The 72,089-nt window shown below is 43.0% G+C and overlaps 2 protein-coding genes across 3 annotated transcripts; both read right to left on the reverse strand.

Moving 5' to 3' along the window:
- Positions 1 to 20,142: 20,142 nt before the first annotated feature.
- On the reverse strand, positions 20,143 to 46,929 carry ZNF217 (zinc finger protein 217). 2 transcript variants are annotated; one of them, XM_027710633.2, is made up of 6 exons: positions 46,822 to 46,929; positions 31,742 to 33,534; positions 29,525 to 29,650; positions 27,130 to 28,722; positions 23,602 to 23,726; positions 20,143 to 22,298 (listed from the first exon to the last, which is right to left on the reverse strand). In XM_027710633.2, the coding sequence occupies exons 2-5, from the start codon at positions 33,138 to 33,140 to the stop codon at positions 23,617 to 23,619; spliced, it is 3,228 nt and encodes a 1,075-aa protein (XP_027566434.1). In that variant the 5' UTR covers positions 33,141 to 33,534; positions 46,822 to 46,929; the 3' UTR covers positions 20,143 to 22,298; positions 23,602 to 23,616. The 2 variants fall into 2 exon arrangements, with proteins under 2 accessions (XP_027566434.1, XP_027566435.1); XM_027710634.2 differs by lacking the exon at positions 46,822 to 46,929 and adding an exon at positions 46,208 to 46,359.
- LOC120322665 (basic proline-rich protein-like) lies at positions 46,630 to 47,094 on the reverse strand. Its single transcript, XM_039378548.1, has one exon. It carries the CDS (start codon positions 47,092 to 47,094, stop codon positions 46,630 to 46,632), a length of 465 nt encoding a protein of 154 aa, XP_039234482.1.
- Between the last annotated feature and the right edge of the window lie 24,995 nt (positions 47,095 to 72,089).

Raw genomic sequence — 72,089 nt, forward strand, 5'->3', positions numbered from 1 at the left:
GTGTCGCTCTATTTCAGCTCCAGCCTTACAATAGCAAGGCCTCTGGATTTCTTTATAATCTGAACAAGGTGTAAACTGGCTCAGCTCTGCCCTTCTGCAATGAAAAATAATGGCTTTGCAAGGTGTGTGAATGGCTCCAGAGCCTTACCCCTGAAACCTAAAGACAACATTTTAAAGTGTCAACATAGGTTGCTTTTAGTATATTTTAAGTGGGAATAATGTTTTAAGGCATTCACCACAATGTCAAACTGGCTTCCATGCATCCCCACTTGCCAAAACTCTCTACATTCAGCTGCCAAAACCTCTTCTTCCAACAGTTTCTCCACAGCAGGTTTGGGTTGCCAGTGCAAAACTCAGCATCGCTGTGAAAACTGAAAAGGTGAAGATATTGTAAAACAGACCAAATTATAAACTAAATAGCATGAAGTCAATGGACTTTTTTGTTTTCATATGGAATTTTTTGAGAAGCTGAGTTTATTTTACTTTAAATAAAGCTACTACTGAATTTCCAGTTGATTTAGCCAGAACACAGGGAACACACCGCAGGGTTTGAGTTGTGTTTGCTGAACTATCCATGGCCTTGAACAGATAATATATTTTTCAGTAACATATTTCTCTTTGCCCACTGCTGGTCTTTTTTTTCCTCTGGGCTCTCTCCAGATTGACTTTCACTCTACTTATTGCCTGCCCCATTTCTCACCCTATTTTTCCAGTTGGTTTTTTCTCCTGCTTTTCTCAGTATCTTTCTCCCAGGTTATAAGCAAAACAGAACTCAACTTTGGGCTGAACTTTTAAACCCACATCTTGAAATTAAATAAAACAAGCCCCCTCTGTCTCTGTGTAGCAGTAACTTCACAACTTGAGTCACTTAGCACTTTTAGCAGCTGCAGAATGGAAAAGGTCCTTTGGAAGAACAGTGGCTTTTAATGCTGGGGAAGTGCCACAACAACAGAAATAACACAGTAATTAAACACCATGTGGGTACTGAGATGTCCAAAGTACCATGAGGATTTTAGAGTATGTTCTTGGCTGGCTGTAAAAAGGAGTTCATTGTTCTGGTTTAAGCAACATGAAGGGAAAGCAGAGATGCAGAGTGCTTGGTGTACCAGGCAGAGCCACAGCACCAGCTGGAGTTTGCCAACTAATCCCTGCCCAGTTACAGACACAAGGAGCCGGGATTTTGTTCCCACCTGTGTGTCCTTGCCTTCTGTGAGCCTGTGGGTGGACAAAGTAAAGCAAAGCTGCCTCATTTCCAGGAATTTCTGTGGCTGCAGGTACATAGTGGGTACAACGTGGTGACAGTGGCTGTTGTTGTTGTGCTTGCAGGACGAATGCCTTAGTCCCAGCTCTCCAGCCCAGCCTCCCGCCCAGCCCTGCACGTCACTCCGGCCCTGACACTGAACTCACAGCAACCCGGACCCAGAAGACTGCCAAAAAAACTCCTGCTATTCTTCTTCATCCTCACTAACAATTTGGTAATGAAGTATTGATTTCCACTCCCCTGCTTATGGACAATATTAGATTTTCATTGATAAACTGCACTGGGGCTGTCTGGTCTCCACTGTCCCTTTTTGCTGTCACTGAAACAAAGTGCCACTGAAGTAAGATAATGACTGAGAACATTGATGTACTTATTTCGTCAATTTGTAACACTTGACAGGAAAAAAAAATTCTTCATAGTTTAATGTCCAAGTGTGCTACACAAGATGCAGTCACTTTGGAAGCTTTACTTTTCATGGTAATGTCCATTTCCTATTTATAACCCCTTTGGGATAGTTTGTCTAAAGGAAATGTTTCTATTCTGTGCAGCTATTACTGTTGCACCTGGGTTGCCCAATCCAGTCATTGCACTAGGGATCAATACATCACAGTAAGTACAAGAATTATTAAGTTAAAACAGATTCTGAGCCAAAAAACCTCTGAACAATGTTAATCTTCTGTGCAAGTTGTTCAAATAGTTATGCTTAACCATGTTGCTGCCAAAGATTTGTTTGAAATGGATTATTTTCAGTTTGTTTTATTCCTCAGATATATATATATATTTAAATCTCCATTACGGTTTATGACGAGACATATGGGATGGAGGGATTTTTAAACAAAAGTACTATTGTTAGATTATTGAACATTATATAAATATAGCTATATCTATATATAAATATCACTACATAAATATCTATATATAGATATAAAAGAAGAAAAGTAGAATTCCTTTCTTAGTTAGGTGAGTGTAAATCTGAATCTCTCTGTTGTAGTCAATGGAGTTATTTTGGGTTTATGCCACCAAAAATGGGATCAGAATCTGGTGTCTGTGTTCTGTGCTGTGCCTTCAAGTCCGCCAAGACCCGGGGAGAAGGGGGCTACAGAGATGGCAATTCCGAATTTGTGCTTGGAACTTTTTTCATTAAAACTTCGAGATCCCAATTTTAATTTGTGGAATATTCACGTTAATAATGAGATCTAATTAAGACATCCATTAAAAGCCCGTTAAAGTTAATTTAACGTAAAAATTCCAATAGAACTGTATTAGATTTTCTCCATTAAATTAACGTTATGGATTTTTAACGGATGTCTTAATTATACATTATTATTAACGGGAATACTGTATTACACAGATTAAAATCGGGTCCCGAGTCAACTCCCGGACTCTTCCAGGATACGCCAATGTCATGAGTCTCCTGTTTCCTAGTGCACTGCCTGGAAAACCAGGCACAGCCCTGTTTACTCTCGCTCAGCAAAAGCAACCTCCAGCAGACAAATCCATCTCTGCGTTTAACAACGAACTTCCCCTATTCTCCAAGGAAAAATAAGTCTGGATCAAGTTGTAAATCGTTATTCCGTGGCAAATGAAATATTCAAAGTATGCGAGGCACAAGTGGAGAAGAGGCTCTTTCTCAAATAAGGGGGGGCTTTGGGGTGTCTTTTACTGTTGTTTTGTTTTCCATGTTCAAGGATTTAATTGAAGTGCAGCATTCACAAAATCAGGCTGAACATGTTCACTGCATTCCCCCCGGCTTGTGCAGAAGGGCCTGTTTTGGCACTGCTTGGGAAATTTTGACATGATCCCTAAACTCAACATGGAGGAGAAAAAAAGGCCCTTCTTATTTACCTCCTAGGGAAAGTGTTGCCCTTATGCCACATATAATAGCAAATTGCTTTTTTTATGGCATGCATAACCTAGATGGGAAAAAATATGGCGCTTGAGGGAAGGAGGGAAAAAGTAAATGAAGTTCCAGGAATGTCATTCTGAAGTAATGAGGCATGGACAGAAAATATACCCCTCACATCATCGGATTGAGATGGCAGTCGAAATAGCTTCATTGAAGTGTCAGCACTCATCCATCAATCAATCATCCACAAGGAAAAATAGCGACAGTACAACGGGGCGGCTTTTATGGGATTTACTCATGGGCATAGGGAATAGCAGCTCAAATGTAGTTCTGACATGAAAAGCAAGGTGCTGATATTATTTTTTATGATGGGAGGATCATAAAGTGAATTGAGAACAGTGAGGTCTGTCTTTGCTTAACCTATTCAACTGGAAATGAACGGAGCTCAACTGGAAACGAGCAGAGCCTTCAGATGGGTTAAGATTGAAGCCTGTGCCGTGCTGAGCACCGGCCATTGACAACAAAATTCTATTAAAGCAAAATCAATGCATTAGCATCGAGCTCCTCAGAAGCTGTTAAATTGCACAGCCCAGATCAGAGTTATTTGGTGAAGTTGCCCAAGGTGGGGCCTGTGGCGTGGACCCAAAGGCCACGAGCGCCAACGGTAAATCACCACCTGAGAGAAACCACGTGTGTGTCTCCAGGCCTGCTCCTTTCCCTGAGCTTTTGGGTGCACAGAAAAAATATTTGGCTTGTTGCAGCAGCCAAATGTGAAGCTCTTGATGCTGTTCCCTGCTGCTGGTGTTTTGCTGTCTGCTCTGGTAGAATCCTCCACGCAGTTGGGTTTGTCCCCTGTGGCCGTGGCCAGAGAAGCTGCCAGGAGCCTCTTCCTGCAAAAGGGAGGCCCTGTGTGCCCACAGCAACCAGGGCTGGGGCTCTTGGGGTCACCAGCTGCTCAATTTTGGCAGAACAGAGGCTTTGCTGGTGTCCCATAGCCAGTGAGCAGCAAAAACCCACAGCCCTGTCTCGTCAGCACCTGGGACCCCAGAGGTGCAAACCTCCAGGGAGATTTTGGGAGGGCCAGTCCCCCTGAGGGAGGTCTGGCCATCCCAGCAGCAGGTTCTGCTCAGGAGGCTTGGCTCTGACACAGGCAAATGTGGGAACAGCTACTTCCTTTAAAAACGTGGCCACAAACCTTTATTACACAGAGCTAAGCCTCACTCGTTCTGCCGGCACCGCTGTCCTCTGGGAACGTTTTAGGTACACATTTGAATTAACTGGGTTTTATTTTTTTTTTTACAATATGATATAAAAAAAGAAAATGTACATCTCTCCTCTCTCTTTCTCTGTGCGGAACTGGATGGGTTGATAGTTTATCTGTCATATAAATCAGGTAACACAGAAAATCATTGCATCTTTTCTCTGTCGCAGCTACTCAATATCTATCGTTCTGACTTTTATTCTTATTGGAGATCATCAAAACATTAATTAAAAGCCTGGTGATCAAACAGCCGAATATTTATGATTCACGTCCTTGCTTATTAACAAGTGGCATATTGATACACCACATATCCAAGCTGTTTGTGCTCCTGCACTGCAATAAAGCAGTGAGAATTGTTACCCTGCTTTGAAAGATTTATTCAGAAACCACAGCTCCCTTCCCACCACCACCCATGTCAAAATAAGCCATATCACCTTTAAAAAATTGTTCTATTTTAAAAGAAGGAGATGCAATTAGCATCCCTTTGGAGCCTAATATATAAGAATTTCAGTGGATCAGTCTCAGGTGTTTTTTCCAGGCTCTTATTATTTAAGCTGAGAGGGAGAAGGACACTTAACTTTAAAAATAGCTGTCATTAGTACAATAATAATTGTTGGGTTACAAAAAAAATCTTTGAGAATCTGCTAAAAAACCTGCCCAGTAATTACTTGTCAATGCAAGTTATCAGGGGGTTTATTACCTAGTTGTAAAAGTATTTACAAGACTGACCTTCCCAGCTTTTTTTTAGAGATCAGGGAGGATACAAAAAGTCATTTTAAAAATCAATAATTATATATTAGCAGGATAGGGGTTGAAGCCTTCCAAGCCAGTTTTACAGGCTATCAAGTCAACTCTTACTCATTACCATGGCAAGGATTGTTTCCCTAATTTTTGCCCTTTTTTTTCTTTCCTTAATCATGTTTTGAAAAGTGCCATATTTATTGATTAATTTATACCCACGGTTCAGTTCCTAAAACAGAAAGGTATGTTCCCACTGGGAACATCCATGGAAAACAAGCTGCCCTGAGTGAGCAGGAAATACAGAAGTAAGGGAGTTCTGAGGGGACATTGGCTCTGTGCTGGTTCCTGAGGGCCTGATCCAGCCAGGGGCCAGCACAGCAGCTCAGGGCAGCCCATGGTTTGGCTGTGCTGTGGATATTATTTTGGGCTCAAACCTGTTAAAAAAACAAGGGAATGAAGATGGCAGCCTGATTTTTGGCAGAGATTGAAGAACTGACTCTGCTCAGCCCCCGAGGCCGGGCTGTGCTGAGGCCACGTCCCCTCTCCCTGTGCCATCGTAACTCCCAGGCTGGAGCAGAGGTGGATCTCCATCACACAGGCCTTTTGTCTTCGCCAACAGATATACGATGCAATTTATATTTAAAATTCTCTCTATAAAGACAGTATTGATCACAGATTCCAGATCAATATGTTGCAATTACAGCAGGCTTTAAAGGCCATCTGTCCCCAAGCAAGAGCACCGATCCAGCCACCTCGATGGATTGGGAACAAGTGCTACTGGTTTGTGCCCATCTTCTCACAGCCTGACATATTATTTGTGTTCCTAGGAAGTTGTGTGAGGAGCTATAGAGCTGTAATTCCTGGGTACTGACCTCCCAAGAGGGGCCCTCAGACCAGCTTCTCGCTGGGTTTCACAGCAGGTCAGTGGCACTGTGGTTTTGCTCACCTGGGTTTCCTGTTCCCCCTCACAATTTATCCCAACTTTCCTTGTTGCCAAAGCTCTGTCCTCAGTTGGGAATGGTCAGCAAGAGGGTCTTGAATTTCACTAAAACTAAGAACTTTTCCATAACGGTGCTGAAGTGTTGTAGTTGGACATTGGTGGGTGCAAACTGAGCCCTTTTTTATACCATAGAATCATTTAGGTTTGAAAAGACCCCCACAATTGTGGAGCCCAACCTCTGACCACTGTGTTATGTGACAGATTGCACCACAGCAAGTGTAATATTTTTAGACTTGTAATAAGTGAATAAATGACATGCATCTAAAGGCAGACTTCAACTCACATTTCATCAAACTGAGGTCCTAATTTGTCTGCACCTGAAGTCAAGATCTGTCTGTTGATGGCCCTGGGTGAGCCACTGGGTTGTTATTCCAGAAAGAAATGCTGTCCTGGATTTTCTTCTTTTCTTAATTATTTCCTGCAGTGGTTGGCTTCACACAAACACACAGAATTTAGAACTTTAATTCTTCAATTTCCTTCTGAGGGAAAGTGAAAGAATAAAATAATGGATTTGCACTGTTAACAGAAGCTGACTTACCTTTGCATCCCACACGTGCTGTGCCATGTCCTGCCAGCACCTCCCTGATCTTCCCTGCAACCGCCTCCCTCTGATTTGGTTTCAGTCCAATGTCTAAAAAACAGAAGCCAGATTCTGGATGGAATTATTCCAGTGTAAATCCAGAGCCACTCCTTCAAATTCAGTAGATTTACCCTCTGTCTGCACAGCCCCAAACACTGTCCTCATGTTCCTAACCTCGCATTCCCAACGTGTTTAGGCAGTTTTGAAAACAACTTCAGCAAACAACCTCTATCTCCAGACAAATTAAACCTTCTGCACTTCAGAAGGTTCAGAGTTATGTCAGGGAGGAGACTGCAATACTTTGGTATTGCTGTGACTATGCTGGTAAAAGTCCTGATGTAAAACCAGTTGTATCATTATAAAGCACTTTATACTGGTACAGCTCCCTTCGTTTTGCTGGACCACTTTTATCCCAGTGCAAGCACTTTTATCCTCCAGTCTATGCTAGTGGTGGGTTTTTGTTTTCACTGTGCTGGCAAAAAAATGAAGAGCAGATGAAGTTTAGGATGACACTGTTGTTTCTCGTACCAAAGTGTCTGCACAATAATTTCTTGGGGAGTATTTTTAAAAGGGAACTTGCTGTACCACTGGACTTAACTGCAGAGTAATAAACTTCCAGTTCATCATCCCTCTCAGCTCATGAAATGTCTCCAGGCCTTTGTAAAAAGCCCTGTTTGAGACAACAGATTAAATACTAATCCTGGCGGATCGTACATCCCCACTTCAGTTCACACCATCTCGCTGAGCAAACTTCTTTTTTTTTCCCCTTTTTGATCTAAGTAAAGGCAACAAATTCTCTCATTATACTTCTTAGATGAGATAGCAGGGGGAAAAAAAAAGATCAGTATTTCAAGAAGAAAATGAAAATAACACCTTGGAAAAATGCAGCTACGTTAAAGGCAGGGAATGCTGTCCCCATCCCCAGGGATTCACGGTGTGGAAACGTCCACACAACTGTCTCCAGTGTGGAGGATTTATGTGGGCAAGGTTTTCACTTAGGAACTGGTCCATGGAGCACTAAATAAATGCATACCTGTGTGTAGATGTGCAGGTAGCTACAGATATCCCCCCTCCATGCACCATGTGTGTGCAGACACGGGCACACCCGGGTGTGTTTGTGCATCTCTTCCTGCCCAGGCACCTGCCCCTGGCTGAGGGACCAGCTGGGCACTGCTGGCAGCAGGGCCTGCAGGATGAGCAGGGCAGGATTTTGGCTTTATAAGGCAGCAAATGCTGGGATGTGCAATACAGGTTGCAAAAGCTGACAAGCTCAACAGTTCTTATCTGGCTCAGGGTACTTCTCCGTCCTGTCTCTGGTACAATACCCCCTCCTGTCTCGTGCTCAGGCACCACTTCTTAATCCTCTGTTGTTTTGGTTTTGTTTTTTTTTTTTTTATTCTGCATGTTTATTTTGGGTTTTATTATCTGGAACCTGTCAGCAGGAATCACGAGAGATCCACCCCCACTTAAAGAAAGGAGCACAGTTGGCCATAACAGTAAATTGGATGGTTTTGCTCTGCCCCTGCCCACGTTTGTTATTGGCAGCATCTTCAGGTCCCATCTGTGACCCGTGGTGTTAGGGCTGGAATTTCGTTTCAAAAATGGTCATAAAAATAAAGAATCAAAAGCTCATTTCTCTTTTCAAAAAAAAATAAAAAAAAATAAAATAAATGTATATACTCCAAATGGCAAAAAGGAAAGATGAACCACATTTTTTATAGAACAAACCAACGGGACTCCCTTGGAGAGGACTCGCAGTGACTTTCTCTGTAGAATGTCTCAGTGCTCTGCACTGATTTTGTAACCAGTGCATGCTGTATAGAACATATTGCCTGTAACTTAGAGTGGAGGGGGGGCCAAGCTGCTCTTCCTTGGGCACTGCAGCTTGTTGGGATGAAAAGTTGCGCCTTTGATGCATTTTTATACTGTACATATTTGTATATATTAACTATATTGCCATGTTATGAACACAGATTTTGTTATATTTGCTTGTTTTGGTTTCCTAACAAAAAAAAAGGGAAAAAAAAATGGGTCCATAAAGGAGGGATATTATTTTATTTTTTTTTTTCCCAATAGAAAATATGCTTGTAATTTTTGTTTGTTTGTTTTCTTGGTCATCATCTTTTAATGGCTCATAAAGGAATTAGAGACGAGTTTTTGGAGGAACTCTGAGAAGCAAGTCTGTGTTTGCATGAGACCTGCCCAGTTGCTGGCTAGAAAGGGGGGCGGGGGGAAGAGGGGAAATCTAAGTCAAGTTTTGCTTTTAAAGCATGCTTAGTCCCATGGGAAACTCATACATGTACAATTATTCTCTTTGTATTTTATCTAATAGCGCCTGAATTATTTTTTTTAATGTCTTCTTGGAGGAACAATTCATAATTGTCAAAATTTGAAACATTAGCTTAATTTTGTTTTCATGACCCCTCATTTCTTCTCCTTATTTATTTTGTTGCTGTTTATAATGGGCCCCAAGGCCATTTCTGACATTGCAGTGTTCTTCTTCCACATTAAGGATGTTTTTAAAATTACTAAGATTATTGAGCCAACAGGCTGTTTTAATCAAAACCATGTTTCACTTGGTTTGGGTGATTATGAATGGTCCTTCTCAAGGAAAAAGCCCTTTCTGCTGGGAGGACCATACCATCTAGTGGCCCTGGAGCTTCATCACAGACACACATCTTCCCCATATTTACTGTCTTTCCAAAAGCCTGGCTGGCAATTTTGCTTCCAATTATTTGCTTATTATAACTAACTTAAACTAAACAAATTGATAATGTTAATGGCTTTTCCTCCCCTCCCCCCCCCCATGGTTGATTGCTAAATAAATTCGTATAATTTATACTAGAGGAGATTATTGCTTTTATTGTTTTGGGTTCCCCCAAACCAATTATTAACAATCAGGACTATGTATCTCATTAAATTTAAATCAGGTCAAACCTATTTATCTAAGGCCTTTTCTGATTTACAGGAAGATGACTGTATTCCAGAGCATTTAAGATGTATTTCTGTGTATGATTTTGCAGCATTGAAATCTATTAATGGTGATTTTTTTTTGTTCTGTATTTTCACCACGGTAAATACGTTGTTAAAAAAAAAATCCCTCAACTTTCCCACAGAAAACATTACTTTTTATGCCCAGGGATTTTTTTTTTTTTTTAATAAAATCACTGCAGTTTTAGAACTGTAATTAAAGCCCTGAATAATAGATCACACATCTTTATCTGTTGTGTTTAAAAGGAAAAAAAAAAAAATAGCCCAAACTGTTCACATAATCCTGAATGCCTCATTTCCATAAAAAAGGTTTCTATACATATATTATTTACATTTTTAAACATGGTAATTCTTTCCTTTGTGGCATAAAATGTCTCTTTTCCACTGCAGCTACTGGAAAGCGACTGCTCACATCTGAAATGTTATCATAATTTGCATCAGGAAACCCAACTGCAGACATTAAGGACTTGGGTGTGTTCAATTATGATTTTGCTGGAGGCTGTCCCTCATTTTAATGCTGCACTCATTGAACTACCTTTCTGAAATCTAGCTGATATGGCTCACCATAGACATGCTTCACAACATCATTAGCTTTGCAAATGGCTTCATTTCAGTCAATGCAGGCTTCAGTTTTGGCCAATTGTAAAATGGAAATTTGAAAAGGGAAAGGGGAAAAAAAAAAAAAGAAAAAAAAAAGAAAAAAAAACAGATGCACTTAAAACATGAAAAGAATTATTTATATGATAAAAATATATTTAGATTTTCAAAGCACAAGACTGAACAGAAGTGCTCTTTTTATGCTTTCTGAAGATGTTACTGTTAAAAGTCTTTCTACATCAGGCTTAATAAATCTGTAATGACATTTGATGGATTGATTTTTGTGTGGGTTTTTCTTTTCTTTTTTTTTTTTCCTTTTTTTTTTTTGCCTTTCTTTCTCTTCAGAGAAAGAAAAGGACTGACCTGGAGGGGCTGTGGGAGTGAAAAAAACCCACAGGAATGTGCCTGTTTCAGTAAAACTCACGAACAATTTCTAACAGTCTCCTTTCCCTTAAATAATAATCACTTAAAGTGAGAAAAAGAGGGAAAAATCCCCAACGACCCCGCCCTGCATTGGTGGTGCAGAGCTTTGCCTTCCCCGCCCGTGGCTGCTCTGGCCACTCCAGGTTATTGATGGAGGGATCTGCAGGAGGCTCCGCGCTGCTGTCACACAAATTCGGGGCTCGCCGGCCACAAACCAGGAGAGATTGAGACACCAAAACCCCCTCCGGGGGTTCCACCCCGACGGATCGCCCGGGCTGACATTCCCTGTCCCGGGTTCGCACTCCCTGTCCCCGGGCACTCCTCGGTCCCCTGGTTAATATTCCCTGTCCCCGGGCATTCCCTGTCCCCCTGCGCCGGGAGTTGTGTCCCCACCGCCCACCCCGTGGGTGATTTACTGCCCAGGAGTCGGAGCTCTCTCCGGGGCAGAGATTCCTGAGGTTCGTCCTCCTTAAATGTTGGTGGGCACAGGATGGCCCGAGCCAGGTTTAACTCTGCTGCTCCTCCTTGCTGTGACACAACACACCAGGAACGGCGGAGCCCGTCCCGTGCCAGCCCATCCCGAGGGCAGCGCGTCCTCCCGGCATCCTGTCTGGCCCTGAAGGTCACAGAAGGACAGAGCAGGTGTCCCCGCACCTGTGGAAGGGAGAGCAGAGGGGAGGGAAGAGCTGGATGTGTCCTCCTCTGACTTCCTTCAAATCTCCTTTCCCAAGCCACCCCAGGGTTTTCCCAGAGCACATCACCCATCCCTTTTCCAGCTGCCCATCTCCTGCAGAGCCAAATCCAGTGGCAGGCTCTGCCCACTCCTCACCCCTTGCTGTGACCATCCCACACCCACGGGTGACCCCCAGGGGCACCCATCCCTCCCACACTCATTACCAAACCTCCTCCCAGGCAGTGTCTCAGATCCTGCAACACTGACCTCTTTTTTTTTTTTTTTTTTTTTTTTTAAGTGATTTTTTTTTTTTTTTTTTTTAAGGAATATATTGCACACATTTCAAGAAACCCCTCTAGGGTAAAATAAAAAATATATATAGATGGCTAAAATAACAAATGAATCATAAAACTTAGAGATGGAAAAGGACTATTAGATCATCCAATTTATCTTACTGTCTGCCAATACAGGTTTGCTCCCCGCAGACCCTCCCCTGGGCTTTGTCTCGCCTCTCTGACTTAACTCCAGCACACAGGGTCCTCTGCCACTTCCCTGGGAAGGATCATTAATGGGTCAGGAATGTTTTATAGGTGCAGGGCCAAATCCTGGCCTGGGGGGAGTCTCACCTGCAAGGTGCTCGGGTGATGACCCCACTCATTTTAGTGCCCCACAAAGCAGCAATAAATGTGCCACGGGAGTGGGTTTTCACCCCGTGCCCCTGCCCACAGCACCCCACTGGCTGTGGGGCTGGGATTGGGGTCCATAAGGATCCACGTCCTCTCTGTGCTGGAGCCCTGGGTGAGCCAGTGGGGCCACTCACCCACCACCACAGCATTCCCGAACGGATGGAGATGCCAGACCAGCTGTAGGCAGCTCCCAGCAGGCTGAAGAGCCTGTTCTAATTTATTCCAAGGGTTTGAACTTGCATCTCTCTCTTTTTTTTGTTTTTTTTTAATTATTGGTGATACACTCCAGCAGAAGAACAAACAAACAAACAAATAAAATCAACCCTTCAGTTTCTCAGATGGATGTTTTGGCTACAGGGCAACTTTGAAAGCTGGTTCAGTTGTTATTTTTGCTTTCATTTTTTTTGCTGCTCCTTAAAACTGTCTTGATTTAATAAAAGTTAAATGTTTTCATAGGAAAATCAGGCTGGGTGGTTTGTGATTCTTTTATGTACAACACGAATATTACATTATTCAGCAATTCAGGAATAAATTTAATTCTGTCTACCTTTGCTGAGTGTTTTACAATTTAAATAGCTGGTCTGACAGAGGGGTCCAGGCACTCCAGGAGAGCACCAAAGTCGTGGTACAAAGGGTAAGGTGGGACCTGTCCAGGTCTGTGGGAGGCAGGAGAGGAGAGCCTGGGACCAGGGGCTGGGTTTGCCACCAGAAGGAGGATTATGTGACCCATATGAGGCACCATAGAACAGGAGGAGAAGAGAACACTGAGAGGGGATCCCATCACTCCATACAAATATCTCCAAGGGGTGTCAGAGGATGGTGCCAGACCCTCCTCAGTGGTGCCCAGCAATGGGATGAGGAGCAGTGGCCATAAACTAAAATAAGTTCCACCTCAGCCTGAGGAAGAAATTCTTTCCATGAGGGTGGCAGAGCCCTGGAACAGCTTCCCAGGGCAGGCATGGGGTCTCCCTCTCTGGAGACATTCCAAACCTACCAGGATATGTTCCTGTGTCACCTGCTCTGGGTGACCCTGCCTTGGTGGGGGGGTCAGACTGGGTGATCTCCAGAGGGCCCTTCCAACCCCAACATTCTGTGACCCACGGTTTGCCCCGAAGTTTTGAAATGCAGAAGTGCCCCTGGGCTGGTCCCCCTGCACAGACAGCCCCATTCACATCCCCCCTGATCCCTCCACAGCCAGGGGGGTCCCAGCCCAGGGACATCTTCAGGTGGGACTGGCACTGGTGCCAGGATGGGCTGAGCTTCCCCAGGAGCTGCTGCCCCGCACTCCCGAGCCAGGCTGGACACGGCTGGAGCACCACACCCAGCACAGCAGCTGCAGGGGGCTGTGTCACTCAGGGCAGTTTACTGGGAAGATTTATGGTCGGGAAGACAAATGTTTAGAGGAACAAAAGGCAACCCCACATCCCCTCAGCATCTGTTCCCAGCTCACACTGACGCCTCAGCCGCGGCTCAGAGGCAGCTCCGGAGCAAACCAAGCTGTTAACTGGGCTCCAGGCTGCCCGCAGGGAAAAGGCAGGAGCAAATATCACAGGAAAAACAATCCAAAATGCAGCAGAAAACATCAGGCTGTGTCAAGTTGCTGCCCACTACTGGGAAGATCTTTGCTCGGGGGAAGGAGTCGAGTCCTGAGGATGATGATGATTGGGATCCTCCCGGGACTCAGCACACACAGACACCCCAACTGCCGCCCAGGGCACGGGGCTGGGGCCTCGTCCTCCTCCACCACCCCATCCCAGGGGAGCAGGAGGGTCAGGGCAGGTGTCTGTCACAGCAGGACAAACAGACACATAGAGACATCCAAGATTTTGGCTACATGCACACGAGGACTGAGCATGTCTGCCCATGTCCCCTGGTGTTGGTGACCAGCAGTGACTGGCATCACAAATAAGTAATGAAAAGGGATGTGTTCCTACGGGATCCCATCAACAGGAGGACACAGAGCTCCCAGTGGGTCCCCAGCTCCCCATGGCCCCAGTACCTTAAACACCACCCACCTCAGCAGTTCTCAGCTGCCCCAAAGCAGTTCTTAACCAAGCTGTGCTTTGGGGAAACACACTTCAAATCCTGCCTTTATTTTTTCTCAGCACATCAGGCCACGTCAGTCTTGTGGAGCAAGGTCCAGACTGCTCAGTTGTGTAAAATTTTCTACTTTGGCAGAGTTTTCTGCAGCCCAAATGGTAATCCAGGCTAAGCCCTTTGATACCTCCTCAGGCTGTCCTACAAAATACACCTGAGCCCCTAAAATATTAAGTGTGTTTCTTGTCTGAAAGCCATGGTGAGGGAAGAAGAGAATTCCTGAAGAGATCAGATAAACCTCAACACTAACAAGAGCATTTGGGAAACAAAGACTGTCTGCACAATGAAAATAGTTATTGCAGTGGTACTGACACTTGAAAGGCATTTACAACATTTTTAACACAGGAAAGACATAGTTTTGCTGGTGAAGTGGTGCTTTTATGGCTGTGATATCTTTAGGGACTCTAGATGTGGTGATGAACCAGCCTTGGGCCCACTGGATGTTCCTGCAGTGACCAGACAGAGCAGGGCTGCAAACATTGGGCATTTCAGGAAACATTAAATTACTTAAAAGACAGATTTCCCAGGGAAATATACCTTGAACACGTTTCTTCTTCTTTTTTTTTTTTTTTTCAGAAATGGATGCCAGCTTTACATTAATATAATCTATAACCATGCAAGTACAGCTCTGGTTTCTCGGTTACCAGCCCTGGTTCTCCACCAAAAAGTCCTTTTTGCTGTCAAACTATCACTGATCTTTATTTTTAAAGCATTCTCAACCAAATTCACTGCATCTGGCTGCCTGAGCGTGCAGCTCAGTGCCGTGGTGCAACTCAGGTGGGATTAAGGTGTCCCAAGACTGGGCTCTGCAAATCCAGTGCCAAAAATCACTAACAAGTTAAAAAAAACCCCAAACTCTGGAACCAAAACCAAATCCAAAGCATTTCTTGAACCAGGATGTTCGATATTACCTTTTAATTGACAAAAACAACAATGTTACAAGTGTTTAAGAATTTTGTTTGCTTGTTTTTCTGAAATAATAAAATATTGATGGCTCTGGATAAACTCATCCCAGAAAATATTTAGGTTAAATTAACAAAGTGAGGAGCCCCTGAGCTCAGGCAAACAGCAATAGTGCTGGTTGGAGAAGGGGGAAATCACATATTTTATATGAAAAGTCCATCTGTAAGCAATTGTGCTAATGCTTTAAAGATGATCAGCTCAGGCTTTTGGAGTCAAACAGGAAAACAACCAAAATTCTTATCGGGAAAGAAATTTTTCAACCTGAAAACAGATTCTGTCAAAATGTCAGAGGCCCAGATTTAGGTTCTGCTAAAAAGAGACTTTAACAAGACAAAATTCGAACAGAAATGCTGAGTTCAATTACCTCTTAACCTCAAGTAACAGCTGGAGGGAGACCAGAAATACGACCCCAAACTCAACAGTGAAGGGGAACCAAAAGGAAAGAGAAATTAAGAGTGTCTCATCCTCACCCTCCTTTGTGAACATACAACACCAACACTGAGAAGGGCAGGGGCAGGTGCTTCATTTAAGGGTTTTTTTTTTTACCCCAAAACTGAGCCTGGAAAATACATTCCCTGGATAATCAAGAGAGCTGAAGTGCAGAGCCACTGCTCCTCCTCCAGCTGAGAACAGGAACCTGCCCCAGAGGTCGGAAATACCTGGGCCTGCTGCTGGGAAGTTTTGGGAGGTTTTGGTGAGAGGGATTTGGAAAAACACAGAAGGCAAAAAATTCAAGTTTGGTGAAAATGTATTTCGGCGTTAATTATCATTTCACTCAGTTCTGATCTTTTTTCCCAAACTATTTATGCTCAACTTCGACATTAAAATTTCATTTGGTTTGCTCAGAACTACTTTATTTAGCAATGTTTAATTAGATTTTCGAGAACATACATATATATATATACATATATTAAAAATTCAGAACTGCCCGAAAATGAAATAACATTTCATTACAAAATGTGAATTTTTTTTTTTTTGCTTTAAGTGAGAGCTACTTCCTGATTTTCCAGAATTATCAGAAAACTATGAAGCCTGTGGTTTCCTCGGCTCACGTGGGTAACGCAGACTCTGCCTGTTCTTTATCTACCTCTTGTTCCACTAAACTGCACCAAAGACTGAGGGATGAAATCACAGGAAGGTTCTTTGCAAGTAATTATTCCACAAGATCAAAAAAAAAAAAAAAAAAAAAAAAAAAAAAAAAAATCAGTAATTAGGTCATGATTTTCAGAGAGGATTAATAAAAACATTTTAGATGTGTAAAATGAGTTTTAAATGCCAAAGTGTTCCATAACTATTTATTAGACTGAACTTGCTCATGCAAATAGTTTTGTCCCCAAGATCCACACAGAGGAATGTCCACAGTGATTGTCCCACGTTATAAAACACATCATTTAATTAATAGTAAAAACCCAAGCAGTCAAAAATAATGTTTGCCAGCAGCTAAATCTGCTCGGTAGCAACACATTTCAGGAAATATTGATCGGGTGAGAAGAGAAAATCGAGGAGAACGTTTCCGTATCTCCAGATTTTCTCTGGTCCATCTGCCTTGTCGGGGAAGTTTCCCGGTGATGCCGTGATTGTTGCTCGCATTATTAAACAGGTCACCGCCTTTCAGCCCGTTTGGGCTGTTGGGGGCAGCTCTGTGTTTATTAGGTACTTTTATGCGACTGCTAATTAATTCTGGTGTCTAAAGTAAACTTGTGCCGGGAACACGCGGCAGCTCCAGCCCCGCGGGCGGGTCCCGCTCCTCGGCTTGGCCAACACCGCCACCTAATGCCGGCACATCCCGCTCCGCTGGAGCTCCAAATACCTGGAATGATGCTCCCGTCGCCCTTCCCGCCGCACCTCCCGCCCTGCTGGACCCCCCTTGTGCCCAGCTGGAGGTGCCCCGGCAGCGGGGCGATGTGGCTCTTTGGGGGTGCAGCACACGCGGAGCGGGGGGAAGAACCTCTCCCCAGCTCACAGAGACGTTTGGGAAGCGCTGAACAACAGAGATGAGCTCCCGGAGGCTGCAGGATGGAATTCTGCGTGCTGGGAGTAGGGATAGCCTCAGGGGAAGCGAAGGGAGAGCAATTCTGGAGAGGGAATGTTCTTGTTATAGGGAATATTATTATCAAGACCCAGAGCTCCCCAGTCCTGCAGAAAGGTCGGGAGCAAAGTGATTTCATTCCACACAAATACACAGGAGGAAGATAAAAAGCTGCTGTGTCTGCCCAAACAGCTCAGATCCAGTACCACAGTGAAGGGGTGACCTGGGCAGACACCACACCTTCACGTTTGTCTTCACCTCACCGAGTCTGTGGCGGGCTGGGAAGTGTTAAACCAGAGCATCTTGTGCTTTGCAGTGCCATGCTCAGCCCAGCAGCCTCCTCTCTGGAATTCTGCTCCAACAGCAACCATAGCTCCTGATTTTTGCAATATTTCACATCTGACCCAATACTGGACTCTCAATAACAAACTCCAAACTAAATAAAACCACTCAGCATACAACGGACCCTTGTTACACATAACAACACATGTCAAAATGGGCATTCTTGCAATTAGCATGTGATTACTCAATCTGCATAATTACACATGGGAATCATGCTGTAGCATGTTTGGAACTGCTACATCTCATTTTCCCCAGTAATCCTAAATCATATAAATATCTTCTGTAGGAACTACTACTTTAGATGTTACGAATTAATATTAATTCGTAAAGATGAAATTGAATTAAATGTACTGATTTTAATGTCATGAATGCACTCATAACTATTTTTTTCCCCTGAGAACCATCTGCAATTTAGAGACTTGCTAATCCTAATTAAATGCACTTTTCTCAAGTGTGTGCAAATGAAGGGAGAAATCTGCTCGGGAAAGCACTTGCAGATTTTCCACTTCCACAAGAAACAGTTTTGTGATTTAATATTAGATCTCCCTTGTAAGTGAAAATGAGCGTTGCTTCTTTGCAATTTCAGGACATCCAGCAGTCTGAGGATGGATCTGAACCAATAATTAGCTAAAAGCAGAGGAGGAAGAGCCCTCAAAGAAGTGTTTGTGATGCTGGTCTGAACATCCACAGAGAAACACTGTTTGTTATACCCTCCCTCATCTCAGACAGTGCTCCAAGCCCTCTGACTCTGTATGGAGGCACCAAACAGAACCTGCACTGCAGATTATCAAGGAAACAGAACCACTGGGTCAGATTGGAAGGGCCCACAGGGGTCACCCGGTCCCACCTCCTGCTCCAACAGGGCCATCCCAGAGCACACGGCACAGGATTGTGTCCAGATGGCTCTGGAATATCTCCAGTGAGGAGACTCCACACCCTCTCTGGTCTCTGTTCAGTGCTCGGTCACTGCACAGGGAAGAAATTCTTCCTCATGTCCAGGTGGAACTTCCTGGGCATCAGTTCCTGCCCGTCCCTCGTGTCCCATTGCTGGGCCCCCCGAGCAGAGCCTGGTCCATGCTCTGCCCCCTCCCTGCAGACCCTGACACACATGGATGGGGTCCCCCCTCAGTGTCTCCCCTCGAGGCTGCACAGCCCCAGCTCCTCAGCCTGGGTGAGGGGGCAGAAACCAGAGCAGCCCGAGAGCCACCTCACACTCTCCCCTACAGCAGCTCCACCGACACCAGCAGTGACGAGACACCCTCATTTTATTCACTGCCACAATTTATTTCTAGTTTTGGCCTTTCCCCAGGGAGAGTCTCAACCTTCCCATTAATCCAGCTTAGGCTGGGAATAACATTTATCTCAAAGGCATGGGGGGGAAAAAAAGTTTCACCTGTAGCAACCAGAGACCACATCTCTGACAAAACTAACATAAAAAAAAAGCACACCTCCAACATCCCACAGGGTTTGGAGATGCAAGACACTCCAAGTGCCTTTTCAACCTGCAGACAAATATCCCTGTACTGGTCCTTATCTTCAGCACCTCCTTCTCAGTCAGGCAGTGAGAGCTGCTCTTTAATTCACCTGCAGAACTCACACATTGGTCCAGCAAATGATGACCTACAGTCACTGCAATAAGCATCCTTTGTCTCCAGGTCTGTGTGGCTCATCAGAAACTCATCACATGGCCCCTGAGAGGCACCAAAGCCGTGCCTTACAGCAGACTGCAAAGCTCACATTTACTCCTTGTACCCCCCCAACCCTGTTGTCACCCAGCACCACACAGGTCACCCCAAAGCCCCGGTGAGCGGCACCAGCAGCGACACTCCCAGACCCCTTTGTGCACCACAGGCACCACAATTCCCCTGGTACATCATGTTCCCCTCAAGCCCCCACAGCTGGAAGGTTTCATGCTCCCCAGCAGCACTGCTTTTAACAGAAGCACTTAAGCCAAGAACCTCGGCCACCCTACTCCTCCAAACCTCACCAGAGCCAGCCCAGCTGAGCCTGTGGCTTAACAAGGCTGTGCTCACCCACTGAAATGGGGCTGATTCCCACTGAAATGGGGCTGATTCCCACTGGGGCTTCAGCTGGGGAGTTCCCATTCTGCCCCGATGAGCTGCCTTTGACAAGTCTTTCCCAGCTGCCTTCAGAGCTCAGAAGCAGGTTTTGAGATGTGGCCAGAGGTGTTGGGAAGGTCTGACACCTCAGGAGAGTTCCAGGGACAAGACAGACCTAGAAATTTTTTTTTTGAAACATACTTGGTTTCAAAAACAATTGATAATTTAATACAATTCTGAAGTGTCACCAAAAAGAAAATATATATATATATACACACACACACACGGTCCCCTGATAATGTTATTACCACAAAAAAATGCATCCAATAACTCAATTTCCTTTCTGAAGGAAAATAACTGAAAGAGGAGAAACCAAAGGTTTCTTCATTATTTTAAGTTTTCCTCACTGATGGATTTTTCTGTGGAGGGGCTCAGTATTTTCATGTAACAACTGAACATGGCATGAATTTGGTTTGGGTTATTGGCAGCTTCTCCCTCTCCCCCCCACCAGAGCGAGTATGACAAAAGGTCAAGTGAATATGCAGTTCCAGGCAATTCCTTTCGAGCTTTAAAAGCAAGACACAGAAAACAGTTTTGCAAAACACCAAGTCTATATTTACATCCACATGTAATAATATACTCAACTAAAGTGAAATACATCATAAATTAAATGAGTATTGCGCGCCTACTGCTTGACAACTTCCGGTTCCAACAATTAAAATAGAACAAAATGGAATGAAATAAATACATTTAAAAAAAAAAAAAAATCAACAATTTGTACCTCTATATATGCACTGTTATTTCCAAAGACATACAAAACCAGTAGTATCCCAATAGTTAATACTGATGGGCAAAGTGTGTTCTGAAGCACAGGGTGGTGCTGCTGTGGAATAGAGTCTTCAGGTCTGTTTTTCCATTCCAACCCCAGAGATACCAAGATTAAAAAAAAAGCCTTGAAAAACTGTACCAGCATGAAGGGAGATTAAAAACAAACAAGCCTTAGGTCTGTTTGCTGAAACACGTTAAAACCCAGCCCTGCACAGAGGAACAACCTCAGACCCCCTGGCACAGGCAGGACAGGGACAGCCACGGATTCTATAAACTCATGGAGAGATCAGGCAAAAAAAATAGATCAACCATTTTCCAAGTGAATTCATCTTCAAAAAATAGGCTATAAAAGTGCAAAACTAGGAAAACAAAAATCTAGATTATGTACATATGGCTCAGCTTATGAACAGGAAAACAGGTCAATAGTGTACAATTTCCTGATACACAGCACTTCATTCCATTGCCAGTTCACAGAGACAGTAAAAATAGGTCCCATATCCAGGAACTAAGACAGACAACTGGAACATCTCAAGTTGCATAAGGCTTCTACATTTTTGCTATTTTACATTTGCTGTATGAGGGAAGAGAGCAAAACGAACAGTGCAAAATATTTCTTTTTTTTTTTTGTTTTGTTTTACTAAAATATATGGAAGTCAAAGCCAGGTCCAGAAGGAGTTAACTCTTAACTACAGGTTTCATGAGGAGAAACTAGGAAAGCAAGTCAAAATATGCAACAGTTCTGCTTTACTGGCTGGTAACTGGCCATCTTCCCTTTACAAAATTTAAACTGCATGTGCATTAGAAAAAACTCTTGTTGTCTTCACAAAAAAATAAAAGGAGATATTCTCCCATTTACAGGTTACTTCTCACTCATTTTAAACACCCAGTAGATGCTAAAACTTGACATCAAGAAGCTTCCAAGCACAGTTAATAAGGCTCCACCAGAGCCACATCCCTTTTGAAGTCTGGAGATCCCATATTCATATTGCAAGTCTTGTTTGTGACTTTACAGCTTGGACAAAGGTGCAAAGTAGTTTTTTTCTCTAAATGTAACTGTGTGTGGAGCTTAGTACAGAACTAAACCTCTGCAACACCCAGAGCAGTACGTTTCTCAAGCCAGTCCTAGGGATTTTCTGCTGCAAAGTTTTGGGAGAGACGTTTGAGAGGCTTCTCTGAAGAACAGCAACCAATGCCAAGAGAATAATCCAACCACACTTCAGGAAATCCAAATGTCAAGTATTGCCTCATCCTTGCATTTAAAACCATGCTGGAAACAAGCCCAGAGGACCAGAGCCCTCCAGCACGTCGTGGTCCTCTCACACATAAGGCAGATCAGCACAATGTCAGCACCGTTGCTTTCATGTTCACAACATTTATAAACTGGACAGTTTCAGACAGTTTATTTGGAAGTTGTTGTTAAAAAAAAAAAAGAAAAAAATAAACCAAAACAAAACAACAAAAAAAAAACTAACATAGTTCAACAGGGAAAAAAAAAAACCCAGATGAGAAACTTTCACTTTTATCAAAAAGGAGCATTAAGCCAACAGGATTTCATCTTCACTATTTACAGGTTACCTGAGGTGCAACAGTATATATTCTTTCAAAGAGAAACTCTTCAGCAGCGCTCAAGTATGTAAAAATATAGTTCCTACCTAATATTTGGTCAATTCATTCTAATGAAAAATACTCAAGAAGTCAATGTCAAGATATACATTCTCCACACACCTTCATAACCCAATTGTTTAGACTACTTTTTATGGCTATTTGGTACAAAATGTTAAAAGAACCGATATTATAAAACTGTAGTGTTTCTATATACAGTACAATCACAGCTTAGTTCAGTAGCTTTCACCATTTTCTCTTCCTCAGGGGATGAACTGCAGGTATAACTCCATAAAACATGCATTTGTGTCCTTAGGCCTGGGGGAAAAAGAGGGCAAAAAAAAATAAGTTTGTGGCACATAATTATAAAATAGTACAGCACATTTTCTCAAGGAGCAGCTTTAAAACATAAAGAGAATTTCTTCCACATTCTTGCTCAGTGTATTTAGGAATTGGTATTGCCATATAAGGTCTGCATATTTAATTTTCCAAATAAAAGCTGGCAATCAAGTCTACTTTGGAAGATACTCAGCCCCAAGTAGAGCTACAGGCATGAAATTGAGTTAACTTAAAACATCACAACTGGACACAAATGTGCTTAGTAGGGACAATAAATGCAGTGAGATTAGAAGAATATCAAGAAATAAAGTAAAGTACTTTAAAAGCTGTCAACTAGATGTCAGATAGCTCTGTGCAGACATGTAAAATCTTTCCATAAAATAGTGTGTGCTGGTCCAGGTGCTACAGCATTCCAGACACAGCTCCTTAAATTTGAATGAGGAAAATTATCTGTAGCTCTAGGTTTGAAAAAGGCCCACAGATACATTTATTTATTTATACTCTTACAGAGCACTTGTCTCCTGAGCAGTGGAGGGGGTTGGCGAGTTCTCAGACAGGCACAGCACTGAGGAGCTGGAGCACAGGAATTCCCAGCACCAGGATAAAGCTTCTCATTGACCTCTTCCCCCCAGAGGCTACACCCACCCCTCTGTCAAACAGAGGGAAAACTACTTGGAATAACCTCTCCAGTACAAAGAGGAACTGTGCAGGAGCTGTCAGGACACCCTCACCTCTCCATGAAGCAATCCCCCATGAGGTTGTGTTTGGGGCAAGGCTCGGGTCCCAGCAGGGGTAAAATGAGCAGTGTCTGCATTCTCAGGAAGGATTCACCTACATTTTCAGGAAGGATCAACCCATAACCTCCCACAGGACTCAGCAACTGTGATCACAGGCACTTCCTCTCATTTCTAGTTCTCTACAACATGTTCTCCCACCCCCCAGGACTGACCTTATTTTGACTTTCTGACTAAACTTTGACTTAACCTTGAACACTTCCCACTGGTATTGTACCTAATTAATACATTTATCTTGTTTTAGCCCTCCCATTTCTTTCCAAAAAGGAGCATCTACCTCCTTATTACACACACCATTACTACTATTCAAAACAACTCCTGCTGCTACACCAGCACTTGGTTGAATTTATAAGAACGAGGGAGTTTGTGTCTTTTCAGCTGTTGTGGTTCAGACTTTCACAACCTCTCATCAAGCTGTGCAGCACCTTTGATGCCACGAGAACACAAAGCAAGATTTGAGCAACAATTAGTTCAGAAGGTTTGTTTACCGTTTCTTGAAGGATTTAATTCTTCTTGTCACTGGGCCTGAAGTGTGAGTTCCCCACGAAGGGCTCGTAACTCCTCCTCTGCAGGAGGCTGCTGGGTAAGTGTTGGTAAGACACTGATCTCTTCCCTGGAAAAAAATAATTTAGAGGAATTAGAATTATTTCCTGCTAATGTCAGGTCTACATCAGCATCCAGGTTCCCAAAATACCACAGATGCCTCAACAAATCATCTCACCATCAGGCCTCAAGACATAGATATTCCCAGTCCTGATTAATGATTATGTGAAATTCACTGTCCAGAACAAATACAAGGAGAATGAAAAGTATTAATTTAACAACTTTGTGCTAAGCTTTATAAACATAATGTCCATCTCCAGGTTTCATTCATTTTATTTGCAAGAAAGACATTTCTTTGCTTAACTCATCATAGCAGAGGCCTCACCTAAGGAGGTGAAAGTGCTGCAGGACGTTCTTGTACCTTGATGGTTACAGATCCAGTGCCTGTATTTGTTTGAAAACTCAATTTTTGAATGAGTATTTGAGAGGAAAATTGGGGATACTTCATTGTTGCCATCACAGATTATAAGGCACTTGTGACACTTTAGAGAGTGTTAATATACATTTTCTTGAAGTCCTTTGTTAAGCAATTTTCAGTCCAGTATACAGGTAGTTTCATGTTTATCTGAGACCATTAATTCAGATTTATATATGTGAAATCAATGCCTGTTCCATATTAAGTCTTACTACCTCAAGCAAGCAGTCAAAAACACTTCATAAAATTAAGGAAAAAAGTCCAGAATCATTACTCCCACAGGATACAAAAAGCCCAACTGCCATCCATATTCCATGGAAGCTTTAAATGCAGCATTGGGAAAAAAAAGCCAGCAAGCTTTAATTAAATTAAAATGGCAAAGCTAAATTAATATTTCAACAGAATCTAGGAAGCCATTGGAGTGTGTCACGAGCAATTGTCATTTAATTTGCAGCCTCTGCCAAATCAATCAGCCAACAGGTTATCCTTGATAACATGTTGCCACTGCAAAGGCAACTAATTTGAAAATAACACAAAGTGAGTGGTTTCAGAATGTTTCTGTCTCTTCAGGGCAACACGGGATGGCAGAGCTTACAAGCAATAAGGGAAGGCATCGTGCCTTAATCAAGTTTGCCAAGTGGAACATATTCTCCTGACAACTTGATCCAGCATTTAACATGCGACATAACGTGTTCACGGGACCTAAAGAATGTTGCCACGAGGCACAGGGGCCCTTAGAAAAGGGGTTTGACATCGTGCTCTATAATATCACCAGAGTTCAATAAAAAGAGTGCAGAAAGCTGCAGGTCTGCACCTGCAGTGCTTTGCATGTGGTGTCTTACAAAACACAGCTCTGAGGAGCTGAAACTCTTGACAAACAGTTGTACTTCGGCTTTTGAACCAAAAATAAAGAGAATTTGCAGGAACTTTTATCTTCAGTCTTCACCCACAATAAAACTCTTAACACTGAGAGGTTTGCTGGCTGCTCCCCTGTACCCTCTCAACAACTATCAAGGTTTAGGTTGGGTTCTTCTAGGCAGAATGGTTGGAAAACTAAGAAATTAACCTCACAAACCTACATTTTTTTCTGTGTTTTTATTATTTATATTTTTATTGTTTATATTTTATTTATATTTATTTACATCTTATTGGATAGGGCTTTTTATTGAAGTTGCCAAGAAACCCCATAGAGGGGGGCTTGCTTTGCAAGTCTTTCCAATGTAGGTAACAGCCATAAAAAGTTGCTTTCCTTGCTCCCTGTAACCAACAATGAAATCTTTCTTTCCATGACAACAACCCTTGTCAAATTAGTTGCAGGCACAGTTTTGAGAGCTTTAAGTAACAAGGAATAGTGGAGAGTTCTTGACTCCAGGGTAGTTCTCCAGGCTTGCACTAAAGAGGAGGCAGAAAAGCCATGGAGGTTTCTCTGGCAGACAGGTGGAGCTTCCAAAAGGAGAACAAGGTGGATTCCAGTGAAGTCATAGTTTAAAAATAGTGTTGCATGAACTGCTGCTTCAGCAGCCTGGCCTGGCTGGGCCTGCTGACACAAGGGGAGCATCTCCCATCCCCACACACGCTGCTGGCACCCTCTGTTTCATCCTCTCATCACCAGCAACCAAAGCACAGCAGCACCATTTGTCCTCCTGGCCATCCCTGGGCACTCTGTGCACAACCCAGAGCCCAGTTTACACCCCCACAGCAGCTGCTGGTCCAGCTCAGGGCACACAGACAATGCTCTTCACCAAATCAGCCATTAACTCCACAGCCTCCTCAGTGAGCCAGCTGGGGTGTTGGCTTTCCTTCATCCACTCCCCACCCAGCCTGGAAACACAACTGGGACACTTTCCCTCATCCTTCCAGAACCCACTGGGCAAGCCTGGATATTTATATATAAATCTGATATATTTTTGAAGCCCTCAACCTTAAAACAAGCAAACAAAAACCAGAACAGTGTTAGCACATTAATTTTTTTGCCCCATAACTAAATGTAGATTTAGTATTTTGCAGTTTGCTCTGACCTCAAGTAACACACCCCTGGCTTGTTACGAGCCCAGACTACTTCAGAAGAGTAACTTTACTGCTTTCAGAGAATGGGAGTATTCAGAGTTCAGGAACAGACTTTAAGACTACACAGCGCACACACACACACTATTCATTTTTATAGTAGGATCTTCATTTCAATATTCAAAGTCCTGTATTTGTAGCTAAGTCCATGCTGACCTCAGCTCCAAGTCATAAATACCACCTTCTAGAAATAGTCAGACAACTGCTTAAATATCACCCAGCACCTTTTAATCTTGGCCTCCTGCTAAGTTTTGAAAATGCTGACCAAGAACAAAACACAAAAAGCATGTATTTCATAGAAGTACCAAAGTTTTCCCAATACATCACAAATCATTTATCTCTGCTAGGCCCAGGATTTTCCATACAGCATTACTACACCATAATTACAACAGCAGAAACCTGTTGTCCTGATTTAACAAAGTATTCTGTTCCTGCTAAAAACTAAACATTAAAAAACATCACTGAAGAACAGAAGTATAAGATTTAAATCATAGTTTTATGATCTGCAATACATCCTTTTCTGCTATTTTTTCTTTTTTTTGTAAGAAGTTTTATTAATATTCCAGATGGTTCAAGACTTCTGGTACATTAAGCAGAAAGGCTCATTCCATATCCTGGATTAGTCGACATGTCTGGAGCACTCTGATGAGCAAACAATACATGTTTGCTATCAGAGCCCCATGGCAGGGGGGAGGAGGGAACCTGAGGAACTTCAAATCCCTCTTTAAAATTCAGCCCTTCCTTGCCTAATTCCCCAAGCCAGGAGTTTGCTGAACCTGGATTTTAAATTTAAAGTCCGAGCACTGACTGGACTTAGTGAAACAGTGAGTACAGCTTTATTTTCTGTGCTTCAAGGTGGGTACAACACATTTACATTCCACTCCCCTCCCTCTGTACCAGTGTAGGACATTTAAGGAGGAAGGGGACACCGTACCTTCTCCTGTAGAGCTGGTCACTTGGCCATTGCTGGATCCACAGGAACCGTACAGTGCCCCAGAGCCATATGGCTCATAGGGTTTGAGAGCAGTCAATGCACTGGGAGGATCAGCATCATCTGAATTCAGAAGCCCTTGTTTGGTTGGCAAAGCAGAGGGTGCAGGTTTGGTGCGAGGGTATTCCTGAGGTAGCAGATTTGCATATCTGTTTGCAACACGAAATCTGCTCATTTCGTATCTCATGTAATTGGCCATGGGAGAGTCCACGTGGTCAACAGCCACCAGGGTGGGTTTCACTCGTTTGGAAGAGGGTTCACCATAGTCTAGGTTTACATTGCTCCCAGATTTACTACAAAGATAGTCCCTTCCTCGATGACAAGCCCAGGCGGGTTCATTTAGGTGAGAGTCAAGAACCCCATTCATGCTGCTGCTTATCAGACCAGACTGAGTCACTGGGGCACCCAGAGCTTTTATCTTAGATTCAGACCTTTTTACTCTGTCCAGCACTGGAGAGATGCTGGGACTGGAGTGCACTTCTTGCTGAGGTTGTCTGTAGTTATTTGCCTGAGCTCCACTATTACTTGGCTGTTTATGAAACTTGAGGTTATTGGGGGCTGTGCTGCTCGACTCGGTCGCTGAGAAGAGAGGGGCTTTGTTCTGTGCAGGGGGACATTGTTTAGCTTTCCCTGTTTGCAATGGTTTCTGCTGTGTAGGTGGGGAAGTCTTATTTTTATTGGAAGGAGGAGACAGAGGAAGCACATCTTTGCCCAGCAGAGCTGGGGGACACCCCGTGCGCCGGGCCTTGGCCACGGCCTTCGTTCTGTAGCCGTTCTTGTTAACGGTGTCGGGGTTGTACTTGTGCATCAGCCTCTGGTGCATCATTAGGACTTCGGGGTAAAAAGTCCTGTAAGTACAGAAGGGGCAGGTACTGGGTGCTATCAGGCCTTTAGTTGCAACCACTGAACATTCTTGTGAAGTCTTGCTGGATAAGTCCAAGGGCTGCTCGTGACAGCTCGCGACAGGTTTGTGTTTGTAGTTCTCAGTGCACTCCTGCACATCATCCACATTTTTTCCACCAATAAAAGCACAGATATACTGGACATCATCTTCCTCTGATGCCACAGAAACCTTTCTCTCTCTTTTATGAGGAACATTAAGCTGAGCTTCCTTTGTTTCCTTCTCAGCCTTTAGTTTTTCCACATAAGCAGTGGGCACGTTCTCGGGTATTTGATTGGAATTGTTACAAAGAGAACCTTTGTTCGATTCCCTGGAATTGTTTTTGATTTTTAAAAAGACTGTGCTGCCTATTGCATTGCTCAAGGACAGAACTTCCTTTTGCTGCTTGGCAGGTGGGCAGCTCTCAGCATCTTTGGCACCATCAAAAAGCCTCTTCGGGTTTTTGGTTTCTTGAGCACCATCAGCAGCCAGCGAAAGCACCGTCTCCTGATTCCGTAATGAAACTTTGCTGTCACTTTTCACGTCTGCTGCACTGTCACCGTGCCTGTCCTTGTGATGTCTCTCTAAGTGATACCTCAGTGAAGTTTTCTGTGCTGCTGCATACTCACAGAATTCACATTTGTACGGTTTTTCACCTGAAACACAGTTTTATCAGTAAATAAATTTGACGTGATTTGAACACAATAAAACACACGGGAATAACGGAGACCCTAAAACAGTAAACCAGATTTTTCTCTCCCCTTCTGCAGCCCCAAACCCATTTAAATAATTTAAACATCTTTTTGCTCTGACTAACTACAGTGACATCTTCTGGCTGCAGTGGAGAGATGTTTCCCACACAGCTGGCCACGGATGGAGATGGGAGCTGACATGTTTGGCAGAGATAAGCAAGAAGTGTAACTGTGGGTCAACTCCAACAACTTGTAGCCCTTGATCATACCACAAGTGTGCTATTCAACAACACCAATGGCACAGCTCACCTATAAATAGAGCTGCTTCCCCAGAAACAGGGACATGCAGAAGTAAAAGAGTTTGCCTGGCCAGAGAAAATAAGGAGTTGAAAAGCAGGCTCAGCTTTTCACAGGTAGCAGCGGCTGGCAGACAAAAAACTGAATACCTGGGAAACAGGCTCTTTTAAAAAATTAAAACCAAACCCAAAACTTGTTGCTACACTGCTAAAAGCAGAAAAAAACTCAAGTTTTAAAACGTATTGTGTTTTTAACAATACCTGATGCAACGAGTTCTATTCAAAAACATTTATACTTAGGTAAATAATTAATTCTAAGACATTTTATTGCAATTATAATATTTTTTTAGCGTTGGAGAAGACCTCGTTTTTAATATCAACAATTTTAAAGCTAACTTCTGTTTTTCATTTTAAAAAAAGTGGATTCAGCAGGCTTCCTTCCCCTCCCACAAAGGAGAAGCCCCCATTACCTGTATGAGTTCTGAGATGAATGTTGAGGTAATAATTAGAGCGAAAATACTTTCCACAGTAGCTGCATTCTCTGGAGGTTCCAAGGGTTTTAACTTTTGTTCTTTCCAAACTATCTTCATTTTTATCTTTGGGAAAAAACATAGGTATATTATTAAGAGCAAATGCAGTCTTGTTTAAAACAATAACTATTTTAACTGGTTTTTTTAAGAAAAAAACCACAGAATTATGAACTGCTGTCAAATCCCATGGTCTACAAGTATCTTTTGTTCTCATCTCAAACCACAAGAATTAAAATGCTAAAAGTTTAAAAGTTCTGTTTGTGTCCAGGAGCTGTGGCTTGTGACTGAAATGAAGGAACCCAGAGAACAAGATGCAAAACTATGGCTCAAAGAAGAAAAAAAAGTTCTCTTTACTGACCTACAGGAACTTGATGGAGAATGGCCCATCTCAAAAACTCACACAGGTTATAAAGTGCACCAGTTTACTAAAAGGAGTGCTTGAATTAGTGTGAGAATCACGATTCTGAATAAAAATGTGCTCTGTGCACAACGGCCAAACACAAGGAGGTGTTTTGGGGAAGGAGGGGCAAAGAAATAGATGTAATTTTGTATTAAATCTAATAGTAATATTATTTCTGTGCTAATCAGCAGTGTATCTGTATAATAGCATCTTTAGATTTGATGAGCAATCTTTCCCTAGAAACATTAATGCTAAAGCTTGGAGAAATATAGACAGGGAAGTGGCCCGGGTGGACACGTGTATTCCAGGAACAAATCCAGGGATGGCCAGGTGGTTCCACTCGAGTGCAGCTGCAGCAGGTGCCACTGGAGGGCGGCAGGGACAGGGAAATGGGAGAGAAGAGCTCTCCCAACACCGCTGAGCAACGAGACTCTGCTGGCAGGTTCAATAAAAACAGAGACAACTTCAGCTAAACACCCAAGTCCAACTGGAAACCAGGAGAAGGAAGGAGACCTTTGGCTTGACTAAGACTGCAGGGGCTTAACAGATCGAGGTTAAAACAGTTCTTTGAGGTTCCTAAGTGTTGGAAAGGTTCTCTAGTGGAAATGCTCCTTTGTTTGGCTCAGCTGTGGCTAAGCCGAGCTGTAGCTGAGTTAAACAAACACATCATGTCTCAATAGCTGTGACTCAGCACCCTCACACCGAAATCTGCTGTGCTTTAGGATAAGATGCTGAGAAACAAAACAAGCACGTTAACATTAGGTAATAATTCCATTCCTTTGTTACTGGAGGCAAAATAAAGGGCTGCACATTACCAGAAATGGAAAAGTCAGCCCTGTGTGTGTGCCAGGACATTCTGTACGTCGTGTCTTTCCTTGAGATTATGCAAGTGTCTGTTCTTTAAATGCCGACTCGGAGCATGTCACACACAGGAATGTGAGATTAGCTGCAATCTTCGCTATCCCTTTCTGTCCCCAGACAGGCAATCTTTTTCAATTAAGGAATCATTCAGTATCGCGTGCTTTTCCAAGACACTGTGACAGGCAGAATTAATCCTGGGTAATGTACAGATGGAGCCTATCCACTCTGTCAGCAACCCTTCAAGGAGGAGGACTTAAATATATACCTTACACACATGTCCACATATTAACAGCCTGCATGTCCTTGCACAATGGATTTAAACTTGCTGGCTCTGACATTTAGGCTTTCAAGTTACTTCTGTTCAAAACAAACACAGAACTTGCAGTTTGACAGAAAAAGTTTTAAATTATTCTTTGCTTCTCAGGGTCTTAAAAACTGCTGGAATCGAGCACCGAACATTTTCTGCCCTTATGAGATGCAGGGGGAAAAAAAGTGGAATTGTAATAATTTCTTCAGAAATACTCTGGGTAAAGAAGGGATATGCAACACTCCAAAGCATCCAGTAAAGAGAGAGAGAAGGGGTGAGTAAACAGATTAGACTTTTCCTACACTGACTGTTATCAAGGCTATTTCAGTGATTCCAGTAACTCATAACTGCAGGAAAGCCCAACAAAACTTTGAAGACCTCAAAAATGGCAGCATCCAAACCTTTCCTTTCCCTGTCATTTTTCTCTTTTCCCTTTCCCACCACCATAACATTTCCTATCTGTTTTTTTAACATTTCCTACCAAATTCTGACCAGATAACAAAGACACAATGCATTCTTTGGCTCTGAGGAGTTCCTAAACAATTCAACATCAGCTACTTCAGACTCAAGTGCTCCAAACTCTCCTCACCTAAATGAATTGTTTCCGAGAGCCCATCTTCAGATCCATCTTCGGAGCCTCCTTCCATTCGCTCTCCTGCTCCGTTTTCCTCCAGGTTTGCAATTATATCAGCACAGAACGTCCTGGAAGCAGCTGAAGTCTCTCCATCAGCCCTCCTGTCTCTCTTGTGCACCCTGGAATGAAGGACTAGCTGGTGGTATGTTCTGAAGGCTTTCCCACACTCGGAGCAGTGTGTTGGTTTCTCTTTGTTCTGGGATGATTTAGAATCCATCTCCATAGAAGGCACTTCACCACCTGGATGTTTCAGTTTGTCCTGGGTTAAGTTACCATTCCCTGCGTAACTGCTGTTTTTATTTACTTTTGACTTCCCTGTAGTTTCAGCCTGGCTACCTTTATTTGCATTCCAAATTTCACAGAGTTCTTCTTTATCAGAAGATGACTCATCATTGTCTGTACTTCCTTCTTGCCCCGGTTCTTTCACTTGGCCGTGGCCAACTGCAATTTTCCCTTTGGTAGCCAGCTGCCACGCTTGGTACGTGGTGAAAGGATCCAGCTCAGCAATCCATTTGGCAGGTTTCTGCAGTTTGTCTTTATCTGGAACTGAATTTGGTCTCAAGTTCAAGAACTGGAAAAATTCCTGGTGTTGAGATGTTTCTTCTGCATTCACTTCAGCAGTCACTTGGGGGCTTTCACCGTTGGCTACTGATTCTTTGGTGTGCACTTTGCTGTGCTCAATTAGAGTCTCTTTATTGTGAAATAGGAAACCACAAACCATACAAATTTTGTAAGGTGACGTTACATTTTCAGTTACATGCTCCTGCACCACCTCATTTATTGTTACAGGGCCTTCAGAACCTTGTTGGTGTTTGTTCCTTGAGCCAGGCTTTCCAGTGTGCGTCCTCATGTGATTTTTGAGGAACCAGGGCTCTTTGAATCTTCGTCCACAAACGTTACACCAGTACGTGAAAGAGTCTTTATGCTTTTTCATGTGTGCCTCAATGTCAAAAGCTTTGTCAAACGTCTGCCCACAAACTTTACAGCTGAGTTCTTCGCTGTCCTGCTCATTGTTTGGTGAAGGCAGGTTGGTTCTTACCTGACACTTATCCAGAGGGCTGAGATACTCTGCCTCAATCCTCAGGACAGCCGGCTCACACAGCGTGGGCCTGTGCTGGGTTAAAACGTGCTTCCCGAGCTCCTCAGGGTGTTTGAAGGTCTCATCACAGAACATGCAGTCCAGGGGCATGCAGCCCTCAGCCTGCATGAGGAACTTCTCCTGCAAGCTTTTGTAGGAAATGGTGTTTGTCCCTTTTATTGTCATCGAGGCGTCGCTGTTGTCCATCTGTGCCCCCACGGTACTGGCTATTCCATCCGGCCCTTCCATGTATGCCAGGAGGGGCTGGGTGGGCATGATTCCTCCCTTCTCTGCCCTCTTACATGTCTCACTGGAAGGCTGCAGTTCTTTGGGAGTGCTCGCTGATCACTATAAGGACACTTGTAGAGTTCTCCAACATGTGCTTACAAGTCTGCTGAGCTGGAAAACCTCTGCCAGGAAAAGGTGTGTTTTTTCCACGAGCAAAAATTCTTCTCTTTCAGCTTTATGTGCTTTCACACATCACTGCAAGTGCATCCGTGGGTTCATTCAGTGATGGAATGAGGTTTTTTTTATTGAGTTGCTTCTTCAGATTTTTCAAGTTTACAGATACAGTCAGTTGCACTTAGTTTTGTTGTACAAACATTTCAAATAGTTGCATTGGGCAAAAGACACTCAAGGCCAAGTTCAGTGCCACAAAGAACTCCAGCACCTGGAAAAGAGAGAAAAGAGTCAGTCAGACTTTTCCAAAGAGGATTGTGTCCCAAATAATGAAAACAAGAGGGTTGAGAACTACCAAGTGCTTTTGAACACAGGAGGCATATTTTTAAGAGTCAAAGAGGGACAGCTAAAAGGCATTATGGTCACTTTTCTACCTTCCACACTTGACCATCCCTCTGTTCCATGAGCTGGGTTTTTGTGTCACAACTGCTACAGAACAGCAATACTTTGCCTCTTCTAAACCTGTTCCGACCCAGTTATATAAAGCTGCTGAAACCATATTTCAATACACTCCTGAATTCACAACAAGCAAACATAGCAAGGCCAAGTAACCTTTCCTTGAACCGGTGAAACCACCGTAAAACTTTGCTTGTTTGTTCTTTAAAGGCTGTTGAGCAAAGGACTTTTTTTTTTTTTTTTACACCAGACAGCTTGGAATCAGCTTTTACAGTTCTGGAACACAGGAAGTGTCAGCACAAATCTTTGTATTAAGGACTATTCACTAGTACCACTCTCAGAGCTTTTCCTATCACCCACAAATTTACACTGTCTGTGACAGTTTGGGGCTGGTACAACTGGAACATCTCAAAGTCTGATATAAACTGATACTATTTCTTGAACAGTATATTAATATTTAAATCACACAAGAAGCCAACTACTATGTTTTTAAAAGAAAACTCCTCTACTTTCAAATTGCACACAACAAAAAAGGTGCTTAATTCATTTTCCTCACAAGGGAAAGATTCCACAAGACTAAAAAGGGTTATAATGTAGTTAATCACAACTCCAATTTAAATCTCCAAGTCTACTAAAATTATAATGTCTGCTACCAGCAACTCACCACTCTGGGCTGACAAATTATAGTTGTTTGGAGTTCAGGACTCCACTTGATCAAATTTCTGGATGAAGGAAAAGTCTAGCAAACTAATAAAAGACTAATATAAATTCAAGAAGAATCACTCAGAGACAAGACACATTTCCAGATAAATGAATATCTAATGAAAAGAATTAATTCAAAATCTGACTCAAACTTTCAAAAGTATCTCCTAAGAGCCAGTGATCACACGACTTGAATTAATATGCCCCAAAACAGGAGGAAATTATTGTTGCCAGTTGCTTGTCTTCTATTTTTCTGTATCTCCAGAGCTTACAAGTGTCTTCCCTGTCCAGTCCTCTAACCCAGGTTTAAACAATGAGCACATTTAATACCAAAAGCTTCTGGTTTTTTTAACTCTAGTTGTCCCAGGCCTGGGCCAAAGACTCCTCTCCTGCCAAACCCAACTGGAGGGATCTTGGGGGTGAGGTGGAGAGTGTAAGAGGGAACAAGCCCCTGACAGGCTGGTGCCAACAGAACCTGGATTTTCTTTTCTAACTACACCCTTTCTCCCCATTTTCAGGTTTATCACTGCCATGATTAACACTTCCTCCTTGCATCATGACTCAAAAATCTCCTGTAACAGGCTGCAGGGTGACACTTCTACTGCAGCCTTTGCCTTTGTCCCTTCCCTACTCACTTCTGACTTTCATTCTCTCCCTTATAGACAGCTGGAGAAACTATAACCAAAGTTTGAAGCTGAAGTATTCAAAAAGCTTTCCCTTTTGTAAAACAGAAGGAAAAAACATATCAAAGGGTGCTGGTTAGCATGTTTTACTTCAAGTTTCAACGTGCCTTTTTGTTCTATTTCTACTGTAGTTTTAAGAGGTATTTTTTTTACCCAACAGGATAACATGCTGCAGCAAAGCTCAGTGACTATCTGCCTGAAAATAATTTTGTTTCAAACCAAAAAAAAAAAAAAAAAAAAAAAAAATCCAGGCAAGATAAAAAAAATGGAACAAGCTTAGAGTCAGCTGCATTTTCTTTCCAAGCCACAGGGAAGCGCTCTGCAGGAACAGCTGTAAGAATCATCCCACAAAAATGCCTACAAGAGGCATTTCTGGAGCATGAGGGCAGATCCAAAGGCCAGTGTCTAATGTCCCAAATAGAATTGCTGGGATTTGTCATCCACTACTTCCTTAAAACTGTCTACAAACACAGAAAAAGCCAATTAGGGTTGATTATGCTCCCACTTTGCAGCACTACAATATCCACACAACAGAGAAACAAGAATTAAGTCACTGCAGAGAGGAAACAGATGAAAAGCAGCAAAATCCACACTTAGTGCCTTGTTCTCCACAGCATTCTGGGATGAGGTGAGGGAGAACAGAGCTCCCTCTAACAGGGACCACCACACCCAGCTCTACTCAAACCCAGCCTGGGACGATACAAACACCGAGAGCCACGTCCTTCAAGATTTATTAAAACTGAAGGGACAGGCACAGATCATATCTAGGGAAGGCCCCAGGTTGGTCACTGGTGTGTGAAAAACGCACCTCAATCAATAATGTTTTCTCTGGTAAGTCCTTTAAAAATGAGTCTGTTTCAATCTCAGCTGTAAAAAATTAAACCTGTCCTCAGAGTGTACAACGAACATGGGCCATGAGAGGAGTTCCACAGGAGTCTGGGTCCCGTTTCATTGGGTATCAACAGGTTTCAACAAGCCCCTTGGAGACTTCTTCCATGGTCACAGCACTTTGCACCCACTCCACCAAGCTGTGTTGGCTGCTCAGTGCTTTCCAAGCTTTTAATAGAGGCTCTGAACACTTCTGAAGAACCAGCCACAGCTCATCCTCTAGGCAGCACTGCAAAGCAGAGCAAGATATTCCTGTTTTTGGAATCTCAAATGCCTATTTGCAGTTCAGGCAACCATTGCTCTTGGATATACAGGAGACAGTACCCATAGAGGGGGAAAAAGACTGCAGGTAGCATTTCTGAAGGAAACTGCAGATGCAACTAGACAGAATTATATTTAAACTGAGAGGAAAAGAGAACAAAACTACTGGAGTCAGGAGGTGAGTTAGAAAGCTGTAGTCTTATTCTTGTATCTGGTGATTACACACCTCACTCTGATTAGGTACATGGCTTTTACAAGCAGGCAGGATTTTAGGCTCTTGTTGTTTAGACAAGCCAACACACGCTGGAACTGCAACCCAAATATCTACACCAGGATTTTATCCATTAGTAACAAACCTTTCTTCCTGCTGAAGATAATGTGCCTTGGATTTGAGGACCAAAAATGCTGATTAATCACATTCCTGTTATTCAAAACCCTGTAGGCAGCAGGAAAACTGTCCAGAGTTGCCTCAATTGTTGCTTCCTTGGGAAAGTGGACAACGCGTGGGTTTGACCAACACTGACTGTGGCTGGAGGTCTGTGCATGAGCTCAACAAAAAACACACAGTACCTGGGTTTCTGCTGTCATCTTTCACTTTCAGAAGACCAAAGAACAGACACCCACCAGAATCAGAGCTATGAGGAAAGGAGCAGAACAAAACAGGAAATCCTTCCTTCCAACAGCTGAAAAGCCGTAAGTTTACTCCAGACGAACTCAAGGTTAAAAATAAAGAATGACTTATCCCTCCTCACTAGAAAACTCGAGTTCTGCCTTCCCTGCCCTATAAATGTCACCATGGACCTCACAGCCCAATCCAAGGCCCACAGGCTCCAGGGGCTGCTCCAACACTTTGAGCAGGGCAGGAAGAACCTGCCAGGACTTTTCCTGGCATGGTCCGTCCAGAAGTGACAAATTCCTCTCAGTTCCAGGATGTCACTTATTGTACTTCGCCATTCCAACAGTGCAGAGCCTGAGCATTCAGCAAACTGCAGTTCAACCTGAGTCATATTTGGCTATAGGGCCTTTAGCCAAGTATTTCAGCAGGTTCACAGCGATGCCCATTACATTTATAAACACCACAAAACGTGTATAAATAAAGATTCCACTGGACAGATGAGAACGTCTTGTTTTCATTGCACTTGCCACACAACCCAAGAACCACACCAAAAACCTGCTGCATATAAATGGATTATTAAAACAGAGAAAATTTTAATTAAGTGCCTGTAGAGAAATTTAATTTCTTTTTATTAAGTTACACAACCTAAGACAACATATTACAATCTCAAAGATTTCTTTGGGAAATGACCTATCAGGAGTAATTTTATTGCATTTCTACTTCCTGCATTTCAAAATTTCCATGAATATGTAATAAAAACTCTCGACACACCTTTCAGAGAATAGCAAAGTCTAACCATTGAATTTCCCATTTTAAACATTACAGAGCACTGGGAACAAAAGTTGCATTCCAAGTCTCAGGAAAAATATCTATTCCTTGCTACTCCTGTGCTGGCAAAACTATTGTTAAACTGTAAAAAGCAATGGGGAACAATTACAGAAGTTTAAGTCGTTGCTGCAACACTTTCTGAGAAACAGAAGTGAGAAAACTACTCGAGTTACAGCCAAATTCAGGACACTTGGTTACTGCTCTGCACTGGCAGACACAGCCTCAGACACAACCACCTCACCAACTCTGAGATTCTCAAATTCAAGGCCAGCAGCAAAAATATTGTTCGACAGATGACCAGTTTCTTTCAGCTGCTGCAGATCAACCACCTTAATTTTCACTGTGTCTATCAGACTTGAGAAACTTTCATCTAACTCTCAACTCCGCTTAAAAAAAAAAACAAAACCAAAAACAAAACAACAACAACAAAAATCCTCTTCAGCTTTCCTCACGTTTCAAGAAGTTTCAGGATGTTAAGAGTCATTTTACACAAAATGTTCTTTTCTCTTGGTACGTTTATAGCCCAGAACATGTTGCTGGTAAATGGATTTTACACTGCTGGTTGCTTAATGGAAATTACAAGTTAAACACCTTTTTTTTTCTCGTTTCAATCTACAAGTTTTGCCTTTTCAGAATAGTTGTTCCAGTTTTACCTCAGGAACACAACAAATTTGTTTTATTTAACATGACCTTTTCGTCATTGAGACCACAAATAAAAGCTACCTTCTGAATATTATCTATATTGTCTGGGCACAGCTGTATTGAGGTATAACACTGATCACAGGCAGAGGAGCTCATGCATAACTAAATACATAAATAAATCCTCAAATAAAACCTGAGCTGAGACTGAATTTATTGAGAGCATTTCTTTTTAATATACATTTATATCACTGCATTAAGCTAAGTTGCACCACACCTGGCACACACAAAGACATTCAGCAGAAAATACCATCCCTAAACAGTTGATAAGAACATCCAAGAGCTCCAAACTTTTGGGATGGCACCTCCAGTGCCCTGGGCTGTGTTTGCAGAACCCACCAGTGACACCAGCCCTGTCCACAAGCTCCCACACTTACAAAGTGAAGCCAAGTGTTATTGTGAGTTTCTGATTTACCACTTGCTCCAACACCCGAGCCAGATTTCCAAAATCCACAGTGAGGAATTCCAGGTTTGTCTCTCCAGGCACCAGGGGTTTATGGCAACCACTGAACTTCCTCTCTGCCTTTAAGAAGAACCGTGTGGATGTCACACCTCCACACCTCGGGCCATCAGGTGTTTTCCCTTGTGAGACAGAAATGCCTTTTCTCCCCCAGTTTAAGGGAAGGACAGTCCCTAAAGCCAGGGAAGATGATGCAGTATTTGCTACAGAGGATGTGACCTTATTTCTGACAAAGTACACGACTGAAATGACAACACTGGGAAGTTGTAAAAGCCTGCCCAGATACAACCCGATTTTGCAGAGCAGCACAGAACCAATAACTCCTCATTACTGGTTGTTCCACTGCTTCCTAGGGAGGGGAAGAGCTATCCCCTTCCACCTTTTAACAGGGGATCATTTCACACAACTTCCCAGTGTGTTCTTTGCTAATGGATGAGCACGTGAGTAAAACACCTTTAGCTGCTTCTCATCCTCACCGAGGCTTTTACACCAACTGCTCAAGTACAGAACTGTTTTTAAATACTTTACCAGTTCAGTCTGATAAAGAACCAACACTTGTAAAGGAAATGGAGATCTAGGGGGAGGAAGGGGAGGAAGAGAGTTGTTTGTTTCAGTTGCAGGAAAGATCAAAATGAAGATGTTCAGGTTGAAAAGAGAACATAAAAGATGACCCTAAATTGGAATTTCCACTCCCTAAATCTGCAAATTTAAGTCCCCCTCGTTAGTCTTCATCCTTCAGGCTTGAAGATTTCAAAGTTATCCTAAACTTAAACTCTTAGGGGGGGTTTTCATGGCTTATCCTTTTTATCCTCTCTAAGAGAACAGCTCAGTTACAGTCCCTTCTAACAACACTACAGAGATTCCCAACACAGTGACACCAAGACAATTCACAAAACCAGACACACATACAGAATTCAAGAATGTTATTATCCAGGCATTTCTGCACACGCACTTCAGAAAGATTTTGGGTGGAAAGCTCTTTTATAGTCAGATAAAAGAGACAGACATGCGAGTCCAGCAAACAGGATTTTAATCACCAGTGGAAAATAACTAGTAGTTAATAATGAACAATATTAGGAAAACTCCCTCCCCCCATCTCAGACATCTATACTAATAAAAACAAAGGATATCCTCTCTCTGAGAAACCTTTTCCTGTGGAGTCCCTTTTTCTTTAAGGCTATATGTCTACCAGTGTTTTGGCAGAGGATGGATGAGCTCAATGTGTCTCCTCAGTGAACTGAAAGCCTCTTCTATCAAAAGATGTAATTAGTCCTTTTAAAGCAGGGAACATATAAGCTTGCATCATTTTGCACATGTTTTTCCTCCACTGAGCAAGAGCAAATATAAAAGAGACTAATTCTTGGCATTAAAGGAGGAAGTGCTACAAATAAGTATTGACTTTTAAAGTTCAGAAGGACTGCTCTAACTGCCAGATTTTTTTCCTTTTTTTCTCTGGGATTAGGAGAGAATTTCTCAGGAGCCACAGAACCAAAGTGTCCTTTAGACAAGATGAAGTGGCCAATACCTGTTGTAGAAAGGCTGAAAGACACAGGAGTGATCCTATTTGAAATAAGTCTGGGCCACATTTCACCACTGCTACAGGATGATGCAACTTCATTAAATCAAGAAGTTACATGCACTTAAACTGGCAGTGACCCCTTACCTTACAAAACAGTTTACTGTTCTCTCCACAGCAGGTAAAGGCTCTCTGTGGAATGAGTGATACATTTTTATTGTTGAGTCAGTCTCACCTTACATAGACAGCCTCATGTGTTTAGTCTTGGTTTTCATTTAAAAGGAGATATTTTCAGAGACCTTAAAAGGAAATTGGACTTTTTTACTTCTTGGTAGAAGGATGTAAGGTCTCTCCAGTAGCCACAACTCCAAAGAAGTGGTAAATTCAGTTTACCAAATTAGACCTAATTCCTTATTGCTCAAGAGCCAGGAGTTCCTCCAGAGCAATTATGGACAAGTTGCATCCCTTTGGGCAGCAGAGGTGAAATAACAGGAAAAGAGATTGTTTTACTATTCCTGTATTTGAGACAAGTGGTCACTTCTAAAGAGTTCCCTTTGTTAAGGTGATCAATCTGCCCCAGTGCTCTCACCTGATTTCAGCTCTGAATCCAACTCTTACCCAACACACTCAAACCACTGCACAGTGGCAGGAGAAGCAGCAATGTCTGATTCTTCTTCTCTGCAGAGCACTTGGAAGTGGCCACTTTCAAACACATCCACAATTAGGTGTTTGCAAAAGTCACTCTTGGAAGATGGAAAAAGGTACACGACCCAGGGAAAAGACATTCACTTGTACTCCAGTCATCCTGGACTAGCATCTGAAGGTACTAAAATATAAAAGTGATAGAAATAGACACTTCCAACAGCTGCCTCCTTTCTCCCATGCAGGTGGGAGATCTCCCAGAGACCCACAAATAAACCTCTCTAATTACCCAGCCCTACAGTCTCTCACCCTAGAGGGCTGCAGGGATGTATGTGATCATGTATCCAGCATCCTGGGCTTCACAGTGCCAAAAAAAGGAGAGGCAGCACCCACAACAAACTGACCTCAACAGGCAGAGTCAGGTACCAATTCTTTAAGCATAAGAAAAGGTTAGAAAGGAACAGGAAAATTAAACTGTGATTTGGGCTTCTCTGGACCACTTTACACCCATTTTCCTTACAATGTACTCAACATCAGCCTTTGGTGTACATTGAATTTTCTTCCTCCCGAGTAGCAAAAGAGAGAAGAGGCTGACAGAACCCCCAAGGTTTCACCCCACCAGTTCTCAACTACCACAATAAAGTATAAAAACAATACAGGATCCCTCCTGTAGCTCATGTCAGAGGCAAACTGTACTGCCTCTACTCCACTGAGAAATGCCCCCGTATCTATTGCACATAAACAAACTCAGACTTTGATACTTTTAGTTACATAAAATCTTCAGCACATAGAAAATCACTACCCAGTCAATTATTCACTTCTACTTGGATGGTGTTCTGCTCAAATCTTGAAGTCACACTGATCTACATAGATTTCCCAGCATATTCTGACCACATTTCCTCTTGTACTTTCTTTTGAAATCCTCAAGGCAGCCTGATAACCAGTTCCATCCCCTGCAATAAACTGAAGGCATTGTCTTTCCAAACAAGTATGGCACCTATATTTTTAATTTCAAACTCATTTTTTCCCAGCACATAAGTTCTTTTACTTTGAAATTGAAAGTCTGCTCTTATCACGCCACTTAACTTGCTGCCCCCCTTATAAAAAAAAAAAATGAGGAAGAATCAAAAGCTAGATTTATGATAAGCTATAAACTATGCTCTGACCAAAGTCATGTGGTTATAACAGTAGAAGTTTGAATATATTTTCCCCAGTGACGTACGCCCACGTTTGGCATAAACAAGTTTCATCAGCAACAAAAGGCGATTATTTGGCAATTTCACTGAAAAAAAAAAACAAAAGTTGATTGCTAAAAGCAAATTATTTTGAGAGAGCAGCTTTCTGTCTGGAGGTGCATCAAAACCTAGGGAAGGCTAGGCTGAGAAAGCGTGCTTGGGGTTTTTTAATCCTCTAATGCAACATAGTATTGAGACTCTTACGTGGTTGGTCATATCCTTTTCCTTACTTTTGTGTTCAGCTGCAAATCTCTGGTGGTATGAGTCACATCTCCCTCACAGCACACATACAGTAGTCAGCAGAATCCCCTGAGCACGCTCGGGCACCAGGAAGAAAAACTTTTTTGTTCCTAAAGTCACCTTAAGAAGGGAGGGGGAAGGTGTCACGGGTCAGCAGAAACGCCCCAAAGAGCGGTTTGAAACGAGCGCAGTTATGAGATGTGGAAAGAGGATCTGCCTGGAACGCTGAGGCTCCAAAGGCACAGCCCCACAAACAAGAGGCTGAGCTGGCACATGGCAGCCCCGCTGCAACCCAAAGGCACCGGCCTGCTGTATTTAAAGACAATACCTCAACGGTTAAGTATTACAACGTTTTAAGTGAGATAAATAAGCATAAGACACAGGCAAATATCCTCGGTTATTTAATCATCCTGAAAGCAGCGTGGAAGTGTGAGGGGGAGTTCAAAGGTCAAACTCCTCTTTCAGCTTCTTGCAAAGAAAAGAAAGCTCAGCCCATTTTACCTTGGGGAAGGGGGGGCTGCTCCTTCCATATGCCAGCATTTCATAACACAGGAAAGAGGGAGTGCATTTACATACCCACTGTATGGAATCCTTTACCAGGACAATGGATTCCAAATCAAGGTTCAGGTTAGAAAGAGCCGGGACAACAAAAAGTCCCAAAGAACAAAGGGAAGTTAAAATGTACTTAACGTTTCCCCCAGAGCTTCTTAATTGCAAACTCTCGGATTTTTTGTAACTAAAAGTTTACTGTAATCACTCTTTTGAAAGTCTAAGTGAAACCCACAGTTCCCTTTTAAAATTATTTTCCCCTGATCGCAGTAATTACTTAGCACTTTGTATAAAATATGCTATCAATCTATCAACATAGTTCTAAATGAAAACATAAGAGAAGATATTTCTGAAGATTAGAAAAAAGTGCTCAAAAAAGGAATGTTTTTGAGTGTGATCTAATGAAAGGGGAAACTAGAATCAAGTAACCTTTTGTGTAAGACAGTCTGATAAAAAGGTGCTAAAGTTTATTATTTTCCTCTTTCTACCCCCCCGCCCTAAATCTTGCTCTCCCCACCCCTACACCAAAAGAAAGTAAACCCAAAAAAACATTATTCACTTAAAGAGAAAAAAAAATATCCTCTAATGCAAAGCCTGGAAGCCATTCTCTAAAGACTACTTAATGTGAAACTTTGTTTACAAGATACAAATATAGCCTCCTCACCACACTCAAAACCAGAAAACATCCACTTATTTAAAGAAATGCTTTTTCTATTTAGATCAACAAGGACGTAGGTATTCATTTTAATTTTAAATTCGGCCCCAACAGTGCCATATGAATGTTTTAAACTCATCTATGATATGCACTGTTTGAGAATGTTTAAACAAAGGAAGTAGGAAAAGCCTTAAAATACACAGCAAAACTTAATGGCTTCAATTTTTAAATATATACTGATTGCAGCATGGCAAAATCATTCTCTTATGCTCACAGTCAGCCTTCAGAAAGAATAAGTGCAGTCAGTGGAGTAATTTGTCCCACTGGAAATTCTGTATAAAACATCTACCTAAAATAAACAAGGTTCGCAGCAAGAATCGTCAGTTGCCATTAAGGACACACCTTAAAGTTCTTACCACACAGTAACTAAACAAGTACAAACTAGTGGTGACTGTTTGCTACTTTTGTCTTAAAAGTTAATGAGATCAATTCACTGCTCAGTATCAGACCGTCAGATCATTTTCTTCAAAATGCAAAGAGACAAACAAGCCCCCAGCGCGAACATCCAGTGTTGACTGGTTGATGTGTTATCAGCCCGAGGTTCTTGTGAAGGCGACTGGAAATATTCGCATTTAAACCTGACACCACGTAATGCTAAAAAGGTAAAATGCTGAACTGCTCAGAATCTGGAGCTCTGGTACTGGAAGGCAGCTGTTGTTCCCCTGCCTTTTCTTTTGTTGTGCTTAATCTCATGTCAAGTCATTCAACCAACTCCAAAGCGATGAAGACATAATTGAACAACCTTAACTAAAAACTGATCTACTGTTCCTAAATAGCCATATATGCCGTTGAGAGATTTAAAAGAAAGAAAGAAAGAAAGAAAAAAAGCAAACATATGAAAAAGAATCCATAGAATTTACATCAGCAACTCTGGTGCATGCAGAAGAGTTGCTTGGCTGGAGGCCAAGCCAATCAATAATCACTGTAATAGCCGCGGTTCTAAAGTTATTTGTTTTTCATATTCATCATCCCAGCAAACTTAAAAGGCAAAACTTGAAAACTCAGACACTGATTTCAAGAACGAGCTGCGAGATCTATAACCCAAGTATTTTGCACAGCATTACAATATTGCTCATTAAAAAAACATGTTGCAGAAAGATCAGTGATCACAAAGCCACATTCCTGCTACAGATCTTAAAATATTGACTCAGTTACAGAACTAGTAAAGGGGAAGAAAAAAAAAAACCCTCCTCCACCCTCTCCCTCTTCCCTCCCCCTCTGCCAAAGAATGCAGTTTATCCTACTTATTTGCAACTGTCCTTTTCTATTATCCAAGGAAACGCTGAAACCTCAGTGTGGACATCACAAATTAAAGTCTTAGTCGTATTCCCAAACCTACAGTTAATAAGAGCTCCTAAGAGCAATAAAACATGGCGTTAAAGCATTTGCAAGCCATTGTCATAGCCCTTATACCTTTGCAGACACAGAACCAGCCCCCAACCAAGCCTGTGAGCACTGGTCAGCAAGTCAATGCCTGCTATTCAACTTGTAGTTAGGCGTTTTATTTCTGTGTCTTCCAGATCATATCACTCCTGCATTTCACGGCCTAATAAAATGTGAAGAATGATATGCTCCCTCTCTCCCCCCTCTGCATCTGAAACTGCGTTATTTCCCTCTCTTCTTTCTCACATATTCTTACAAAAACTTCCCTTTTCACATACTTCTATAAGAAAATATTTCACTGCAGCTACACTTCAGTTCCCATTTCTATTTTCGATTTTCACTAGATTCTTCTGCTCCTGCCTCCCCCTCAAACCCACTGGTAGAAACTGATGTAGTTTTAAAGCTCTCAAGGTCATTTCAAAAATGAAAAAAAAAATGTTGCCATAAAAAAAAAACCCTTTAAACACACAACCCCCCCAAACTAAACCCTTTTCACATTCAAACGCCTTTCATCAGCAGATCAATAACCCAACATAAAGATTTTTGTTCCCCTCCACTTCAAAACTATTACACTTCAATTCAAATACTTACAGGGAGTCACACAGCACATTTTATGGGATGGTTCATTAGAGAACATACAGACCTTACTTTGGCTGCAGGTTTTCTGTGTGAGGAACAAACAAACAAACAAACAAACAAAAAAAAAAATCCTCACACCCCAAAACACAAAGTCCAGGGGGTATCACGGAACAGGAATGAAATCCAATCTCTGGATATTCTAGAATTTTATTGTCCTCGCCTGGCAACCTCTTTTGTTGTTCAAGAAGTCAGTTGAGGCTTATTTATTTATTTTCTAAACTTCCTATTCCTCTTTAAAAAAAAAAAAAAAAAAAAAAAAAGAAGAAGAAAGAGAGAAACACGATGCTAAAGAAACGATCACGAGAAGAAATGATTGGGAAGGGTTCGGTCTTCAGAAGACAAAGGTAAATGAAACAAAAACTGGCAAAACGGATCAATAAACTTTTCATTAACAACCCCCCCCCCTCCTCCTCCGCCCCATGAGCCACTTACTACAAATCCTTCTTCCAGGAACATCTTTGACTCACAAAGAAATAAAGTCTCTCCTCGCTCCGCACAGCCCCGACCCCGGCGGAAAATCCCCCCCAGACCCGGCGGGGCTCGGGGGGGGGACCGGGCGACCCCCCAGGTGTGGGGCGGGAGCTGCTCGGGGGTGCGGGGCGGGGGCCACCGGCGGCACCGGCCGAGGGACAGCGGGGCTGGGGCGGGAGGGAGCGGGGGCCGGGCCGGGGCCGCCCCGCCCGCACGGCCGGGGAGGGGGCGGCGGGAGGGCCCGGTACCTGCGGCCGGGCGGGGCCAGCGCCGGGCACACCTGGACCCGGAGCCGCCGTGCCCCGAGCCCCCGCACCTGCCCTGCGCCTCCTCCTGCTCCGACCCCCGGAGCCGGCTCAGGGGCGCCCCGAGCCCCCAGTTCCTCACAGGGCGTGCGCCCCAAACCCCCTCACGCACCCGGCCGGCAGCGGCCCCCCCGCCGCGCTGCCTCGCACCGCCGGCCCCTCACGGCAGGGGCCGCCCGCGGGACGGGGCTGCGGCTCGCTCGGGTGCCCCTGAGGGGGTGTGGGGGGGGTGATGAGGGACCCCCGCAGGTGCCCCCGGCGCGGCCTCACCTGCGGCGGTGCCCGCCCGGCGGAGCGGGGGGGCCGAGCGGGGCCGGAGCGCGGGCAATGTTTGTAAACGGCCCCGCCGCGGCTGTTGCTCGGGGAGCGCGAGGACATGCCCCCGGCGCTGGGGACACGCCCACCGGGCTGGGGACACGCCCCCAGTCGTGGACACGCCCCCGAACCTGGACATCCCCGTTGTTGGCCACGCCCCATTTTGGCCACACCCCTTGCCCGATTCGCTCTCTGATTGGCCTCGCCTCTGTTAGCCACGCCCCTCATCTCGGTCGTGCCCTTCTGGACACGCCCCTCTGACCACGCCCCTGCCGCCTCAGCCCCTTTTAGGACGAGGAGCAATGGCCATAAATGAAACACAGCAAGTTCCACCTCATCTGCGGACCTCAGGTTCCCACAGGAGGAAGAACTTCTTCCCATGGAGGTGTCAGAGCACTGGAATGGCCACACAGGGTGGGCGTGGAGTCTCCCTCTGTGGAGACATCCCAAACCCACCTGGATGTGTCCCTGTCACCTACCCCAGGTGACCCTGCCTGGGCAGGGGGTTGGACTGGGTGATCTCCAGAGGGCCCTTCCAACACCAATATTCTGGGATTTCTTAGAATCACAGAATCGATTGGGTTGGAAAAGACCTCTGAGATCATCGAGTCCAACCCTTGGTCCAAATCCAGTCCATTTACTAGATCATGGCACTCAGTGCCACGTCCAATCTGCGTTTAAAAATCTCCAGGGATGGTGAATCCACCACCTCTCTGGGCAGCCCATTCCAATGCCTAATTACTCTCTCTGTAAAGAATTCTTGATGGCTGTTCCTCTGTCCCGTTGGGGTGTGAGGTGCCAGCCACACTGGGCACTTTGTGATGCAGGATTTGGGCGATGGGCATCGCCTGGGTAACAAACCGAGGGCAGGGCCGTAGAGCCCATGTCAATGGACCTTGTAACTGTTGGCCATCGATGTCCTCGGGTGGGTCACTGAGGGTGACATGGCCCCAACCTGCCCCTCCTGCAGTGATGGCACCAGCCCTTTCTGCCACGACAGCCCCAGCCAGCCCCTCCTGTGGTGCCATAAGAGCCCCAATGACCCTCGAGTGCCGCCAGTCCCTCCTGTGGTGTCCCTGGAACCCACTGCCCCCCGACTGCTGGCAGTGCTCGGTGAGGGGCCTGGCGCCTATCAGTGCTGCCTGAGGAGGGGAACACCCAGAACACAGAGATTTGCTGTGGACATCGCCCGAAACAGGCCAAGGATTCATCTCTTTTTCATTCCCTTTGACACCAAAGCACCAGCTGCTCTCCGGGTACCTCTGCTCTAGAGGTGTGGACGCTACAGAGGAATTCAATGCAGTAGACAAAGACAAAATATATTTTCAAATATGCCACTTGGCACTGAGGAGGTTTTTAGGAGTTAAATGCAATCTGTAATGCTGTTAGCAAAGTGCTTAATCTCTGCTAGACTCTGAGGTTAGCACCTTCTGCAAGGAAATGGGATAAGAAGGAGGTGAGTTTCCATGTGGGCTCTCGTTTTTCCCCCAAAGACACATGGAGACCTGCTAAAGTCAGTTTAGTTTACATCAGTAGGTTCAGATCACACCCAGGGGCTTGTTTCCCTCAATATAAAAATCATCCTGCCTGAATGGAGGACATTTCTAAAATAATTGCAGCTAAAATTATGTGGGGGTGGTTTTTTTTAATTTTATTTTTTTTTTAAGTTTTCCCAAAATGTTCTCCCAGTGTAAAATGAGCAAAGCTACCCAGGCTGAAATTTAGGTCACTTATATGGCAAATAAAGATTAATCAAAACCATTACAGGATGTGTAATACACACAAGGTAATATAGTAATATACTTACTAACCAGGTAATTCTGGGAGATGAAGTATCTTTACTGGCAAATTTGAATGTTGCCTCAAAGTAATTCGAAGCACATTTATTTTCATGAAGAGAAGGTCAAACCTGATAAGGCCAAAAGTTTAAAATATAGATATTTAAGCATCAGATCTTGGTCTTGCCACTGCTCTGAATGGAGTTTTGAAGGGCTTATTGCACCTTGAGCAGTTCCAGTTGGTTTGAGTGTGATTCTTTTGCAGTAGGATGTGTCCAAGCCAGCTGTTTATCCGTGCATGCAAAATATTCCATCGTCTTGCAAGATCTTTGCATTTCTTTGGAAGTTGCTGCACAGCACTTTGTACTATGTGGCCAAACCTGATCCCACAAACACTCCCAAGTTTAAGCACAGGACTAGGCCAGTTAAATATTGATTATCTATAAATGGTAGCTTGGCAAGGAGAACAAAGTGGAATTTTGCTGGAAATGGGTGTGGGAGTGACCAGTTTTGTCACACCAAATGACTCTTTTAACAAATTTAATCTTTATTTTCTGATTTTAGCATTTTGAAAGACCTTACATTGAAGAGTTAAAAACAACTTCAGGGCCCACAAATTTTTAAAAATATTAAACCTGCACTTCTGCTCTTAAATGTGTTTCCTAAAAGATTCCCTGAGTCAGGTGTCGCAATATTTCTTGTTCTCATGACACAGCAAAACCCATTAGTTTCCCCCTCCCCCTTTCATTTTTCACCCCTTTTTAATGATTTTACTTTTTCAGGTGAAATCTACTGACCTTCTGGATCACAAGGGGCACTTCACTTGAGTCAGGGCTCTGGATGACTGTAAACATGATTTAGCAGAGAACACAGAAGCCGTGTGGTTTTTATCCACTGAGATGTGGTACCTCTGTGGAAAATATAAGGAAATAAAAAGGCTGTTTCAGGAAAAAATGAGAGACTCAGAATATCATAAAACTTTTCTTCTTTTTCCTCAAAGAGCATCGTATAATATCACATTACATGGCTGAAATGAAAACATCCCATTTATTTTTACAGATTAGCCACGGTGACCTCTGTGATTTATGCTCATGGCACTGGAAATGTTTGATATGAGGCAAGGGCCAACCTGGAAAAATAAATCCTAGATTTTCTCCTCCTACCATTTTTCCTTATGTTGAGGACATTTGCTGCCTTTCTGGAGAGCTTCCCCAATCGATGTTTTATGTATGAAGCAAAAACTTCCACAACAAATGCACTGACAGACCTGTGTTTACTGTTCTGCACTATATGTTACTACACAGTCTTGCAATATTAAACCTAGCCCCAAACTAGACTTTGGAACCAGGCAGCATGCCCAAAATTGTGATAATCTCCTCCATAACAACAGAAAGAAATAAAATAACATTGCTGAAAGCCGAAAAGTTTCGTTTCAGTCCCCAAACTCCTAATGCACTTAAATGTATAAGTACTTTTAAATTACATTATGTACAATTACATTATATAAAAATCCATGCTGGAAGTTTGGTGATCTGGCTCAAGTCCTGCTCTTCTCACAGCACACACGGGAAAGCCCTCGCTGTCAGGGAGAATGAAAACAGAGCTGAGCAGGCAGCAGGAAGCCTTCACCTAAATTTAAAATCTTTCAAGGGTTTCTGTGGGTGTTTGTCTCAAACAACTGACCTGAGTAGCAAAACACCCCTGGTCTATCCCTGGCAGCAGGAGATCAGCCAAGTTTCGTTCTTTTGCACAGGGACTCTCTCATTTTAGATTCATATTTAGGCAGCTATTAAATCTGGCCCGTCGTGTGGTTAAGGCACAAACGGGATTTAGGGGAGCTGGGCTCAGTCCCAGCTCTGCCACAGACTTCCTGCGTGATCTTGGGCAAGTCTTCTCCCAGGGCTCACAAAATGGGGCAGTTTTGGGTTTTTTTTCAAGCCCCTGCTCTGGCAGTCAGGGCATTACATGAAATTCTCAATTTGCTGGCATGAACAGATAAATAAAGTAAATACACCGTGTTTAGGCTTTTAAGGAGATAAGCTCGAAACCACGATCAGAGTGTAGCCTAATGGCTCAAAGTTGGAGAACACATTTTAGAAGTCCTTTTGAAAGCTGTTTTGAGTGCCTGGGCCATGAGGTGGAATACAAAAATTCTACACTCTTCATTTCTGCGCAACAATATCTATTTGCAAAATCAGGATCACGCTGCTTCTCTGCTTACAAAACAGTTCACAAACTGTTTGTGCAACATTCAGATGAGACCGAGACTAGAAAACGGTATCATTTATGAGAAGCTTTATCAGTGTTTTGTGGCTTCTTCTTTTTTTTTTTTTTTTTTTTTTTTTTTTTTTCCCTCTGCGTTTCCCCCTTTGCACAAATTACTTCTTTCAGCATTATTTGAGCGAATCGAGCCGATCCCGCCGTGCCGGGGATCGGGCTGCTGGTGCGTGTTTACAGGAAACGCCTGTGCTCGTTAGACCCGGGCTCAGATTTGACTAACTCACATGATCACATTGACTAAATGAAGACACGGATGAGACGGCGATGAGAAAGCTGCGAGCAATCGGGTTCTTGCGACATCAGATAATCCACGGAGGGCTGCGCAGAAACCAGCAGGCGCTGCCCTCCCCCCAACCAAGAATGCGCCTGGCTCCTGCATTAGTGACTATCTCCTCACCCGTATTCACTTACAGCTCCCTCATCAACACCCCCTTTGCATTCTACACCAAAGAGCTGCATTCTTTATACATGCACTGTAGGTACTTTGATGCTATTCGGAGGTGTTTCGATGCTCAGCTACTTTCTGAGCAGCGCATTTAACGCACAACAGTTTATTTTTATAGTGATAAAGAAGTCGCAGGGGTTTTCTTTCGCTGTTTTGTACATCCTGACTGTGTAAACTCATAGATTTCAAGTCCTGCGAGGCACGTTGACGGTGCAGCTATTAAAGATTTTCTGTTTGACCTTGATTTTTTGTTTTTGCCGTGTATGAACTTTAACAGACTTGAAGCATGACGTGCCTTTTCTTTTTACTCATTGCAGTGCACACCGCATAGGAAAATACATGTAAACAGAAGCCTCTTCAATAGCACATAGATTTCTCAAAGAAAACACATCAAATTTTTTGCTCAACCTGCAGTTTTGTTCCTGTACATTGTCCCGCAAATGGATCCTTTTTGAGATGATGGCACAGCACAATGTGAATGTTCTCTTTTTGTGGGGTGGGAGATCCCCGGGATCCCACTGTTATTTATTCGAGCACATGGTAGCTGTCTGATAGGGTCTATCACAACAGCTGTAACAGCAGCATCGTTGCTGCTGCAGTGATAGAAAGAGAATGAAGATTTGCATGGAGAAGTAAAATCTTTTATTAGATGTGGCCGGAGGAGAGAGAAGAGCTCTCAGGCACACAAGCCCTTCCTCAGGGCTGAAAACAGAAACAAGCCTCACATGCATCTGTGCAGGGAGTGCAGAGAAATGTATTGGTGAGATACAAATTATACAAAAAGGGCTTCTTGGGCAGATAAACAGAGTGAGGATGATGAAGTCATACCCTGTGCCCAGAATGGCTCAGTTATCAGCACCACAGGCCTTAAACTCTTGTTGTAACTTTCCAAATTGTCCTGCCCAGCATCACATGGCTTTTACTCTGAATATCAAGAGTTGGATCTAGAGACTGGCTGTTAATCCTCTCCCTCCCTTGATTAGTTTAAGCTTCCAGTCTTCTCACTCTGGATTTGTAAACTGCTTCTTTCTATTGCTTGGATAGGGCAAAATAAAAGTACATTCACTCATGCTAATTAGCACCTGACACCATTCTTCAATTAAAAGCAAGTCTAATATTAAAAGCCCAACCCTGTGCTGACTATTCACATACAAAGGTAGGTGTGCACTGAACTGGTTCTAAAATTGAAACCTATTGTTTTGATAGGATGGCATGCTTAAATTCTGTATTTGTTAATACAACTTTCCTCACTCTATTACTGAGCTCAGTGCATGCTTGTTACAAAATAAGTTGAAAAAACTCCGACTTTACAGATCCGTGAGCTCTGTAAGATCTTGGATTTTTGGAGTAGATAAACCAGAGTTTTACAGCCACATTTCAGTTCTGACACTTGTGCTGTAGGTGTAATTCAAATGTCACCTTTTTCCCCACTTCTCCTTTTGGGGTGATTTTTTATTTTACCTTCAGTTATAGAAGCTTGACTCCTCTTTGTCTTGATGTTAAATGAAATTGAAATTGCAGGTACACCAATAACATTTGCAACGGGGTCTGCCATCAAAATAATGGAAGTAGGTTCTCAGAGTCTCACAAAATATTTCCAGACTGAAGAAGGTTAATTTCTTTACTTCCTATGGCATATTCCAAAACTGCCTTTAAGGGTGGCAGTTACTGCTCCTTGTAATTGTGATGTGGAGGCAGATCCTTAAGAACTGTCCCATGAGCAAGGAAACAAAATTATCTGCCTTAAGATAGCAGAGAGACTGGATGCATCTGTGCACATTAATTCAGAGTTAAGGAAGTATTCATTTGGTAAAATTGAATACATTCATTATGTAAAATTACCTAGGTGTAATACCTAGAACAACATGACCAGTTCAGTTAATTTTTTGAGCCATACTTTTGCACAAGTATTTACCTTTACTACAACATTTAAACCCCCAAACTGCAGAGCAGAGAGAAGAGGATTCATAAAATGACTTTTTGTTTCGTTTCCCACCTTTCATGGTGTTAAAAATAATAATTATCTCTCATAAACTGAAAGTGCTGATGCATTAATAATGGATGATGGGATTCTTGCACATGTGTTTACTAATTTATAAACACCACACAGCCTCAGAATGAAAGGTGTTCTATAAATAGAAAGCTAATATTGATCAATCCTGACATGGAATTACCATTCTTGGAGGGTTGCAATGGGTTGGGTTTTTTTTTTTTTTTTTACTTCCTCCTAATCTTATAACAAAGAATTCCCCGAGCTTGGCTCTTTGTTATCATTATTTGTTTCTTCCTATTGTACTTTCAGCAGCACTTCCTCCTTGTATGAGACATGCAGGAAGAAAAACCCTGAGTTCTGAATGCAGTAGAGCTGGTATGTCACAAATGTGCATTTGAAAAGTGCTAAAAGAGCCAAGGAATTGTTTAAAACCAGGAATTAGCATGACACTTGGTAAAGACATAGTGCCAGAGATCCCTGGTTTCCAGTGCCATTTAATGGGAACGAGTATCCCTTGACCTGGGGGACAGTGACACTGGCACAGTCACACACAGAGAATTGAGAATCACTGTTCCAACACCATAAGAAGATATCATTTACTTCCAAACACATTCTCTCTTTTCCTCTTTCACCACTGGCAAGTAACCTGACCCCCGTCTTTGCATTTCTTATGTTTATTTGATTTATATTTTTCTGCTTCCCTCTCCTTGCAAAGTCAGGTTCTTACAAGTGCGGGAGGACACGGTGGGTGCGGGGGCAGGCAGGTGATGAACATTTGCCACCTCTGTTCTGGGGGAAAGGGGAGGGGGAACAGCAAACCCAAACTTCCCAGAGCTAAGAAGCTTTCAAGTACCTTTGGAAACCAAGCCCAAAGTGCAGTCTCTGCACCACTCCTGCCCTGCTGACTTGGGCCAAAAGTTTCCCAAGAAATCCCACCAGGGAAGCTTTGCCAATACTCACACACAGGCAACTCTCACAGGCAGCCACTATCAGCAAAACCTGCCAGATTACCATAAATGTAACAAAATGCTGAGCTCCTGCTTACCCAGTGTCTTTTCCCCACTCTTCACTCACTGCTGGGCTGCAGGAGGATGAGGATGGAAGGTGAAGGCTGGGACCAGAGCAAGGCTTCAGCTGGTGCATATCAATATCACAGTCCTGCCTTTAATGGAGCCACAATAATTTCCAGCAGCTGTGACTTCACCACAGCATTTTAAAGTGCTTAAGGGGAGTTTTGATTCTAAACCCACTATTTCTGCGGGGCCCAGTGCTGGGGTGATGGGCAGGGGGCTGCAGGGACATGGCAGCCCCCTCAAAATCTGTCCTTCAGCAAACCAGAGTTCCACTCACGTGTGGAAATTCAAAATGTGACATTGGTGTTTCGCTACAATGGAAGTATTGTCTATTGGACACAGTAATATCTTCCTGCAGGCTGTTTGTGCCAGGATATTATTCAAAGTAAATCATCAGATTTTGCTTCTTTTTTGCCATTGTTACATTATTTCCTGCATAACATTTTTTCCCCCTCAAAATAAATTAGCTCTTATTTCATATTGAAGTTTTTGAGAGGATTTAAAAAAAAAAACAACACCATAACTGGAATTTTTTGTACAGTTATAAAGCCTGTTTTCAAACAAGACAGTGACACACACAACTGAGGGCACTTTAAGCTTAAACTACTTATGAGGCAAAGAGGAAGGTGACTTGTTCTGTGGAAGCAAATGCAGAAATTAAACCATCAGACATGAAATAACAAGTAGAATTGAAATGTAAACCCTTTACAGTTTGTTCATCTGAGGTGGTGTCACCACAGGTTAAATAGGAGAAAATTGTTCTATGGGGCATTTTTAACATGGGAGTGTTCTTCCAGAGTAATGGGACGTTATAGTTTTACAACAGTGAAGTTTCTCTTAACAGCTGGGGAGAAGACAGCTCGTTCCTGTGAGGAAGAAAGCAGGATATTTGGTATAGACTATGCCACGTGCAGTAGGTGGCTGTGAGACGGTCGACTTCTCTCCCAGGTCTCCTAAAACTGTTTTTGGTGCCGACAAAATCCGGGCCCAACAGATGAAACCAGAGCTTCGTCAAGGACTCCTGGTGACACTACAGACCCGGAGCGTGAAAAAACGCTTCCTGCTGCTGCCGCTTCCTGCTGCTGCCACAGGAGCAGCACAGAGGACTTCGCTCCGTGGTGGGGTTTTTGTCAGGCTGAGAGGTGAATTAAAGCCTTTAACACACGGGTCTGGAAAAGTGTGTAAGCTGGTAGTGCTGTGTCCTCTGGTGTTGAATGTGTGTGGATTTAGATAAATACCTTCAGTGGACTTTGAAAGGTTACGGTGAATGTCATTGCTTTATACAGAAAAGCTCCATAATCTGTTCTGTTGGGGTGCGGACAAAAATGGTTGTAAAAGGTGGATTTTCAAGAGAAATTAGGAACTCGATGAGTGTTGCAAATGTGTGTGAAGCTGGATGGCTGCTTTAGGCATGCAATTATTTTAATTTGGGTATGGAAACCAGGTAATTGTACATGGAAGCAGCTAATTGAGCACATTTTAATTTGCTTTTACCTGCACAGACACTCGGGAGGGATGGCAAGAGCTCACTGTGAATTAAATGCCCTCTGCGTTTTCTACCTGCAGCAACCCCAGGCAGATCTAAGGTTCTTATGTCCTGCTATGGATCCCATACAGAACTGCTTTTGAAGGAATGAGATCCTACAGTTTTCAGTGCCCCAACCCATGCCAGTTTGCCGACCCCCCTTCCTCATCCTGCTGCCCCCCAGGAGCTTTGCAGCTCCACTGAGATGCTCTGTACACTCAGTTTTGGCACTGCCCCTTGCTCTGGTACTTTTTAGCCCCATGCACAAAGGCAAAGAGAAGAAAGGAAAGGCAGGATGTGTCTTTCTGGGTTCGCCAGGAGGATTTGTTTTCCTTTTTGGAATATAGACAGAGAGGGGTAGAGCGAGTGCACCAGGAGACACCAGAATATCTCAGTAGCATTTTCCTCTGCTCTCAGTTTCCCTACCCCTGGCAACGTGCTGACAAATCAAGAACTGCCATCCTATATCCACTACTCCAGCTGTCAGCCTGGAGCAGTGCATCTCCTTGCCGGAGCACAGCCTTCCCTTTGTTTCAGCTTTGGAAATAAAATCACAGTTTGGAAAATAAAGGGGAAAGAATTCTATTCTAGGGCAGTAAAGTCACCAATCCTTTTTACAGGTTCATAACTGCGTTAACTGCTTGGAACGAGAAGCCTCACGGTGAACGATAATGGATTTGTAGTAACAGGATGCCTTGTATTTAATATAATAACCAGTTATATAATGAGTCAGCAGACTCACTAAACTCACCTACTACTTAAGGCTTATAAATATTTTCATAGATTTAAATTATTCTCAGTAAGAAATATTTATCATCTGAACAGCCTTTGTTTCTACTTGCTCATGTTTCGGGGGAGAAAAAAGACTTTTTGAAGATAGCTCTGACTGTATCACATTTTTGAAGCTGGCTCAGAGAAGGTCATGCACTATGTTAATGTCCTGGACTTTCATGTCTGTCACAGGAATAGGTCAAAGGTAATGTGAGTTTTGTGGGGCTTTTAGAACATGCCTTGTGTAGGAGTTGAGTGTCTTACAGAGGCACAGGCTGCGGAGGTAGCACCAGTATTGAATCACCCACAATTTAATTAAAAGTCATAGATGGCCACAGGAACAAGAGAACCACTGATGTGTAGTCGTACAAGCACTTTACAAACATCACCAAACCCATTTTATAGAGGGAGAAACTGAGGCTTGAGTATTTTCCCCAAGATCTGAGTATGGGACACAGCCACTGAACCAAGTGTATCAAACCTTTAAAGATACCATACAACAGCCATGTGACATCTAATGAGCCAAATCCATGGACCTGGCACTCATTAGCCAAGCAAGAAACAGAATGGGAAGATGCAATACCCTGGGATTAGCAAGGGCTACTCTGGGCTTAGGTATTTGCAGGCAAATATCCTTTTTCTTTTCACCAACACAGAGAAAATAATTTTTTTGTCCTTTACTTCCTTGTTCAAGAAAGATCCGAGGGCTGGATTGGCCCTTTGTCTGAGATTTCTGTCTATAAGGGCAGAGCAATTAAAATTTACATCCCAAATTCCCAGATCTGTGCAATGGATTTGTAGATGTTGTAGCACTTTCTCAGAAATCTTGGCTTCACTGAGCACATGGTACATGGTTGATTCACACACTTACAGTAAGTTTGATGCATCCTGGGTACATCAGCTTTATTCTCCAGTTTATTCCACATGCCATGTGCCCCTGTTTCTGTCCAGGAAATCCCAGACAGAAATGTATGGGCCCCAGATTAGCTGTTCACAGCCAAGGAAGGGCTGAGTGGATTATGGAGCTGGGAGGAATATATTGACTCATGGCTTTGGACACAATACCTGTCATCCCAATGCAAAATCCCAAGGGGAAATATGAGAAATTTCCATTAACCACTTGGCTTCATTTCCCCCCATTCATTGTCTAGGTTTCTTCAGACTGAATCTTCATCCTACAATATTCAGGAAGTACCAGCCAGGCTGTTTTCCTTGGGAAAGGCTGAGAGCACAGTTTGGGCCATGGCAGTCAGATGCAGACAATCCTTAACCCAAGTTATTTATAAAAATGTAACAAAGGAAACCTAATTAAATGGAGTATTAGACCCTCATCTGTGACTCTCATTGTTTGCAAGCCAAAGTTGACCAGGAAAAGTCCATGATTTAAAAAAAAAAAAAAGAAAAATCCCTGAAACTGCTCCTTAAGTTTGCAGGAGCTGCTCATTTACAACACAACAGGACACAACAGTGTGTAATATTTCCAAAGCCTGCTCTGAGGATGGTGGCTTGAACTGAAATGTTTGTTAGTACAAGAGCTAAGGCCGTTGGTACATGAAATGAATGCCTATGAAATGAGTAAACTCGAGTATTATGAATGTAACATCATGCAAAGCAATAGAAAAAAGTGCAGAAAAAAACCAAGAAATCAGTAGGGAAAATATCTGTTGCCCCAAGACTTAAGTTGTAATGATTTTCTAGAATCTTGAATGCTAAGTTAAAACTGCTTCATTGCAGATTTATTTTGCATATCATATTTTGTCAATAGACAAGGGGTGAGCAACACTAAAGCCTGGAGTTAAAAGTGGTTGCAGGAATTGAGGGCAGATGTCTCCAGAAGCTGAGAAGAATTCAGATGTGCTGTGTATATCTCTGGCTCACTTTTAGAATTTTCTTCCCCTGTATCTTTTCATTTGTTAAATGATTCTCAAGAAATCAACCCACCTCTATTTAATTAGCTTTATAAATCAAAGGTGACAATTCTTTAGTAACCTGTATTATTTCCCAGCCAGAAAAATGCTGACAAATTTATTTATTGACCTGTTGTGTTTCGCAAGGACAGCCAATGTTATATTGATCCAGCTCTCCCAAATACTGTAGCAGGGGCAATAACATCTCGAGTGTCTCCACATAATCACTATTCTGAGTGATATCCCCCATCTCTCACGAAAATGCAAATGCACCCATCCCCCAGCCCTGCCCTCTTCTGGCTTTTGGGAAGGATCCTTATTGCTGGAAATTAAAAAAAAAAAAAAAAAAAAAGAGGAGAGCAGAGACCTTCACATTTACTTGGGGTAGAGTTTGTCATCAGAAGTGATCATCTGTAACCACGGCTGCAACTTTAATTATATCTCCACTAACAGCTCCCCCACCCCCAGCACTTGCTGTAAACTTCCTTTGTATCACCCAGGAATCCTGCAATCCTTCATGGGAAAACCTCTATTGAAGTCAACGGGGGTGACTCCAGACTTCCTGAGGTCTTCCTTCTGTAACACATGTATTTAAGGCATAAACTTTGCTGTCTGATGCCTAAAAGCATGAATGTGCAGAAGATCTTTGGGAGAACAGCATTTCCATTTTTAGTTCATGGTGAAATGAAAAAAATAAATGAAGACTTCAGCGTTTGACCTACTGGGATCCCTCACTTGACAATCACTCATGAGTCAGGGTGACAAGGTCACGTTCCTTATTCTTTATTCATTTAACCGTTTGATAATTATAAGTAGCGATGGAAAGCAAGCAATCCTCATATCCTCACAGTTAATAATCTTCCCAGACCCCAGGGTACAGATCAGGAAAATGGAGGAAACAATGGGGAAAAGTTCAAAATTGTTTCCCCTAATCCATTACCATCGGGTAAGGGAAAAAAGTGTATCTTTGGAAAAGCGTGTTCATTTACATTTCCAGCCAAACCCATCCTGCAGTGAGCTGTAAGGGTAGAGAACACACTGAAAATAGGTTTGGAATATTATTATCTAGCTGATGTTCTTGTTTTCCCATGAGCATTTTTATGCAAATACTGTTAGTTTCGCCACCTCCACCGATCCTTAATTCCCACCGAAACCTGTGAGAGCCCAAGGTCTTCATCATCACACAATTATTTTCTATATTAAACCACGGCTGAGGACAGGAGCTCTGCATGTAATTGCCATGTGTGGCCACGTTCTTTGTACATGTTTTTATGTTCCAATGACAAAGGCCACGAGTCAAGAAATCACTTTCCCTCGTGCTCTGATCCCACCCTCCTCAAGACCACACTGAAGTGTGTGACCAGCTTGAAGTATTACCCTCTGTGTGTTTTACCCACATGCTTAAGTGTGGGCTCAAGCAGGGGTGCATTCCTGAATCCAAATCAATCCATCCAAATAGCTGCAGGTGAAAATTCTTCATACGTGCTTTCAGTGAAATGTGCCTGGTCATACAAGCACAGGCCTGTATTGCCGTTTATTTCAGAAAAAAAAAAAAAGAAAGTATTTTGGGTTTTTTTATGTGTTATGCAGTTTAAAAGCTGCCTCTGGAAAAGCAGGATATTTTCCTGAGTGTTACATTGGTTAGATATAAAAGCGATTAAAAAAAAAAATCAAAAAACCAACAACAAAACAAACCAGTGTTTCAGAAATATATACAGTTTTTATATTTTAGACTCTGATATATTTCCTTATGAAGCCTGTTTGGGACTAATATGTGAATTTTAAAAAGTAGAATGTTTACCTAACCTTGTAGTTTGAAAATAATCAAAGCGAGGCGAGATACACGCTGGGTACCCAGATGGATAATATTTTGTTTTTCTTTGTGAATGTCTTTTGTCTTAAAGCTGGTGTGAAAATCTAGAAGAGGGCCCCACATGATTGATCACCACAAGCATCAGAAGGAAATGATTCACCACAACACTGTAACTGAAACTGCTTCGACACCTGATTGCAAACTTCACGCTGGGGGACTAATTAACTGCTGTACCTGCTCGGGGATGCTCGGGACACCTCATCGAGGAGAATTCCAGCTGTGAATACTCACTGCTCTGCCTGATTATTGTTGGGAGAATATTACTGCATTCAGAAGTGAACGAAGAAGTTAAATATATATGTATATATATATGTTTACTGATGACATTAAATTCTAACGTCATTAAGATACTGTTTAAAAAAAAAGTGTAGCCTCAATATGTACCCAAAACGAAGTGTACACATGTTTTTTTGCCTCTATTTGCAGCTTCAGGGTTTTCCTACCGTTTCTATGAACTTCATTTCAGGTACAATCTGAACATTTGTGAAATGTTTTCAGTATTAGGAACATAAGGGTCATATTGTCTGGATTTAGTTATAAAGCAGTACACGAAATATCATCCAGCTCCCCATGATTTGTGCTCAGAACTGAGCCAATGTCTCAGCAGATTAACATCAGAAATACAAGTTTGCAGTCTGCAAACAGAGATAATGTATTCCTAGCAAAGTACTTATACAGAGTGATTAGAAAGAATGGAAAAATAACTGGCTGGGAGTTTTATTAGGGGAAAAAAATGCTTTAAATAATTTTTTTTCACCTGACAACAGTTATATGGCTGCAAATTAATCCACTGAAATATGGGGTTTATAACCAGTGTCCAGCAACGTGTTGTTCTTTTTCACTACATGGAACACTGTCAGTTGTTTTGACAAAGAAAATAATCCTTCCCTCTTGCCTCCTGTTTCCTCCACTCAATTTAAATTGAAAACTATTTTTGAGTACAGTTTCAAGCAATAAAAAAAATAGAAGTCCCACGGTTTGGCAAGAGTGTGTAATGATTTGGCAATAGCTGAGAAGGATGTGTCCTTTGTTCTCATTTTCTAGATGATTGTGAGAGTTTGTCCTGATGACATGAAGAAACTGGTGAGCTCTTCAGGAAGGCAGCATAAAACCCATAAATGCAGTGTCAGGGAGACATCAGTTTGGTGCTTCTAAAAATAACAGCACCAATCTCCATTACAGTCACTGGTCCCACCACCAGCAAAGGTCATCAAGCACCTGGAATAATTTCTTGCTCATCAAATGTTCTTTTCCCTTTAAAAGCCAGACAACCCTGTGCACCCAGAGAGCTCCCATCGCCTGCATTTTTGTCTCTGAGGGAAGATCTGGGTATTTGTTTAACCTGCCCAATGAAGCCCTGATGGTACAACCCCACAGCACCACTGGCAGTGCAGGGTTTGCCCACGGACAGGCAGGGCCACGGGACCTTCCCTGGGCTTCTCCAAGTGTTTTTCTGGGCATGAAAAACTCCTGAGGAAATGCTGGAGAAGAAACATGGGAATGTGTCAGTGCACAGCTCCAAGGTTTACATATGTGATGACCACTCATCTCCCAGCCCCACTAAGATAAATTACATCTTGCACTGCAAATTTGCCCTGAACTGCCCGAGTTGTGAAGATGGTTCCCCACAGGACGTGTCTGCATATTTTTAATGTAAATGAGGGTTGGAATACACCAAGGTTTGTATTTTACCTTCTGAATTCACAGCAACCCCGAGCTCAATAGCAAGCTGCTCATTTCAGAGTGGTGGATTCACTATGTTGTGTGTAGGCAGTCAGTAATTTCATCTCTGTGTGTTTCCAATATTAATCAGAAATTCACTCCCTATTCCCAGTGCATCATGGAGAAAGAAGAAAATGTACATGTGAGGTAGGACTTCTCTGAAGCTCTCTGGCAGTCAAGCTCACAATTCTGGGTCACACTTTCCAGCTACCTGTAATCAGATATTAAATTTCTGCTTGAGTTAACGCTCATCATCTGGGAAGAAAGTGGAAAAAAAAAATCTAGTACTTATTAATACATCAAAACCCTAAGAAGTAAAGTTCTTCTTCCTCTAAAAATAGAGCAAGTAGGAAATATCTCCTAAGATGCCCTGAACACTCTCAGCTTTGACCTGCAAACAACAGAAAGGTTGAATCCCAGTGTATTCCTGGGTCACCTCCTGGAGATTCACTCACCAGGTGCCAACACTGTCAGCCACACTGATGCCTTCCAGGTGTAGAGACTCCTGGACCTGCAACCACTAAATTAATAGACCAATTTCATCAAGAGTTGACAATTTATACTCAAAATTGATCTTGGTTGGACTCACTCAAGTATTTTTCCTTAGCAGGCTCTGCTGCTATTGTTGTATCAATGTAATGATTCAGATTAAATATAAATCAAACACAAAGCAAATAGCTTAGTAGTTAATAAAACTAAGAAAAGAGGATGCTTGGACAAAAGTTTTCTGAAAAGGTCATATGATCATTTCTCAGAACGTGTTTTTCCTTTTTTTTTTTTTTTTTAATGTCCACTACTTTTAATAGTTGTGCAACTACTGAAAAAAATAAAGAGTGAAGATATAGTCTTCCTTACAAAACATTTGAAATAGTGAAAAAAGTGTGCAGGTTCATGGAGACATACAAAAAGCTTATCACTGCTCTACTTTGACCTTGCAGGGCTCACAGGGGGAAGGACACAGGTTAAACAACATGTCAGTATTAAGAGGGGCTTTCAGTGCCTGAACACTGGGAGTTTTTAATGGATTTACTGTATTTTGCAGGTCTCAAAATGAGTGTATAAAATCTATGGCTTCTGATGGAAGAGGAATATAAAATAAGGGGCTTTATGTGTGAGCTGAGAACAGGGAATGTCTGACCTGGGAAGCAGAAATGTCAGTAACTACCAAAGGAACAGATCCACAAACCAGAAGAGCTGCAGGAAGCACCAGGACCCTCCTGGGCAGGGACAGGGGACTGACCAGCACCACCCTGGGCAAGGGGCAGAGCACCAAGACACAGCTGCACGGGCCCTATAAACCAGCCAGGGGGAAGCTGATGCTGCACCAAGGGGAGATTCGACCTGCAGAACAGACTCAGGCTGGTGGAGAGAGAGTGGCACCACTTTCTCTTTGGCCTTTTCATGCCACCACCTTCCCAAAAAACCTCTGGTGATGCCTCCACCCAGCTCCCTGCTGGCAGCACTGTCCACCTCCTGCCTTCCCAGCCCCTTTGCAGGCTCAGAGCAGGAGCTGCCCTGTCTGCTGCCAGCACAACACGACCCAGAAGCACCCCCAGGCTCTTCATTCAGCCCATCAGATCATCCTTCTCACCTGCAGTCCGTCCCCCCTGTGCCAACCACGTTTAACACCCCCCCAGCCAGCTCTTAGGACAAGAGATTTTATATTAACTGACATCACAAAGAGCCTCTTCTCTGTTTCCAGGGGCATCTCTCCTGACAAACCACACTTCACACTTTGCAGATGCTGGGCCAGCTCTTCAGCTCCTCACTGGTTTTTTTACACCCAATCAAACCCCGAGCAAAGATTAAATTAAACGTGAGCCAACCTAATGAGTTTTTCAAAACTCTTACAGTGAATTTTTCATTGTGGGAAGTGCAGCCACTCCTGGAGTCGAATGCAACAGCTCATAAATAACATGCAAAAATTTAGTGCAAGAGCAGAGGAAATTCTGGGTGACTGCAATGTAATTTGTCAGTTGTGGACTAATGGAGATGGGGCTGTAAAATGCTCTTGCTTTTCTGCCTGCGTTTGAATGAGCATCTTTGTTTTCCACGCATCCTCTTGACTAAAATTATTGTTCTCTGTAATAGAGGGTGACCACAGGAAAATATAAAAGATAAAACGTTAAAAAAGAAATCACCAAAGGACACTACTGCATCTCAAAATGTTGTTCTAAATATACACAGGCAAAATGAAGAACAATCAAAGAAAATTTGCAAAATTTAATGGCAATGTAAAACTTTTTGTGCTGTTTAGCTGATAGGTGTGCCAGGGTCAGTAATTTATGAATAAGTGAATAAAGAATTATTTTATCTGCCCATATCTCATATGAATATTTTCTTGGTACTAATGTTTAACCGTGATTACTGAGACTTAAACACTCAGCATTGCCCAAATCAACAGAAAAACATTTCCAGAAAGGATAGGAGGAATTAGTATTCCTTATTTATTTTTGGGCAAACTATCAAACATCAGATCTAATTTACCCAAATGAGATAATAAACCAGTGGCATAGTTAGAAATAATTTTCCTGCTGGAGATATATCTGTAATAGACCATATACAGTTATGTTTCCAAATTCTAATTATTCATGCTTCTTAGTCATAGCACTAATAATACAGATTAATACTCTACACAGTAATTTCAGAACATATTTTTAAGGATTCGTTCCTTAAATGATACAAGTCGACTTCATAGTTGCAGGAACTGAAGGTGCAAAGGACTGGCCCCATTGGAAATCCAGTGGTTGAGCAGGGAATGGAGCCAGGGCTCCTAATTCTCAGCCCATGTTTTCTTGTATAAAATTTTAAACATTTAGTGCAGATATTTTAAATATATGTTCATTGTAGAACTGTTTGTACCTCTCTTTCTTTTATAAATAATAATTCAAAGACAACAGAAGTGATGTTTTGCATAGTGTGTCAACTCCAGGAATGTCACTAAACCTTGTAATATTGGGTTTTTTTTAGGATTCAGTTCTGGGAGGCAGAAATGTTCTCATATGTTTCCATGAGAACTGCAAGTACTTTCTTGAAGTTAGTTCTTTATTTCTCTTACTCTTTCTGAATGAAAACAAAAGCCTGAAAATAAGAACTGATAATACATAAAGCCTCAAAAACAAACAAATAAACTGGAGACAGTATTTCTAAAACCTCCTTTGGAGAGTCAGTCCTGTGACTATTTCTAACACCGTTGTCTGGCAACAGAGCCTTGGTGGTGTGATACAAATAATGCAGATAGGCAGCAACATTTTAAAGTCTTTCCACGTGTGTTTTGGCAGTTACAGAGTCTGCAGGTGTAGGTTTGAACAGAGGAGAAACTCATCTCCTCGAAACTCATGTTTTCAGAAGATTAGGTTGTGTAATCAGACAGAGCCCTTTCCTGAGAACAGGCAGCCACACAACTGCAGAGGGCTTTGATTTGAGATATCAAGGTGTTATATATATATATATATATTTTTTCACTCTCCAAATATAATTATTCACTGGAAAACAATGCAACAAAATAGCTCATACAGGCGGGTGTGCAGTGCATCTGTTCTTTTGTGATCTAAATAAAACAGAGCAAGAACCTCACTCGGTATCTTGACATAACACACTTCACTTTGTGTGTGAGAGATCTTTCCTCTCATAAACAAACCTCTTCCTGTCTCCTTCATTTTCTTCTGGTATCATCTATAGATCAGCATATTCGTATTACGTGCTTTTGAGTATTCTTTCCCCCCTGTGCAGTGTATTTTTCTTTTCCCCTCTGCAATATGCTCTGCTGACGTCAAACGAAAATGAACTCAAATTGCTTTTAGGTGACACAGCAGCAGCAACTGAGGCTGGTTTGGATTATCCATAATAGCAGTTTTTATGGACCTGTGGAGGTGAGGGATAGGGGTGTATTGGTGGGTGCAGACTGCAGTTTGAGTTAACAAAATCATGTTTGATCAAGGCCTGTAGGTCAATTGTACAACCCCAGTTGGGGTTGGGATTGCATCCATAACAGTCAAGTCATGAAACACCTCAGTAGGGAACCCAAACCTCAGAGCTGCTGCCCACCCTAAATGCAAGAAGGGTCAGGGCATCCAGGAGGACACAGCACTAAAGAGGGGTTTAGTTAAGCACAAAGCAGAGTCCTTATGAGGAGTAGTGGGGATAAGAAGGATCATGATAGGGACAGTTAAGGAGAAATACAGATGTCTGTAGCCTTCAGGAGCACCTGGAACACCCTTCAGGGGGAAGCTGTGAGGTGATCTCACAGCAGCTGGTGCCCGAGGATGTGGGAGGTGGGCACATGGCTCTGGGGGAGGCTCTGCTGCAGGTGACTGGTCTGAAGCCCCTCCTGCTGCTGCCTCATCCTAATCCTGCCTGGTACCAACCTGGTCCTGTATTCCTGTCTAGGGCAAAAAGAACCTTATCCTTCATATTCCAAGCATATCTGTAGCCATAAGGTGAAGCCCTGATGTACAGTGTCTTTCATACCCTCATATGAGAACTCCAGGGGTATCCCTGGTACACCTACAGAAAGGAAGGCTTTGGGATGACTTAATTGTGGCCTTCCAGTGTCTGAAGGAGCTACAAGATGGAGAGAGACTATTCAAGGGCTTGGAGTGACAGGACAAGGGGGAATGGCTTCAAACTAAGAGAGTAGGGTTAGATGGGATATTAGGAAGAAATTCTTTGCTGTGAGGGTGGGGAGGCCCTGGCACAGGGTGCCCAGAGAAGCTGTGGCTGCCCCATCCCTGCAAGTGTCCAAGGCCAGGCTGGACAGGGCTTGGAGCAACCTGGGCTAGTGGAAGGTGTCCCTGCCCATGGCAGGGGGTGGAACTGGATGAGCTTTAAGGTCCTTTCCAACCCAAACCATTCCATGAATCTGCCCTGCCCAGGGACATCCAGACCTGCAGGAACTGCAGCCAGGGCTCAGAACTTCCCAGTGCCTTCCCCATAGGCTGCTCTCCAAAAATGATGGACACACAGATGGACCTACATATTGCTGATGTTGGGTAGGAAAGGGGCAAAGGCCCTGCCTTCCCTCAGTTCTCTGTTACCCTGCCATGGACTTTCACTTCTCTTATACAGCAAAGCTCTTCTCTTATAGGGAGGTTTCCCTCCACTGTAATTAGATTCCAGGGATTTAATCCCCTGGGAATGTAGCAATTACCATATACCTGACAAGTGCTAAATGCTGCATTCCGTGGGGATTATCACCTCCGGCTGAACAGAGAGAAAAAGGGGAGGGGAAGAGAAATTTCCCCTTCCTCGTGGGCTGAGGAGAACGATGCAAAGAGCCTGATTTAGTGCAGCTGCTGGCTGGGCAGGGAGAGTGGGACACCAGGAGAAGGCATTCCTGAGAGGGACCAGACAAAATGTTTATCTCTCATAAAAAGAATACGGGTAATGCTGCACATCTGGGTCACCCTTCCCAGTTCCTGTGGTGCTTGCTCCAGCTGGTCTGTGTTTAGAGAGGGATTTTTATTAATGCTGCTGCTGCACGGAGCAAATACACTGGTAATAAGCGAGATTAAGACAATTGGTTTAATAGACTTCAGAAATAAGTGATATTAAATGAAAATCATACGCACAAAGAGGAAGCATTGGCAGAGAAGAGTCATTTCTGTAGTGTTTTTGCACCCTGTGATACACGATTTATTACAACTTCAAAAGCACAGAGTTGTTAAAAAGCTTCCTTTGTATTATCTCAGTTATTTACGCACAGTGATGCTGTGAGGGTATCATTCAGTGTTGATAAACTAGATAACAGCATGATAATAACAATATTTATATATACATTCACTCAGCTGATTTGAAGCATTTTGCAGGTTTAGCAAAATGGAATTAAGGGACATTTCTCTGCTGGTCTGATCAATGCTCCTCCAAGTGAGACTAAACCAGGCCAGATCTGATTGGAATTAAAGGTCATCAAAGTAAAATAGTTGGATTTTGCTGTGAACACCCTGCTATGGCAAAACTTGGTAGGATTACCTCTGTGTTCCATGGCAAATACAGCATTTTGGCCCCAGGAACCATGGGCTGGCTCCATGCAGTTGGTAGGGAGGCACCCACTGAACTACTTGTGCTTCCTGCCACACCTCAGACAAGTCTGTAGTACAGACAAAATATCCTGCCTTGAACTGTGCTGTGACAGTAAGAGTGGCAAACCCCTCCCCAGAGAGACACAGCTTGTCTGGGGTATTACCAGATACAGCCTGGGGTATTACCAGGCTCTTTTCTTCTCTTAGAAGTGAAAAAGTATCCCTGTATTTAAATATTAAATATATAATATATATATAATGTTTATGCATTATTGTGGAGAAGTGAGAATAAAGAAAGAAAAATAAAATCAAAAGCATTTTAAGAACAAGGGTGGCTCAGGTCAGAGGGTGAGTGATTGCTGCAATCCTGATAGAGACTGAGGAGGAGAACCTTCAATGCCCCTGAAACCAGGCTTGTACTACAGATAGAATGGTTTGGGTTGGAAAGGACCTTAAAGCTCATCCAGTTCCACCCCCTGCCATGGGCAGGGACACCTTCCACTAGCCCAGGTTGCCCCAAGCCCTGTCCAGCCTGGCCTTGGACACTTGCAGGGATGGGGCAGCCACAGCTTCTCTGGGCACCCTGTGCCAGGGCCTCCCCACCCTCACAGGGAAGAATATTTTCCTAATATCCCACCTAACCCTACTCTCTGTCAGTTTGAATCCATTGTCCTGTCACTACATGCTCTTGTAAAAAGTCCTTCTCCATCTTATTACACATCAGTGTCATCAATTTATGACACTGTGGTTCAGTCCTATCCTTCTGGTAAAGTTTTACCTATTTTATTACATGAAGTGAAATTCATTACCACAGATGTATGAAACCTGTGCTAGTATCAAAATTCAAGCACAGCACTGCAAATACTCCTCTCTGTGACATGGGGACACAGCAGTGTCCAACCCCAGCACGTGGGTTTGCAATGGCATCAGTGGGAGCTGAAGAGGGATGTGATCCTCACCCTCCTGCTGCACTGGCAGGAGCCCTGCTCTGTATACAGCAAGGCTGGGAAGTCTGACATCCTCTAGAACATTTTTCTGCTATATGGGAGAAAACCCAGCTCTGCAGTTACAGATGTTATATGCCAAAGCCCTGTATGGATGCTGAAATGATATGTTTAAGATTTTGGAATAATAAGCTAAGCTTTTGTTGATCTTTCCTGAAAGCCAAGGTCCCATCTATATCTACTTAAGGCAGGGTAGATCCATAAAGGATTTGTCATGTGACACCATCTGCATTCTTCATCATCTACAGATCCATTGTATGACTGAAATCAGGCACAGGGTGTGGTGTTTCTGCATTTCCTAACTCATTAGCAAGTCTTTTAAGATTACTCCTGTCTTTCAGTAGCCTGGTAAACCAGTTTAAACAAATAAAAAGAAAATAATTATTTATTGGCTAACAATAATAGGTCTCTTGGATTTCTTAAAAATCTCACCTGCAAGGACAAATCCCTTGATAGCAGCAGCAGTGGGAGCTTCTACTTCTCATAACTCTTCTGAAAATATGATTCAGAGGTGCTAACACAGTTCCTATTAATGTTCCCAGTGACATCTCCCTGTTCCATGTGCTCTGGGACTCAACCTGCTTATTCCTTTCTCTGTCAGATCCTTGCCAAGTCATTCCTCTCAGGAGTGACACCGGCATGGATAAGGCAGGGAGTTGTTGCTGAAAAACTTTGAAGCAATTCTGTGGGCTTTTTTCAGTTGTACAGTCATCCCAGAACAGAAGCCTGACAGTTATGTACCTCCTCACCCCCCATCACCTCCCTGCTGTCAGCAGGGCACCTCAGACCCATCTGCCCTCCTGAAACCTCAGCTGTCCCTCTGGCTGCATCTGTAACCTTGTGCCTGTTGAAATCAGCCTGAAACCTTTCATTGACTTCAACAAAGTGAGGATTCACTTCTTGGTTAAGGAAAAAAAAAAAAGGTAGGAAGAGCCTATTGACAATTTAATCCTTTCAGTGGCTCTGGGCTGACATGAAAACTGTTGCAACCAAACCCAAGGAGCTAATGACACTTAAAAACCTGTTCTTGTCTCTGCAAGCTGTCACAGGGCTTTGTCTTCAAACGGGGGGAAGAAACCCTATGCTCTGCAAGTGAATGAGCCACATGCATGTGATCAGGGTGATCAGAGCATGCAGAACACATTAGAACAAAACACACACTGAGGTCAAAGCGACATAAAAATGAAAGCGTTTTGTGTTCCTCATTTGCCTGACTCATTGAATCCACGGTCATGGACGTGCCTGAGCCAGACTTGGCTCCTTTGCCTTCCATCCTCTGAGGTTGCATGTTCCAGTCGGCACCTGTTCTGCAGTAATTCTGAATCCATGTACGAGCCAAAGCCTCAAAGGGATGAACAAGAATGTTAGCTGAAAACTAGTTGCTTCTAATTGTCATGAAAACAAATGTCAAAAGAACATGTGTTTCTACTTAGCTAACTCTGCTTACTAAGTTTGAAGCTGTTTTGTGTTAGTTTCTACCATTTAAATTAAATGTTTTGTCTCTAACATACTTGATGTGGCTTTAAGAAGCTGTGCTTCCCCCCCATCCCCCTTATGAATCTTAATGTTTGCCTGGATTTGTTTGTAACATCAGACAAAAGACTGGCAGGCTGTGCCAGAGTGACATAGATTTTATGTTGAAACAAAGCAAAGCCAAAAAAAAAAAATCAATTAGGGGTCATTAAAACCCAAACTTTTCAATGAAAGAAATACTGTAATGGAATAGTAATACTTTGGGGTTTGGGAGTTCTTTTAATTCCTGAAAGAGCTATTTTGCACTGCCCCTCCTCCACCTCGTCTCTGTGAATCTGCTGTGTTGCAGAATGAGTCAGCTCTGGAATATCCAAACTCCACAGCTGTGCATTAGCATTTGGGAAGAGTATCACTGGGAGTTCATATTGTACATGTGGAAGCAGTGGCACTCCTTTTCAAGCCATGGAGAGAGGATGGTTCAAAACAGAACACGTATGGATCCAGCACTTGCCCTTCAGCAGCACTAAAGTGACTTTCCAATGGGAGTTTTCCACAGATTTCCTTGGGGCAACAACATGGCCCATCTTGGAGGGGGAATAAGCATAGCAGGGGCTGTTAAAAGATTTTCTATACAGCACAATTTAGTGTTTGATGTCTTAAAGAGTGGATGGCTTTTTTTTTCTTTTTTTTTTTTTTTTTTTTTTTTTTTTTTTTTTACTTTCTTTCCCCCCACTATTACTTGCTCCTTGAGGCCATCTCCCTACAAAAAGAACACTGGATCTTTGTTTCCTGAGGAATGGAAGCTCAGCTTCAGTTTTTCCCATAACAAGTGTATTATTAGGAAAGCAAAATAAATCCTGCTAATCACAGCACTTCACTGGAGCTTGGCAATGGAGTTACATGGACACGTTAAATCAGCAGTTCCCAAAGATGAGCTTGTGACCCCGCTGGGTTCACGACCTGGAAGTGCAGATGGAAATGGCCACAGGAAAGCCAGGAACAGGAATCACAAGCTGAAAGCTTGGAAACTACTGCTTTGCATAAAAAAAACACAGTAGTGACAATTACACTTTGTATTTCAAGGAGAATTCAGTCACCTGCTTGGAGCAGGGAATGGGAGCGGGACTGGGAATAGGGAGTGGGAGTCAGGAATAGAACTGGGAAGGAGTGGGAGTCAGGAGCTTCCAGAGAATCCTGGAAGGTGGTGGGACAGCTGGGAGAGGGTCCAGTGCAGCCCCTTTGCCCCCACAGGCACTGCTGGTCCAGGCCAGAACAACCAGGAGTCACAGTGACTTGGGGCAAGGAAGGGAGGGATGATGCTCGAATGTCCAGCTCTCATCTGGGCTGCATCTGCCCCTG

The sequence above is a fragment of the Pipra filicauda genome, unplaced genomic scaffold (assembly GCF_003945595.2).
Source record: "Pipra filicauda isolate LSUMZ 115617 unplaced genomic scaffold, ASM394559v2 scaffold13_size5146498_pilon, whole genome shotgun sequence".
Classification (NCBI taxonomy): Eukaryota; Metazoa; Chordata; class Aves; order Passeriformes; family Pipridae; genus Pipra; species Pipra filicauda.

Coding starts and splice junctions, on each gene's coding strand:
- ZNF217 (XM_027710633.2), bottom strand. CDS start 33,140: ATGCCCACCCAGCCCCTCCTGGCATACATGGAAGGGCCGGATGGAATA. Junction 29,651..31,741: donor CTCGGAAACAATTCATTTAG/GTGAGGAGAGTT, acceptor TTTTTCCCAAAG/ATAAAAATGAAGATAGTTTG. Junction 23,727..27,129: donor GACCAGCTCTACAGGAGAAG/GTACGGTGTCCC, acceptor ATTTTTTTCCAG/GGAAGAGATCAGTGTCTTAC.
- LOC120322665 (XM_039378548.1), bottom strand. CDS start 47,094: ATGAGGGGCGTGGCTAACAGAGGCGAGGCCAATCAGAGAGCGAATCGG.